General features: G+C 59.2%; 3 protein-coding genes across 4 annotated transcripts; 2 read left to right on the top strand and 1 right to left on the bottom strand.

The window, feature by feature from the left end:
* The first annotated feature begins 8,522 nt into the window (after nucleotides 1–8,522).
* Nucleotides 8,523–20,217, top strand: PPP1R13L (protein phosphatase 1 regulatory subunit 13 like). Of its 2 annotated transcripts, none has more exons than XM_063311740.1 (12): nucleotides 8,523–9,112; nucleotides 11,938–12,070; nucleotides 12,300–12,849; nucleotides 14,237–14,335; nucleotides 14,788–14,882; nucleotides 15,033–15,429; nucleotides 15,702–16,219; nucleotides 16,774–16,911; nucleotides 17,234–17,367; nucleotides 17,517–17,683; nucleotides 17,909–18,108; nucleotides 18,324–20,217. In XM_063311740.1, exons 1-12 carry the CDS (start codon nucleotides 9,027–9,029, stop codon nucleotides 18,360–18,362), a joined length of 2,556 nt encoding a protein of 851 aa, XP_063167810.1. In that variant the 5' UTR covers nucleotides 8,523–9,026; the 3' UTR covers nucleotides 18,363–20,217. The 2 variants fall into 2 exon arrangements, with proteins under 2 accessions (XP_063167810.1, XP_063167811.1); XM_063311741.1 differs by having other exon boundaries at nucleotides 14,794–14,882.
* A 1,698-nt stretch (nucleotides 20,218–21,915) lies between these two features.
* Nucleotides 21,916–32,797, top strand: ERCC2 (ERCC excision repair 2, TFIIH core complex helicase subunit). Its single transcript, XM_063311732.1, has 23 exons — nucleotides 21,916–21,962; nucleotides 22,230–22,329; nucleotides 22,618–22,695; nucleotides 22,955–23,017; nucleotides 23,191–23,304; nucleotides 23,735–23,851; nucleotides 24,234–24,350; nucleotides 25,152–25,275; nucleotides 26,015–26,111; nucleotides 26,582–26,715; nucleotides 26,944–27,112; nucleotides 27,446–27,564; nucleotides 28,133–28,202; nucleotides 28,442–28,511; nucleotides 28,632–28,733; nucleotides 29,270–29,333; nucleotides 29,613–29,734; nucleotides 30,341–30,433; nucleotides 30,624–30,696; nucleotides 30,885–30,955; nucleotides 31,267–31,410; nucleotides 31,481–31,624; nucleotides 32,503–32,797. The coding sequence occupies exons 1-23, from the start codon at nucleotides 21,958–21,960 to the stop codon at nucleotides 32,593–32,595; spliced, it is 2,283 nt and encodes a 760-aa protein (XP_063167802.1). The 5' UTR covers nucleotides 21,916–21,957; the 3' UTR covers nucleotides 32,596–32,797.
* A 298-nt stretch (nucleotides 32,798–33,095) lies between these two features.
* On the bottom strand, nucleotides 33,096–39,503 carry KLC3 (kinesin light chain 3). The gene is made up of 12 exons (XM_063312068.1): nucleotides 38,933–39,503; nucleotides 38,249–38,476; nucleotides 37,680–37,746; nucleotides 37,191–37,416; nucleotides 36,756–36,843; nucleotides 36,489–36,590; nucleotides 35,737–35,910; nucleotides 35,004–35,103; nucleotides 34,856–34,896; nucleotides 34,450–34,577; nucleotides 34,270–34,336; nucleotides 33,096–33,498 (listed from the first exon to the last, which is right to left on the bottom strand). Exons 1-12 carry the CDS (start codon nucleotides 39,284–39,286, stop codon nucleotides 33,436–33,438), a joined length of 1,638 nt encoding a protein of 545 aa, XP_063168138.1. The 5' UTR covers nucleotides 39,287–39,503; the 3' UTR covers nucleotides 33,096–33,435.
* Between the last annotated feature and the right edge of the window lie 14,387 nt (nucleotides 39,504–53,890).

The following is a 53,890-nucleotide window of genomic DNA, read 5'->3' on the forward strand; positions in this document are numbered from 1 at the left end:
AACGTGCTCAGCTGTGGCTCTCAGTGCTGCAAGATCACAGCCCCTCTTTCCCTGGTACCTGGAGGGCACCAGGTGAAGCCAGAGCCAAGGCCTGACTCCAAGTGAACTTAAATTGGAATTAGGGTGGGTGAACATCTCTCTGGTTGAGAGGTTTTGTACCAGAGTAGGTAGATGTGGAGGGAAGCCACCGTCTCCTATTTTAGTGTCTGTGCACTTGGTCAAAAGTTCCATAGTGCGCTCACCTGCCAGGAAAAGGGCAGCTGGTCCTGGGAAGAGGAAGGGAAGGGAGTTAAGGCAAAGGACTCTTGTGGGCAGCCTTACTTGGCCTCCCTCCTGGCAGGGGGGTGAATGCCTGGGGAAGCCCCCATGGCTTTGGAAGTCCTACCTGTCCACGAAAGAGAGCAGCAGCCACCACGCAACCAACCCTTGCCTCGGGGCTCCGGAGAGGGACACAGATGCTTGGTGGAGTCAGAGGGATCCGGAGGTGTGCTGCCTGCTGGAATGTAGAGGGGCCGAGCCTCGGTGCGCCCACCGCGGTTCCATGAAAGGGGACGACGTCGTGTGCTTTAAAGTTTTCACTCGAAAGCGTGTGTGTGGTTGAACGCTGGACATTTGCAGGGGCTTCCAATTGCTGCCGAGAGGTGGGGGCGGGGGTAAGCCCGAATGTGAGCCCTCCAGGAGGGGAGCTGGATACTTTCAGTCTTGATTGCGGCGCGAGAGCGAGGGGAGCCTGAAATGGTTCTGCACGTGAAAGGCACGGATTGGGTTAAGCGCCACTTAGTGGAACTAACCTGGGCCAGACATTTAGCTACTTATTTGACATTCCCGCAATAAAGACCGGGTGCAACCTTTACTAGAGCCAAGTAAAATAGAGTCCCTCAAGAACTGGACATTTCCCCAGGGCCGGGTTTCAGAGCGCGGCCATCTAGGGCGGCCCAGGCCCGTTCCAACCATGCAGCGGGAGACCTCACCCGGCCGGGAGCAACAGGCAGGACCGACCCACCCAGCCCCCCGAGTCGGGAACGGAGGCGCGGGCGCTGCGAGGGCGGGCGGCGAAGCGGGCTTCGGCTGCCCGTCGACGCGCTCTGCGCCGGCTCAGAGGCGCGCAGAGCCGAGCGGCGGGGGCCACCGCCCTGCTCCGGGATGGGGAGCGCGGCCCGCGGGCGGAGGCGGCCGCCGGAGGGAGGGAACGAGGCGGTGCTGCATTCCAAAGCCCGGTGTCACGCTGGGCGCGCGGAGGCCGCTGGGAGCTGTAGTACGGGCGCGATCCCCGCTCCAGGTGCGCGCTCCGCGGCCCGGCGGCGCTTTCCTCCCAGCCGGCCGTCTGCGTCGCTCCCCCATCCCGAGGGCGCGGGGCGGTTTGGCTCCCCGGTGAACCACTGCAGCCACCGGCCGATCGGCCATGCAGGAGCCGGGAGGATGCGTTCAAACGCCGCGGGGCGGCTCCAGACGCGCGGCGGGCGGGCTCCTCCGCGGCCCCGCAGCAGCGGAGGCAGGCGAGGCGCCGGCTTACCTGCCGCGGGCGGGCTTCTGCCCCTGGAGGCGGCGCGGACTGCAGCTCCCAGGGTGCAGCGCGCCTACCTGTGTCGGGGCGGATGCGAAAGCCTGCTCCCGGCGGGCGGAGGGGAGAATCGCGCGCGGCTGTGGCTGGTGCGAGCGGCGGGCGGCGAGTCCCCACGGGAGCCGGAGCGCCCCGCCGGGAGGAGGAGGAGGAGGAGGAGGGGCGGCGGCGGCGGCGGCGGGGTCCCGGAGAAGCGCGGGCGGAAGTGACCTCCCCGCCGGAGGTCAGTCGCGGGAAAACTCGGGCGGAGGGGACCAGCAGGCGGGGCGGTCCTGGACCCGCGGTGGCCGGGACCTCGGGGGCGCGGAGGGGGCTTCGCCCGCGGGCCGCGACCCTCCGGCGTGGAGCCGGCGGCGGGGCGGGGCGGGGCGGGGCGGGGCGGCTGCCTTGGGGCCGGAGGCGATGCGGCGCGCCCGGACTTGCCGGCGTCCCCGGCGGACGCTCGCTTGCGCGGGCCGAGGCGCGGCCAGCTCGCCCGGGCTCCGGCGGGGGAGGGAGCGCCGCGCCCCTCCGGCTCGCCCGAAGCGTTCGCCGCCGGGGACTGAGCGGCCCCGTCGGGGTGGGGAGTATAGCGGGCGTGAACCCCGCGCGGGGGAGGCGGCGCAGTCCGGGGATGGCGCCCCCCCTCCGCTCCGCTCCGGGCGGGCGCGTGGCCCCGGGGGCCCCGGAGGGTGAGACGAACGGCCCCCTTGGCCGGAGCAGCACAGGGCTCGCTTCCGGCGCCGGAGGGGCCAGGTGCGCCGCTCAGCAGCCTCCAGGCAGGGGCTCGGACCTGGGCGAAGCCTCCAGCCGGAGGGGCCCTCGCCGCCTTCCGAACGGGCCGGCACTGAGATGCCCCCCCTTCCCCCCCCCCCCCGCAGGTCAGCTTTCCCCGGAGAGTTGGGCGCCCCCGAAAATCAGAGCACTGTGGAGGGGAGCAGGGCATAGTTGTGGCCCTTAGGTGGAGGTCCAGAGGTGTGGTTTCTTCCTGGGAAGCCAGAATACCAGCGCCTTTTAAAAGCCGCCTTTCCCTGCCCACCTGATGTGCCAGAGGACAGTGCCCGTAACTCCCTGGCAGCACCAGGGGATGGCTGAGAGTTATGGGAGTTGCCACCCTGCGTGCTCTGAGCGGAGGCCAGTTTGGGAGTCTCAGAGAAGATGAGGGGGGCTGTGGACAGGACAGTCGTTCCCTTCCACGAAAGGCTCAGACTTGGTCTCTTCTGCTGATAACCAAAATGTCACCCGCCTCTCCTCCCTGTCCTGGTCACGTGGCTGGGAGCGCAGAGGAGTTGCCTGGCTGAACCGCCCCTGCGCTGGAGCTCATCCCCGTCCCCCTCAGGTTGGGCTCCAGAACCCATAATCCCATATCGGCTTCCTGATGGCTCTCCCCCCAGAGCTGCTTGGAAGAAGCAAGGTGGTGGGGGCGGTGGGGGGCCTTCCTCCCACGCTCCAGGATTGTCCAGGGAGCTTTATCCGTTAGTGGCTGGTGGCTGCAAGGACCCCGCATGATGCAGCCGGCTGCAGTGTTGCTTCCCAGGGGGATGCTGCTCGTAGCAGGGCACCAACTACAAGGTCTTCCCTTCTTGCTGATCGCCAGTATTTAGAGATATGCTACTTCAGTCCAGGGAGGTTCCACCACTCTCCTGGCCAGGGGCTGCTGCTGGACTGCTCCTCCAGGGCTCGCTCGGGCCTTTCTCACCCTCTGGGAGCTGTCGGAGCAGGCACCCAGCACCAGTGCTGTGGACGCCCTGGCCCTCTGTTGAAGAGGTGGGAGCTCGAAAAGGATGAGTGGGGCAGTGAGAAGGCAGCCCCTTTAGGCCTGTCCTGCTTTTATCAGGTGACCTTTTCAGACTGACCGGGAACATGTCACCCTCCAGCTGTTCCAGGCTGCTTGTGTGGCGTGCAACAGACACTGCTCTGCCTGTCCCTGGGTGGGAAGGTTTTGGGGTGGAGCACATTCCTTCTGTCAACCTCATGGCCACGCAGACTGCCTTGCGGCTAAGAGATGAGGTTGCTGCCTGCGTTGGTGGCCACTGGTGGAGGCAAATGTCGTTCAGGGGCTTTGGGCGCATTCTGGGAGAGCTCCTGGCTGGCCTCTGGAACAGCCTGGCTGCCAGACCCTGTTGGAAGGAAGCTCCTGAGTTCGATGCCCCCTGTGGGGCATCATCCAGGCCTGAGTGCCCCTGCTGATGCTGTGTGCCAGTGTGTTCGTGGCCTCCAGAAATCTCTCAGGCTCCAGTGGTCCTCTTTTGATCTTTCAGGTGGGATCTACTGGCTCCCTGGATGTTGCTGAACTGCAGATCCCAGGATCCCTGACCAGTGGGTCTGTTGGGGCTGCTGGGAGTTGTGGCTGAGCAACATCTGGATGGCTGCAAGTCCCCTGGCACTAAGACATTGGGCTCCTGCAGCAGTCTTCTGTGCCAGCTGTTGAGCCAGAAAGCTGCCCAGGTGGAATGAAGTGAAACCTATCAACCTTTCTGGTAAAGCTGGTCCTGTGCTGGATTTTGTTCTCGCCCAATTATGGCGTGGAGGAAACCAGCTCCATGTGCAGAGATGAAGCTATTTCTTTATTGCTCTGTTTACATCCTGCTTTCTAGTAAACCTGTCCTCAGTGATTTACAGGGGTGGTTAATGCTAAATAGTAACCAGCTAAAAGATGACTCTGCTTCATATGGTAAACTGCAGCGCCAGCCCTAATGGAGCAGGACTCTTTACACCCTTTACGAAAAAAGTCTCAATCTGCAGTAGGCCCCCTTAAAGGCTGACTTTGGAAATAAAGCCAATGATCCACTTAACATTTAAAAACAGATTGAAATGGTAATGAATCTATATGATTGGTCACAGACACGGGGCACGTTGAACTGCACAGTGGTCACTGACATCCTTTGGTGGTTTCTCAGGAAGCCCTGGAGGAAAAATGGAAGAGATTTTATTAATGCATGAAGTCAATAATGGGTTAGAAACAGATGTGGCTGAGCAGCTTAACAGGTGGTTTTCCTCCCTGCAAAATATAACAAATGAGAAATTGCTGTTGCGAGATTACACAATGCTTCCTACTCAGAGTTAACTGGTTTGGAGGGAGATCAAGCCCCTCAGCTGTTTCCTCAAGCTGTGGCCATCCAGATGAGCCAGACTGCCATTCCCTTTGCTTACAGCTGGAGCCTGTCCAGTCTGGTGGGAACGTTAGTCTAGCCAGTTGTGCTGGGCCTTGTTGGAGAAGACTGGGCTGGACTCCACAATGTTTTGTTCCATACAGATTCACACGCAGAGACAATTTGCGACCTGGGGAAAAAAATCATTTTTTTCCTTGCCCGTTTGGAGAAGTTAGGATTGAAAAGGACTTGTTTTAGCTTAGGTCCTGGGTAATCCTTCAGTCAAATTCATTTTGGCCAAGCAAATGGCTTCCCTGGTAGAATGAATGCTTGAGAGACGGCAGGATTCTTTGTGGTTTTTTTCTGAATCGGAAAGGGCCTTTTCGGCTGCCTAAGTGTGGGGTGGGAGCGGGGAGCCCAAGGTCTCCCCTGGGAAGCAGAATGCAAAGTGTCGGGGTCCCCAAGGCAGAGCCGCTGTGTTCAGTGCCAGTGGGGTGCGGAAGCAAGTTCTCCGAAGCCAACAAACAGGCTGGGGCAGTTGGGGATGAGAAGGTGGCGCCTTGCCAAATGCTGAGGCTCCTTCCTTGGCCAAGAGGCGGCAGGCAGCTTCTGCTTGGCAGCCAGTGCCGGGGGGGGGGGGGGCTGCAGAACCTGCATGGAGTTTCCTGCTCTCAGGCCTTTGCTGAGCAACTGCTGGCCACCTCACGATGGACCCGCTGTGGCCTTTCTGAACTGGGAGCGGAACTCTGGAGGAAGTGCTGAGGCAGGGAACCTTCCGCAGACCAGGTGTACTCTGCTCATGCTCAGGGACGCTTTCTTCTTTGATCTCTTTGTGTGTTCAGTTCTCCAGCCTGGAGCTGCAAAACCGGGCTGCTTTCTGGTGAGGTTCGCCTTGGGGGGGCTGCCCAGAGGGCACAGTGAAGGCCAAGCGTTGCAGGGGGCTGCGGAAAAGGCCGGCCAGTTTCCTGAAGCTCAGCTGGCTGACCTTCAACTGCTCGATGGGCTCCTTGGCTTGGTTCTTGCTAAGTCTTCTCGGCTCCTGTGTTGCTGCCTGAGCTGGCAATCTGGAAATTGGGGGTGAGGAGGTTTCGAGAGCTGAGTGCAGATATTCAGCCCCACAGTGCAGCTGATGGAGTTGGAGCGTGTCCCGGGCATGCAGTGGTCTCTTGATTCTTAGCGTGTGGACTTCAGCCGAGGGTCTTAATTGGGCTGATGGAGCCTCAGAGACTTGGCTTGTCTCTCCTGGCACAGCTGGTAACGCAGATTTAAGTGCCAGGTTGCCTGATTCTTTGGAATTGGGCGTGAGCTCCTTAGAAGACAACAGGCCCCTCTGAATGGGGAAGCGTCTCCGAAGGGCCCTCCCTGGTTCTCAGGAATAGTAAGGGCGGGGAGGGGCAGCGCCTTCAGACTTGCGAGATTGACGTCTGCTGTTTGAGGCAGTCCAGACAGGAAGCCAAAACCATGAGTAGCGACATTCCCTTTGGTGGAGGGTCACAGTAGCCGAGTCTTGCAAGTCTGGAAGCGCTGCCCCTCCCCGCCTTTACTATTCCAGAGAACCAGGGAGGGCCTTTCGGAGAAGCTCCCCCCCCCACTCTGATGTCTCTCATATGTCTTTCACCCGACATTGCCTTGGCTGTGGCTTGTCCTCCTCTCCCCCCAGGTGATTCTCACAGCCCCTTCCAGGGCCGGAGGAAGGGGCTTGCCCAGCAACGCCCCTTTTCTTATGTCCCCTCTGGGTGACAGTGCTGTGCTGCGTTTCCTCTGCCAACCACAGAGGGTCCCTGAGCCGGACTGGTCCCCCTGCCCCAGTACAGGGACCTTTGTGAAAGGTCCTCTGAATGCACCAAGTTGGGGGCCAAGTGATATCCCCTGTTATCACCGGCCTGGCCAGTTCCGGTCTGCCTCCTCGGTACAAACATCTGGCAAACAGGTTTCCTGGGGATCTTCATGGTGGGATGATGATGATGATGGTATATCAAACTGGTATGCCGTCCAACTCCCAACGACTCTGGGCAGCTCACAACAAGCAAAGATGTGACAATAGCAACACTGTAAGATCAAAGACGCCAGGGCAATGAAGCGCAGGGTCTCCCTGGCCAAGGGCCCGGGTGAAGAGCCAGATCTTCATGGCTCTTCGGATAGCAGCGGGGGGGGGGACGATCCTGGGCGTGCTCCACTTTTCCTCTGCTCTTTCGGGCAGACACAGCCTGTTTTCCTCGAGATGTAGGGAGTGCTGGGCAAGGGAAAGCCACGGGCCCCTTGCCCTGTGGTTTTCTGCCTGTGCTTAAATTGCAGCCCTTTATTAAAGGCTTAGAGGTTGCTCCCTTTGTCCTCAGTGGTTGTGGGTTAAGCCTCGAAGGGGAAAGGAAGTCCCTGGCTTGCCGTTGAAGGTGGAGCCTTAAAGAGAATTGAACTCTACGGTCTTTGGGTTCCCTCTTTTGCACCAAGCCTTCCCTAAGTGGGAGAGGAGTGCCCCTGAGCATGAGCAGAAAGCTTTTACCTTCCTAGGCTCGGAACTCGAGAAAAGTGCCATTGCGTACAGGGAGGACTGCTCTGGGTCGGCAAAAGCACATGCTTCGGGGCGCTGCAGCTGAGCAAGGCAGAGGGCGAAGGGGGTGTCTCCGCCCGGCCCCCCCACCTCAAAGCCTTGGTCGCTGCATCCCTGCTGGGCTTGAGCCCGGGGATCCAGGTCCTTGAGAGAACTTACTTTTGGTGAGTCTCCCCTGTGGGGCGGGGCTGGCAGATCCTCCTGGGCTGGGGGTGGCATCTCTGGGTTGGCAGGGTGACAACTTGATGCACCCTGTACCTTGTGAAGATGGATTGCTTCTGGCATGCAAAGCAGGATAAATATTTTTAATCTTTGCCCTTGTTTCTAAGGCAGCTGGTTGGCAGCTTGACCGGTGTGTTACCTGGCTTTGAATTGACTCATCCAACTCCTGAACAACTTTCCTGAGCTCGGGCAATGTCAGCGCTGGGCAGAGCTTCCAGGAGGGCACCTTAAAATTATTCATTGACCACACAGCCCCGTGTATTTTTAGTTAGCAGGAAGGTGCTTTCCTTCATTCAGACATTCCCTGAAAAGCGGCCATACTTACGAAGGTGTAACATGCCTTCCAAAGTGTCCTTTGGGAAGTGGCAAGGTGGCCAATGCCAATTTTTAGCCTCAGAGGCGGAGGAGGTGGCGCTTTAGACTCTCCCTGGGTGGGAAAGGAACTTGAGTTGAGAAAGACAGGTGCGCGGTGCTTGCCTAAGACTTTTGGGTGGTGAACACCCTTGCGACAGTGACATGATATTGGAAATATGGTACTGTTTAGGAGGGAGGGGAACCACCTTCTCCAGGGACAAGCCTGGTGCTTTTTGTGGCCCGGAGCTTGCGGGCTGAGGGCTGAGAGAGCAGCAGGAGAAGGCAAGGTTGGGGTGAGGATTAAGAGCCCTGCCCCCCCGCCCCCCATGGGGAGTCTCCAGCTGCACGTTTTACAGTCAGACGGGTGGAGGGCAGCAGATTGGGGAAGAGGGCTCTGCTAGGTTCCCCTGACCAAGGACTGGACTTTCAGGGGGAGTCAGACACTCCTTTCTCCTGGTTGAATCGGGTTCCTGATTCAGCCTTCAAAGCTGACTCTGAAAAGGTTGCTTGGGCCATTGACCGAAGATCCCAGGCCCTCTTTTTCCCGAAGTAGCGCCGGGATCGCTTCCCTCCCTTCAGACGTTTCTCCAGGGCTCTGGGGAGGGAGCTCACACACCCCCGGCACCGCCTCACCTTTTCGAGGGTCTCCCGCTGCCTTGCCATGATTTGGGCTGCTCCATCAGGGTGGAAGGCTGTGTGAACCTGAAGCGAAGGCCCTGGAGCAACCCCAGGAGCCGGGCCAGCCTTGTCTGGGGAGGGGGGTAGCCTGCCAGCAGCTGTTTACTTTCCAGCTAGCCTGGCACCTGGCACAGGAAAAAGCCACACTGACCTTCTCTCTGGGGGAATCCTGGGGCTTCCCCACCTGCCCGCCTTCGGCCCCACCCAGCCTTTGGCACCGGGCTGGGCTGGGCTTCCCCCTGGTTCTTTCTACCAGGGGTTTTGGGAGGTGAAGCCCTTCTGGGCGCGGTGTCACCTCTGGCCTCTGCAGGTGTTGCCTGAGAGCCTCAATCGAGAGCTCTGCCAGGCCCCCAGACCCTCCCTGTGAAAAGCAGCACCAGCACCAACCTCCTAGCCGGAGACTGGGAAGGCTGGCTCCTCAGCAGCTGCAGAGCTGCCCTGGGAAAGGGCACAAGTGCCAGGCGGGCATGGAGGTCTCTTCCTGGGGCAGGGTGGCAAAGGGAGGTGCTGCACTAGGGAGCCATCTGCGGGGGCCATTTATGGGGATGCTCCATCTTCCCAGGCGCTGCGACCCTGAGAGCGCTGCTGGCTGATGGCGTGGGAGCCCAAGTCCCCTGCTGGTGCCATGGCTGGCCAAGACCTCGCCAGTGCTCAGGAGCTCCTGGACCTCCGCTTCCACTGTGAGTCGAGAGGGCTTGTCTGCAGATTCCCGGGCCACACTGGTGGGGAAGCCTTTGGGGGGGGCAGGAACCGCCGCTCGCAGCTCTGCTTGGGGGCTTCTCCCCCTCGGTCTTCCAGGGCGGACCTTGGCCAGGAAGCTGAGCTGGGTCTCCTTGCCTGAGGCTTCTCCACGCCCCGTTTTGCACTGAGGCCTGACTGCTAGTCAGGCAAGCCTCTGCAGCAGCTTCCCTAACCCACCCGCATATTCCAGGGCCCAAGTCCCGTGGTCCCCATGCGGGAGGCGGTGGGGCCGGTCGTCGCAAAGGGCTGCGGCTTTGCTTCCTTCTTGGCCCGTCTGGCTGCATTCTGTGACCCTGCAGTGCTTGAGACGGCCAGTTTGGGTGGGGGTCCCTGAATCCAAATTCTTTGCATTCCTGTCTGACTGGGGGTTGGAAAACGATGGCAAAGCCTGATCTGTATGAAGAAGAGAGGAAATGGCTCAGCTGCATTTGCTCTCCAACTGGCTTGGCGAAAAGCAACCGAGTCTCAGTGGTGGGTGCGGCTTTCGCCTCCAGAGGATGAGTTTTGAAGACACTGACCGGCAGGTAAAGCGGGGAGTTCTGAGCTCATCACAGGAGTGGCTGGGAAGGGAGGCCTCCCCACAGGCCGTAGAGAGGCTTGCTTCTCCGGTGGACTTGCCCCTGTAGCCCGGAAGCAGCAAACCGCTTCTCGCTGGCCTGGAGCTTTGAAACGCCCGGCCGGCTTTGGGGAGCAAAAGGCCCAATAATATGGACAAAAGGCGGCCCTGCCAGTGCGTGACGGGCTTTTGAGCCGCTCCTTGCCCCGCGGGAACCCGCGTCCTGGAATTCAGGTTCAGGGAAAGAATGCCCTTGGATGGGAACGTGGGAAGGACGAGCTATTATCCCTGTTGCTCACACCTTGGCTTAGTCACAGCAGACAGAGAACTGGGAGGAAGGGAGCTGTGCCAAGGAGTGTCGAAATCTGTATGCTGCCTTTTAAAAGAAAAGTTCTTCCGGCAGGGCTTAAGCGACAATTTGCAGTTGCAGTCTGGAATGTAAACTAAAAACAGCTTGTGTGTGTATTGTAGCCTGGGTTGTATACGTCGTATGTACAAACGTGTATGTGAAATGTAGATACAGATATAAATAGCCAACAGAGGAAACGCTAATAGGTGATATGAACTGGGGGGGTTATAACTGTTGGCCTTAATGGCCCCTTGTCACTTGGCACGTCTGTGGCTTGATGACCCTGCAGAGGCTTACTCCTGCATCCCTCCAGAGGGGCTCCGATCCCTTGTTTTGCAGAGATCAAAGGTGTTTGGCTGTGCTGACCGGGGATGAGGGGGACTGTAGTCCAACATCTCTGGAGAGCGTGGGTGGGAAGCCCTTTCCAAAGCTGTGCTGATTCCCAGGGATGTCCTCTGCCTGTTCTGCGGGCTCATCTTGGAGAAGCTGTGGTTTGGCGGACGGAGATGCCACTGAAGTCGGACCAGATTGGCCGGGACGGGGGGGGCCCTGGGGCTGCGAAGTAGCCAATTGGCGGGTGTCCTGATGCCCAAGTGATTTAAATGCAAATACAATGTGGTACAAACACACGCAGATATCCAAGATAAAGTATATACGCCCGTTTAGGTTGCTTCCTTAGAGTGCATTTGTTAGGAAGCCGGTGAAACTGATGTGATGCTTCCTCAGAAGCAAGAGCCCAGCCATTGGATCAGGCCCCCGGTTGGTCTCGTCCACCGTCTGGTTTCCTGCAGGGGTCGAGGAGAGGCTCCCCTTCTCGAGGCCTGATGTCAGAAAGAGGCAAAGGAAGGCAGACGCTTCCCCCCGCCCCCGGGAACATCTCATTGCCTCGGCTCTTTTGCGTGTCCGGCTGGTGCTGTTCTCGTGGTCTCCACCCAAACCCAGATACCTCCCTGGCCAGGCACAGGCTGGACGAACATCCCTTGCCGCCGGTCTGCAGATTCCTTCTCATGCTCTGCACTCCGGAAGGCATGCGCCGGGCAAGTGCAAGGGAGAGCCGAACCCCCAGCCAAATGCTGCTCGCCTAAAAAAGGAGGCAGCTTTCGGTTAGGAAAGGCCCGGTTGCTGAGGCCACATTTTGGAGGTAGGAGCTAAAGGCCTGAGGTGGGGACTGCTAGTTTCCACAGGAGCATCCCCTGGGCTTTTTAATTTTCTTTGCCACTCGGAGCAAGGCAGGCGGCCTGCAATGCTCTGGGCCTGCTCTGCATCCCTGAAGTTTGCTGGGCCAAGCTTGTCGTAGCCCCCCTGCCCCCCTGACCGGCAGCATGCCTGATGGTCAAGTAGGAAGCATGTCGGGGGAGAAGGATGGGGGGGCTAAGGTTAGGACGTGGCGCTTCCCGTGCCAGGAGCGATCAGGCCCTGACCCTGGGTTTAGGAGGGCCTCCCCTTGCAGGGAGATCCAGTGCCCGAAGCGGACACCCATTCGGATGCCTTTCCAGGAACGTGAGAAAAGGGGTGTTTTCTGATGGCAGAAAACTGGTGGGAGGAAGAAGCTTCTGCTTGGTGTCTCAGCTGGAGGGCCCCTTTCTGGGGCCAGTTTTAGCTGGGATGCAGGTAAGAGCAGGAGGGAGCAGCGGCTGTTCACCTTCCCCAAACCTGAGAGGGAGAACAGGGACTGCCCCCCCTGGAGCATCTTGCTAAGCACGGTCCCTTGGCTGCCCTCCAGATGCATTGGAGTTTGATTCTCATTGCCCCGCATTGGCCAAGGGTAATGGGTATTGAGATCCACCCTGGTCAGAGGCTGTTTCTGAGGCCTCGAGGATGGAGCCCCGCCCCCCTCAATCTGCCCTTGTTCCCCACAGCCCTGGCTGCCAAGCACATGGACCTCAAGCAGCTGGAGTTGGACACAGCCGCCGCCAAGGTGGATGAGCTCTCGAAGCAGCTGGAGTCACTCTGGACGGACCATCCTGGGCAGTCTGCCGGGCCACCCCTGGTGAGGGCAGGGAATGGGCGGCCAAGGACTGCCCCAGGGCTGTGTTGGGGCAGGGGGGGCTACTGGGCTGCGGAAGCAGATGAACCTGGGAAGTGGCTGGGACTCGGCTAAGCGCTTCTGCTTTCTTTGGGCGCTGCTCTCAGGTCCTGGGGTGTGTGTGAACCTGGGATGTTCTTCAGGGGCAGCTGCAGGAAAGTTGGCTGATTCTCCCCCCCCCTTTGGTTGGCAGGTGGTGGACAGGTATGGCTCCAGCTCCACCCCAGAGCTGCTGAAGATGGGTGCCCAGGCTGCCTCTCCCCTGCACCAGCTGCCCTGGAAGAGCACCTCCTGGGACACCACTGACCCTGGGCCCCCCCCCAGCTTGTCCCCCTACAGCTCTTCGCCCAGCCAGCTTCTCGGCTCCAAGGCCCCCCTGGGATGCTCCTCCTCCCCACGGCCTTCCTTCTTCCTGCAGTCGGAGTTGGACTGGAGCCCCCCGCCACCCTCCAGGCCCAAGGTCATGGCTGTCCCTTACGAGGCCCCGCCGGGCCCTGGGCCCCACGGCAGCTCCCCCCACTCCCTCCGTCCCGCCGGCCTCCCTGAGCGCCAGTTTGACCCCCGGCCCTTTGCTACCACCGGCGGAAGGGGGGGGCGGGCGGGCTCTCCACGGCTGCCAGCAGAAGGCTCTGCGTCTCCGGTGTTCTTCCCAGACCGAGGGCCCTCCCCGCGCCCGCCTCTCCCGCCCCCCTACGAGAGCCACAGCCTGTATCCTGCGGTGCCAGGCCCCTTCCGGGCTCAAGGTAAACGCATGCCCGACTTGCTTGCTCCTTTTGGTTGTTTCGGTGAGACACAGCTGCACAGCACCTGGATTGTAACCAGGTTTAAGCCTCTCTCAAGGGTTTAAGAGAGCAATTTTGGAGGAACATTCGGGCTGCAGAGAACGGGGCGCGTCAGCTGAAGTGATGCAGGATGAGGCGCTGGGGTTGGAATGTGCTCTCCCAAGGAGCCTGAGCTCTGAACATCAAGGTCCTAGCCTTGCGGGAGGCGCTCAAACGTGCTTGGGCAAGGCTCGATGGATGACGGAAACCCGCTTGGCTCAGCGCGATTTCTGGTGGGAGGGAGGGAGTGCTCCTTTTACATCCTGTTCGTTTCTTTGTACCGCTGGAAGTCGAGCAGAATAGCCAAGTGAAACTGGATGCAAGACGAGAAGAAATCAGAGCAATGTTAAGACCTGGTTGCGGAATTTCTGTTGCAGAGTTCTGAAGATTCCTGGGTTTTGGTAGCAAATACATATCCTTTAGCACCATTTTAACTGCCCCCCACTCCATACCCACATTTCTGTTTTTAATGTGGGCACTTTAAAAGGTAAATGCCTTGCCTTTTAAACAGTAGTAACAGCATTTAAGTAGAATGCTCAGACGCCGTGCATTAAACTGCTGGAAAATGGCCCTTCCCACCTGGGGTTCTCTACAGGTACTCCTTGACTTACAACCACAATTGGCACTGGAACTTAACAACTTAAGTGAGGTAGTTGTTAAATGAGTCACACCTGATTTTACAACCTTTTTTGCCAGTCATTAAGCAAATCACCATGGTCATTAAGTGAATCATGTGGCTGTTAAGTGAATCCGGCTTCCCCCATTGACTTTGCTTGTCAGAAGTTGGCTGGGAAGGTCACAAATGGCAATCACGTGACCCTGGGACACTGCAACTGTCGTAAATACATGCCAATTGCCAAACGTCCACATTTCGATCACGTGACCATGGGGATGCTGCAACAGTTGTAAGCATGAGGACTGGTTGTAAGTCACTTTTTCCAGTGCCTTCATAACTTGGAATGGTCGCTGAATGAATGGTGGTACGTCGAGGACTACCTGTAGTTGGACTGGATCCAACTCCCATCCTAAGCGGCAGGGACCTCTTGGCAGCAGATGGTGAGAGTTGTAGTTCTGCAACATCTGGAGGGCTGGAGACGGCTGGAGCTGCCCTAGAATAGAGGAAGGCAAGCGAGGCTGGCACTTCCTTCCGCAAGGAGCCATTTGGACGCTCCCATCAATCTCGGCTAGGCAGTGGTTTGGGGAAGAGCGCTCCCTAAGGGCCGGAGTGGCTTTTCCCACAGGAGTTCCCGTGGTCTGTGACGTGCGGAGAAGAGCTTCTGATGCGATCCTGGATGTTTCTTTTCTGCAGACGACCTGGTGATCCGTAGGAGGGTGCCGAAAGGCTGGAACGAATCGGACCTGGACGTGGCATACGAGAAGAAGGCGCCTCGCCCTGTCGGCTACGAGCGTGAGTCTGCGTGGGGGGCAGAACTCTCCGGACAGGACCCGCCCTTGGGCACGTTCTGGAGCACAGGTGCCCCACAGAAGGCTGCCCCGCCAGGTCCACCAGATGGCCCTCTGCTCCAGTCTGCACAGACGGAACCGTTTCCCCGGGGGATCCTGGGCTTGACCTAGTGAATCCCAGCCCCAGGGCGGTCAGTGCCTTGTGGGTCAGAAGGGAGACCGGATCCTGCCCCGGAGCCAGCCGGCAGCTGGTGCGGTTGCTACAAGGTCGGGGAGCCTTCTGCTCAGTGAGGCCTGATCCCCGTGGCTGCCCTGGCTGCTGCCTCCAGATGAGGAGCAGGAGAGGCCCGGCTGATCCGTCCAGGGCTGCTGTCGGGCACGGGCAGCATCAGGGCCAAGCCGTGTGGTGCCTCAGGTGAGGGACCGCTGCTCCAGTGCTGGTGCTTCTTCCCACAGGAGCAGATGCTCACGTGAGCCTTCGCCAGAACACGGCTGGGCTGCCGCTGGTCCCTTGGAAGGAGTCGAGCTTGGATGGGGGCTGGCCAGGCGAGGTCGGTGTCTCTGCCAGGAGGCCCTTTCTGCTGCCAAAGCCCATGCGCTCCTGGCACCTGTGCGGCTGCAGGCAGCAGGCAGCAGAAGCTGGAGCCGACGGGGGGAGGAGGAGCGACAGCTGACGGTCTCTCTCGGCTTCCCCTCTGCAGGAGGAGCACTACGGGATACACAGCGCCACCCTGCCCAGGAATTACAAGGTCTCGGCCCTGGCCGGCGAGAGGCGCCAGGACAGCTCCTTCCGCCGGTCCCTCCCTGCCAACCAGACGGGCACCCTGCCCCGGAACTGGCAGCCTGTCTCCCGCATCCCCATCCCCCCGCCCAACCCTCAGGGTGGCAGCCTCCCCCGACGCCACAAGCCGCTGCCCCTCTCCATGATCTTCCGGCTGCAGAACGCCTTCTGGGAGTCCGGTGTGGCAGGTGGCAAACTCGGGCTGCCTCAGGGGCTGGCCGGGTCGCCTCTCCTCTGGTCCTTGCAGAAGCAGATGCTGCAGCCGCCGTTTGCTCCAGCGCAGCCCCAGCTGCGGACGATGCAGACTGGGAGCGAAGGTAAGTGGCGGCGGGCAGGGGGTGGCAGCTGGAGGGGCTTCCTGGCCCCAGTGAATGCAAGCCCCCCAGTCGCGTGGAGGGCTTGCCCAGTGTTGGGGCAAAGGGCATGTATCTCCCCCTTTCTCTGTCCCTGCCTAAGCCCCCAGGAGCAGCTCTTAACCTGGTCGACTAAAGTCTCAGCTCTGAATGTGCGAATATGCAAATGCTTTTGCTAAAGGAGCCTGGCACCACGTGCAGAGTTTCTTCCTGCCCCTTGGCTTTTCCCTCTCCAGGAAACGGCACCTCCAGAGCTGTGGCAGCGATGCCTGCTGAACGCGTTGTCCCCATCATCTTGACAGCGGGGGAGGCGGAGCCTGAGCTGGAGGGTCTCCTGCCGGGCAGCGAGCCGGCAGAGATGGACGACTTGGCCCGGCCCCTCAGCCCCACCCGGCTGCAGCCGGTCCTCCCGCCCGAGGCCCAGAAGGTGCCCGAATTCGAGGAAGTGGCCCGGGTGCTGGCGGAGATGCCTCGGCCCCTGAAGCGGCGGGGATCCATGGAGCAGACCCCCAGCCCGGCTCTGCTGCCCCCCCACAAGAAGCAGTACCAGCAGATCATCAGCCGCCTGTTCCACCACCAGCCCCACAAAGAGGAGGCTGCTCCAGCAGGGGGCCCTCCGCCCCAGGCTGACCCCCCACCCGTCAACGAGGCCACGGAGCAGAAGGCGGCCCTGGCCATGCCAGCCGCCGGCCCCGCGTTGACTCCTCCGCCTGCTCCGGAGAGCCCAGCCGCTCTCGCCCCCTTGCCAAGCCCGGTGAGTGGAGAGTTCGGCAGTCATTTGCCCAGGTGCCTGGGGCTGGGAGGCCTGCGCGTCCCATGAGAGACCAGCCGGCAGCCCCAGCAGGGACCCCCTTTGGAATCCGGAAGGCTGCTTTGCCTTGCCTGGGATCCGAATGCTGGTTAGAGAGGAGGCTGGGGAGGGGAATGTCTCCACCTCCTGCTTCTGAGCCCCTGAAACATCTGGCTGGACTGGGGGGGCCTCGACCTGACCCGGCTGATGCTCCTCGCGGGCTTGGAGAATGCTTCCTCTTTGGCCTCCCTCTGGGGGCTCTGGGCAGCTGTGTGATCTCTGGCACCTCCAGCTAAAAGGATCCAGTAGCACCTGGAACGGGCAGCACCTGTGCCGTTGATGAAGGAGCACGTGGCGCACGCTTAGAGGCCTCGGACCCTAATTGTTCCTTCCTCCGTTTCTGGGCTCTGGAGGGATTCTCACAGGACTAGGCCTTGTGAAAAAGCAGTCAGTAGCGGGAAAAAGGTGGCAGCGTGTGGAGGGGCTAACGCTTGACCGCTCCCTGCGCTGGTCTGCAGGAGAAGCGCTCGGTGCTGCGCAAGGTCTCTTCCCCTTGGAAACGGCTGACCAAGAAGGCACGCCTCAACCCCTTGGTGCTGCTGCTGGACGCGGCCCTGACTGGAGAGCTGGACGTGGTGAAGGAGGCTGTGAAGGAGGTGAGCTGGGGGCTGGCAGGCCTGTTGGCGGGGCACCGTCTCTCTTCTGAACTTGTGCTGTGCTCGTTGTCATGGCAGGGGGTCCTTTGTCCCCTCTTTAACTACGCAGCAGCTGTACGAGGTAGGTTAAGACTGAGAAACTCTGGCTCTCCCACGGTGTGAAAATGCAGAGCAACAAACTGGAATGGAAGGGGAGCTAAATGGAAACGGGGAGGGAAGGTGGAACAGGGCTGGGCTTCCGGGGACCTCTGTCCCGTGAGCTGGCGTGACCGTTCCACACCATGCTGAGCCCTGGGCGGCCCTCTGCCTTTTCCTGCCGCAGCTGAATGACCCGAGCCAGCCGAATGACGAGGGGATCACCGCCCTGCACAATGCCATCTGCGGGGCCAACTACAGCATCGTGGACTTCCTGATCAATATTGGGGCCAACGTTAATTCTCCCGACAGCCACGGCTGGTGAGCCCCCGGCATGGACGGGAGCAGGGACCGCGGCCTCTGTGGCACCTGCGGTCTGTGGGGAGGGGGAGCGCCCTGCGTGCTCGTTGCTGGAACAGGATGCGGGCCTTTCCTGAGCGGGCCACCTGCTTGCCTCCCTCCACATCTAGGACACCATTGCACTGTGCGGCTTCTTGCAACGACACTGCCATCTGCGTTGCCCTGGTGAAGCACGGGGCTGCCATCTTTGCCACCACTTTCAGTGACGGAAGCCTGGCCATTGAGAAGTGCGACCCGTATCGGGAGGGCTACAATGAGTGCTTCAGCTACCTTGCAGGTGAGGAAGGCAGAAGGTTGGCCGGCCGGGAACGCCCTTAGGAAGTCCTGGCAGCCCTTCAGTGCTGCTCAGTGAAAGCAAAGCCAGCTGCTGTCCCACCTTTGGGAACGGCCCTGGTTTTCCAAGTGGCAGTCGGCCAGCAGTGCCAGAATTTCTGGGACAGTGGAGGCCATGTGCTCAGGTCTTTCCTCGTTGATTGCCGGGGTCGGTCATCTCTTGCTGCAGATGTGGAGCAGAACATGGGGCTGATGAATAATGGGGTGGTGTATGCCCTGTGGGACTACAGTGCCGAATTCAGCGATGAGCTCTCCTTCCGCGAGGGCGAGCCGGTCACTGTGCTGCGCCGGGACAGCCAGGAGGAGCTGGACTGGTGGTGGGCCTCTCTCTATGGCCAGGAGGGCTACGTGCCCAAGAATTATTTTGGGGTGAGTCTTCTCTTCCGAGGACCTGAAGGCTCTCCCAGGAGGGGCCCCAGTGCAGGGGCAGCGTGGCCGGAAGGGGGGTGCTGTAGGGCCCGGGGGGGCAGAGCAGTGAGCGGTGTCTGGCTTTCCAGCCGTGGGGCCACTGGCTTTGCCTGGCTAGCCACTGACTCGCTTTGCTGCCTTCTTCTCTCTCCTTATGGTCCTCCTTTCTTTCTCAGCTGTTCCCCAGGGTGAGGCCGCAGCAGAGGAAGACATAGAGACCCTCCGGTGGCTGGAGTTGCTGCTGCAGCCTGCCGGAGGGAAAGCGCAAGAGCCCGCTGGCGGGAAGGGCTGCACGTGGGACTCGCTTCTGTGAGCGTGGAGGGGCGAGGCTCGTTCCTTGCTTCTGGCCGGCAACCCTCAGCTTTCAGAAGAGCATAAACGGAGGGGAGGGGTGGCATCCAGCCTTGCCTGTGTTACCCCCCATCGCCTTGCTGTTTTCTTGCTTCTGTATGAAACCCCCCCAACCTCAAGGATGGTCTCTGTGTTGGTGTATTAGCCTCTTCCACAACAGCTGGTGGAGTGATGCCGCCCCTTCCCCGTACAAAGGTTGAACTGGGAAATTGGCGCTGGGCATCTGGGGCTGGGCAACGAAGTGCGTTCCCCCCCCCCCCGCTCCAATTTTGCTGCCTTTCCTCTCGATTGGCCTTGGGTGGGAACTCTTGCCTCCTGGACTTTGTCCTTGGGGTAACAGCTGTGCTGCCCCCTCCCCGCCCCCCACCCCCTGGTGGCTGCTTGGGCTTTAAACGTCTTTTTTTTCTCTCACCAACATGGTGAAGGAAGAACAAAGACAGGGCACCAACAGGCTCTTTTTGCATCCTCTCATTGGGCAGCTGGAGAAAGAGCCGGCTGCCCCTGTGCGAGGACAGAGTGCAGAAATATGGCCGTCCGGCGGTTGCATGCCTTGGCCACCTCGGAGCTGACCTGCAAGGTCATGGGCTGGGTAGACTTGATGGGGCCGAGCGCTTTCTTTAATTGTTATGTCCTCAACTCCAGAAGTTCTTTCTCAAAATTTCTCCCTGCACCCATGACACATGGGCATGACGAGCACACCAGCATTTTGCTATGGGTTAAGTGATCCTGGCTTGTCTGCCTTCCCGCACAAGCACAACTCTCAAGTAATGCCAAGGCTGGGATCTGCTTCCCTTGGCAGCTTGATTCAAGGACGAGATGACGTTGCACAGGTAACCTACATCTGGAGCAGCCAACTCTTTTTTCATGTGGAAGCGGCAAGGCCTCTCGCAGAACCACAATCCCCCATTTTTTAAAATCATGTCCAAAGTTGAAACTTCTCATGGTTGACTCCATTCCCTGAAGATTTACGATGGGAGAAGGGAATGCATTTGGCTGCTTAATCTGCACAAATCAAACGCCCCACTCCTACACAGGAGGGAAGAAGGTGGGAAGCTGCCTCCTGCCAGGGCTAGCCCTGAGTCCCTCTGCCCTGGGGAGAGGCGGCCGAGAGGCGGCCAGAGGGGCAGCTGCTGGCCCTTCTGCCTGCAGGCTAATATTCTGGCTGGAGCAGAGCACTGTGCTTTACGCCGGTGCTCCTTGTGCATACATTGCAGCTGGAACAAGACCAGGGGGAGGGATGGAGAATGTTGCCCCCTGCCTAGTGCCTTCTTTTTGCCCACCTGGGGCAAAAACTGCAGCTTGTGTTCAAAAGCTTGATTTCTGTGCCTGCACCCTGCCAAGCCAGCCTGAGGCCCCTGTGAGGGCTTCTCTTGCACTTGGCCAAGGAGTCCCTTCCTTTCATGCCATGCCTTAATCTGGGCCGTGATGCCAGGACATGTTCTGATGCTGCTGGGGTCCCTTTGGTTGGGGCTGGGGGGCGATTTTTGTGCCTTTAAATGGTTGGGGCCTTTCAGGAATAGCTCCGTGCAGGCTGGATGCCCATGGGCTGTAGGTCCTGCATAAGCCTCTGAAGGCCGCTTTAATTTGGGCTTTGCCAGACTCAACTCTAGGGAGGGAAGAGGGGATGCTGGGGATCCAGATGAGCCCTTCCTGTGACTGGTTGGTAGCACTGGCTGGAAAATGTAGCATTCAGTAATAAAATGGTCTAACTGGACAAAAGGTCTGGCTGTGTTCAATGAAAGGTGGGGGTGGGAATGTGCTGCTGAAGATGGAAACTTCTGGCTGTGGGGTGCAATTCCACCCCACCCACCCGCCCGCCCACCTGATTATCCTGGTGAAGATTTCGGAGGTGGCAGATTGAGCTGGCGGTGTCCGTCTTGGTTGATGCAGCAAACAACCTCTCTCTACTTGGCCAGGATAAGCCTAATGTGAAAGACTGTCCCTGCTGGTTTGCAAGAGGAATGATTGCTGGTTGTCACAAGGCTCCGTGCAGACGCTCCTTTGTTGCCCACTGTTGCAAGAATATGGTGCTGCTAGTTCTTATCCTGGTTGCCTGCTTCTGTTGCACGTTCTGCCATTCACAAGTTGCAGCCCCAGACAGTGGGATACAATTTTGTGGCTGCGTTCCCACAAAGCACTTAAAATGACTTTTTAAAGCTCCTTGGATAAGTTCACACATGGCTCTAAGTCAAAAAACAGCAAATCTCATTTTGGTTTAGCGTGTGAATCCAGCACAAGATGTTCCCAGAAATACGTATCTCTGCCTTGGTAAATCTTAAATGGTAGGTTCCCCATACACTTTCCAGGGTCTTCCAAGGTCACGTTGTTGGGCTCTGTCGTAGTCAAAATAAGTGCTTGGCTGGGAGCGGGAGCAGGGGCGGGTGAGGGACTGTGGCCTTTGACTGAATTGCCCTAAGGGTGGAACAAGGCAATGGCGGGGGAAGCTACTTCCTTGTGGTTTGAAAAGGCTAGATTGGCATTATGAGAATTCCATTATTTTCTGCATCACTTCGATTCAAACTGGCCATTCACCAAGAATGTGCTCGGTGTCTCTGTTTGAGGGAGCTGGGTGCCACTCCTACCTGGAGGACCGGTGCAGCAGCCTTGGCCCTTGCACCTCCTGCCTTCCCTTGCAAAGGGAGCGGGCAGGATCTGAGGGAGCACAGATAGGGGCCTCAGTGAGGTCACTTCATTTTACTTTAGCTGCCTGGTCAGTTTGGGATTCAAACCCAGGAAGTTGGGTCAGTTGATAAGTGATGCTTCAGTTAATTAAGCAGGGTTTCTCAACCTTGGCCACTTTCAGATGCGTGGACTTCAACTCCCAGAATTCCCCAGCCAGCATGCTTTAAGATGTGTGGACCCAGCATGCTGGCTGTGGAATTCTGGGAGTTGATGACCACCCGTCTTAAAGTCGCCAAGGTTGAGAAACTCTGGGTTAGAGCAACTGTTTCCTTGTTGGTTCAATTATTCAGGAAACCTCAGGTTGAGTTGCTGGCTGCGGAGGTGGGGGGCTGGTGGGGCGTCGTAGTCGCAGTCCAGCGCATCTAAATGGTACACAATTAAGGAAGGCAATTCCGGCATGCGAAGAAGGCAGGCTGCATGGCCACCGCTTTCCCTCAGCCCAGAGGCCCGCGGTCCCCCCGGGCTGCAACGCCACGGGCAGGTCTCAGGCTGGGGAAGGCTAAATCTACGTTCTCCGGGTTCGACTGCTTCGGCCTAAATTACGCTCTCCGAGCGGCTCAGGAGGTCTGCGCGCTGTGCAGTCGAGCGCGGGGCGGGAAGCCCTGAAGCTTCGTGGGCGGAGGCAGACGCTGTTCAGATCAGCCAGTCAGGGAGCGGTTTGAGCCAGTAGGGATCGAGAGCGGTGGAAGAGGCGGGGAGGCGGCAGAAGGGGCGGCTCTCCTTGGGAGGACCGGAGTGAGGACCGGCCCGCTGCGCGCTCGCGCCTTGGGAGAGACCATGAAGTGAGCGGCGGCGGGAGGCGTCTGGGCAATACCATTAGGCCGCGGGGCAGGCGGCCGGGCGCTGGGGCGCTGGCTCTGGGGGGCTCAGGCCGCGGCGCGCAGCCCGGCGGCGCCTCGGCTGGCTGCGGGTGACGGGGGAGCGGGGCCGGGCTGCCTGGCGCCAGGCGGGGAGGGGCCCGCCCGGGCAGGAGGCGCCGTGCACGGAGTCCGGGCGGGGGGCGGCAGACCCGCCCCGCCCCGGACTCGCCTCTCGCTCGCTTCGCGCAGGCTGAACGTCGACGGGCTGCTGGTGCACTTTCCGCACGACTACATCTACCCCGAGCAGTATTCGTACATGCTGGAGCTCAAGAGGACGCTGGACGCCAAGGTGGGCCGAGGCGCCGCGGGGCAGGGGCTCCCGGCCCTGCGCCGCTGCTGGCGGAGGACTGGCCCTGCCCCGGTTTCGGACTGCCTGGGGCGGCTCCTGCAGGGCTCTTGGCGGCGTTTCGGGGGGGGTTGCCCTGCCGCCTCCTTCCTGGGGCCGGGAGGGGCTGCCCGGGTGACCCAGCGGCTTCGTCCCCCAGTCGGGACTGGAGCTCAGGGCCTCCCCGCTCCCTAGACGGACTCTTCTGTCCAGGAGGCCGCGGGCCCTGAACGCTCTTCTCCCCCACGCCAGGGCCACGGGGTGCTGGAGATGCCCTCGGGCACCGGGAAGACCATCTCCCTGCTGTCGCTCATCCTGGCCTACCAGCGCGTGAGTAGCCCTTGTGGCTGCAGCCCCCTTCCCTTGGCGTCCTGCCCGCTTCTTGCAGCCCCCCAGTCCGCAGCCAGTGGGCACTCAGAAGTGAAATCAATGTAGCGCGGCCAGACAGATTGAAGCCTCTGGTAGCGGATGCGGCTGGTGGCTAGGTGGGCAGGGCAGGGCAGGGCTGGGCGTCCCCCTCCGACTCTGCCCTGCTTTCCTTACAGGAGCCCCCCCACCCGTATTCTTCTAAGCCAGCCCTCTCCCCCAGGCTTACCCCCGGGAGGTGACCAAGCTCATTTACTGCTCCAGGACCGTCCCAGAAATCGAGAAGGTACCTGGATGGCGGCAGGCGGTTGGGGGCATCCTGGCAGCATGAGACATGCAGGAGAGGCACCTGGAAGAAGGTCTGCCTGAGGCCTTTCCTGCGGCTTGCATGGGGAGGGAGGAGGCTGGGCTTGGGGAGTCCAGGAGCTTTCCCAGGCCAGCTGCCCGGCTTCTCCCCAGGTCATCGAGGAGCTGCGGAAGCTCCTGGACTTCCATGAGAAGCAGACGGGGGAGAAGCTGCCCTTCCTGGGGTTGGCCCTCAGCTCCAGGAAGAACCTCTGCGTCCACCCCGAGGTGAGCTGCTCCTGCCGGCTCGAGGGCCAGGGTGGGCCATTCGGCATCCTGGGTGGGGCTGACCCTTTGCTGGGTAGAGGAGGTGCAGGGAGCCCCCCTTGGCCGCCCGCTGTTCCTCTTGGCCGTGTCCTCCCTGTCACTGCAGGCGCATTCTCCCCTTCCCTCTAAGATGCGCTTCTGCCCCCCGTTGCCGCCTCCTGCTTCCTCTCACAGCAGCCCTGTGAGGGAGGGCGGCAGGAGTGGGGTCTCTGCTCGAACGGAATGGCCGGGTGGGCTTCTGCCTCTGAGTCCATCACCTGCGCTACTGCTAAGATTTCTTCTCTGCTTTGAGCTGCGACCCCTGAATTTCCGGATGGCGGGATGGGGGGTGATGTGGGTAGCGGGCCCTGTTTGCTCAGATGTGGCCTTGGCCCCTTGATGCTTGTTGTAGGTGAGTGGCCTGCGCTTTGGGAAGGAGGTGGACGGCAAGTGCTTCAGCCTCACGGCCTCGTACATCCGGGCTCAGCACCAGCAGGATGGCAGTGCTCCCTCCTGCCGTTTCTTTGAGGTGCGGCGTGAAGCGGACGAGGAGTGGAGGCGGCCAAAGCCTCTCGGGCACCAGGGGAGAGGAGGAGCTGGTTGGCAGGAGGTCTGGGTGGAGCTGCAGACTGTCTTCCTAGAGACAAAAGGGGGGCAGGTTGAAAGTTGGGGTGCATGGCACCAATTCTGCTCCTCCTTTTCCCCTTTAATCTGTACTTCAGGAAGAAAATTTGCAGGAAATTCTGCAGAGAAAGTTGTACAAACATGTGTGCCCAAAGGCATTTTTTCTTCAAAGCATGTTTTGAAGTAAGAAATGCCTTTTGAGAATTCGGGAAGTCAAAAGCCATTTCGGCTTGTGTCTAAGCCGAGGGGAGGGAGATCCATTCAGCCCCTGCTGTGACTCCCTGCAGGAATTTGATGCCCACGGTCGTCAGGTGCCACTTCCATGCGGCGTCTATAACCTGGATGACTTGAAGGCCTACGGTCAGCAGAAGGGTTGGTGCCCCTACTTCCTTGCCCGCTACTCGGTAAGGTGGCTGGCCTTGCTTGCAAACACAAGCCCCCTCCCCTCTTTCCTGGGCAGAAGGGATCTCTTCTGTGAGATTGGCTGCTGTTGGGAAAAGACCTTGTGGGTGCGCGAACGGCACAGAACTCTCGATCATGCAAAAGGAGAAAGCTGCTTCGTCTCCTGCTGTTGCAAAAGCTGGAATTGAGATTAAACTGGCCAGAAGCTGCACGGTGACTGGGCAGGGCTGGCTGCAGCGGGGCTGGTCTTTCAGTGGCTTTGCCCCTCCCGTAGCGAGCTAAACCCAAGGAAGTTCTTTGAAGAGGAGGTTCAGCACCGTGAGCGTAAGCGTGTCGCACTGTTTGGCCTGCACGTTCTGCTTTTGGGCCCAGAATGCGAATTGCCTGCGAAACTCTTCCACGCTCTGTCCTGCAGATGTGACCGTTTCATTCTGAAGTTTGCCTGCGCAATCTGAAAGCGTGCATAGGTAGCTTTGCGGTTGAAAGAAATAAGTACGTTTTGCTACCTGTTTGATAGGGAAGCGTATCAGGACACGAACGTAACTGGAAAAATGGAACTGGGGTTAGCCCCTTTATCTTTTCTGTGAGAGATAGGTAAGGTCCCAATAAATAGATAGATAGATAGATAGATAGATAAATTCCTGCCTGCAGCTCTTGGGATTTCCTGCACTATCTTATCCAAATCCTAAAGGAGTCCAGCCCTGATTAGCTTTTTGAGATCAGCTGAGGACACCGTGCAGTTTAATCTCGGACGAGATACGTTGTCGAGCTCTGCTCTGCTTTTTCTCCCCGTGCCGGATCAGATCCTTCATGCCAATATCGTGGTATACAGTTACCACTATCTCCTTGACCCCAAGATTGCTGATGTGGTCTCCAAGGAGCTGGCCAAGAAGTCTGTGGTGGTTTTCGATGAGGCTCATAACATCGGTACGTGTGAGAAGGGCAGGCGAGCTGCCCGGGCTGGGAGGTTCTCCTTCAGGTCTCACTTGGGCTGTCCGACTCCTTCACATTAACGTGGGACCGGCCTGCAGAACTCTCTGCCTCCTGATTCAAGGATGACCACCAACATGGAGGGCCTTGATCATGTGGATGAAGTTGAGCGATGGGGGCTGCGGGAGGCTTCTCTTATCACCTGCTTCCAATTCTTTTTCAGAGAATAGCGTGGAGGAACGGTCTTATGCCCTGAGACTCCACACAGTCTGGATTCATCTGGTGTGTTAGGCTAGACCGAGGGGCATTGGGTTCTCCAGACTGAACAGAGTTTGGGATCCAGCCCCTTCCTTTAGAGATTAGACTTTAATTTATGTCACCACTGGCTTTATTTGCGTGGGATGTGAACTCAGCCAAATGGTTAGTAAGGAAACCAAGCTATTTGGAGACTTTCTCTGGATTATGGGACCCCAGTATTATTTGATTTAGAGTTTTAAGATTTTAATTGCAATTTTACCCTTAGTTTATAATAACTTTGGTTTTTCCCCTCTTAATTACTCCATCACGAGAGTCTTCTCGACTGTGGTGAGGATTAAAAAGTAACATTCAAAATGGACAGCCCTGAACTGTGTCTCATCCGGGCAAACGGGCGAGACAACGTGCGTCAGAAATAGGCTTCTTCGAAAACCCTCCGTGGGACTCCCCAGACCTCACTTTTCTTTGCCTTGACCCACAGACAATGTCTGCATTGATTCCATGGGGGTCAACATCACACGCAAGATCCTGGATCGCTGCCAAGGGAATGTGGCCACGTTGCAAGCTGCCATCCAAAGGTGAGCAAGGAGTCGCTGCTTCCTTCTCTGCTTCCCAGCCTTATTCTCTCTCAAAAGGCAGACATTCTGTGCTGCTTACACAAATGACGTTAAAAAGGTGGGGGTAAAGGCACAGGAGCCTCTTTCCTGGCACGGCCCCTTCTCCAGGGTCTCAGCAGGCATCACCTACCATTTCATGCATAACTTTGTTTTCACGTGGGCCAGAAACTTGCTTTGTTTGAGTTCTGAAAGCTGAGAAGTTCAGGGAACCAAATCTGGAGCCTCTAAGAAGCTGCCTGGACTCGAGCATCGGACTCAGCTGTGTAACTGTAATTGGCCCTTGGCTTAGTTTCTTGGCTGGCCCTGGAGCTGTAGTTTCTGAATTGGGGTTCATGGCAATGCGTGTGCCCAGCCGGCGGTCCACGGGCTCCTGGCCTGGGGCGGGGCCTACAGGGCTCCCACCTTCCCTCCCCCACGTGCTCCCTTTCCAGGATCAAGGAGACAGACGCCCAGAAGCTGAAGGAGGAGTACCAGCAGCTGGTGCAGGGGCTGCGGGAGGCCAATGTCGCCCGGGAAACAGATGTCTATTTGGCCAACCCGGTGCTGCCAGATGAGGTCCTCCAGGGTACGTCAGTCCCTTCATGGGGCAGGAGGGTGGGGTGGGTGCTTTGATCCTCGTGGGGAAGGAGGGGACGTGGATGCCTCCAACATCCACAGGGCCGCCCTTGTATTCTTTGAACCCATGGCCTTGTTCTTTGAGGGGGGGGCGTGGGTGTTCCCAAGACCCCCCTGTGAGCTGCTGCCGTGCCAGGCCAGAGCACTGACGGGCCTCCCGGCGCGCTCCTCGGGGCAGAGGCTGTGCCAGGCAACATCCGGACGGCGGAGCACTTTGTGGCCTTCCTCAAGCGCTTCTTGGAGTACCTGAAGTCCCGGCTGCGGGTCCATCACGTGGTCCAGGAGAGCCCCCCGTCCTTCCTGAAGGACATCTTTGAGAAGGTCTGCATCGAGCGCAAGCCCCTTCGGTAAGTGTGGGCAGGGCTCTCGTGCGCTCTCCCGGAGAGCTTTCCCAAGCGGACTGATCCGTTGCGTCTTTCTAGAAGGGCGGGTGGGGAGGAGGAGGAGAGGCGTTTTCCTCGTCCTGTCAGCCAAAAAGCTGTCCCCCCTCCCTCCGTCCCCCCTTCCCTCCCCCCATCCTCACCCGCTGCTGGAGCCTTGCCCCGCTGGCCTAAAATGACAGGAGCAATGGTGGAGAAGCGGGGGAAGGGCCTGGCCAGGCCCAGCAGGCTGTCCGGGGGACCCTTGGGTCAGCTGGTCCTAGGCGTCCTCGTACAAGGCTTGATTCTTGGTCTGGGCAGGTTCTGCGCCGAGCGGCTGCGCTCTCTCCTCCGCACACTGGAAATTGCAGACATCTCCGATTTCTCCCCCATTACTCTCATCGCTAACTTTGCCACCCTGGTCAGCACGTACTCCAAGGGTAAGGGAGCCCCTCCTCGGCGCAGGGTCTTATCTCTTTAACCCAGCGGCCTCTCCTTAGAGCTTCCCAGGGGTGTTAATTTTTTCACACCGGAGTCACCTCTTGGGAACTGGCAAGGCAAAATGTGGGAGGGGCCCGGAAAGTACCCATCGTGACAGCAGACAAGAACTGGGAAATTATAGGTCTGCTTTGGGGAATTTACGGAAGTGCAGGTTGAGGGAGGCATAAATAACCCTGTAGAGGAGCCACCTTTGCTGAAGGAGAATCATCACGGCTTCTGCAGAGATAGGTCCTGCTTTGCCAGCCTTCTGGAGTGTTTGGGTGTCGGCACAAACACGGGGAGAGGTGGCCCTGCACTTGGGCTTTTGAAAAACCTTTGACCAAGTTCCTTGCTTGCGAGTGCCCCGGGGGCACCTGGTTGGCCACTGCGAGAAAGAGACTGCTGGGTTAAGGCGGGCCTTGCCTGACCCCGCAGGGCAGCCGCTTTTAGGATTTTTTTAGAAGTTTAGTGCAGAGGAGAGCCCCTGTGGCCCCCCATCACCATGCCTTCTCTGTTTTTACACTGCAGGGTTTACCATCCTGGTAGAGCCCTTTGATGACCGGACGCCCACAGTCCTCAACCCAGTCCTGCACTTCAGGTGAGGGATCCCAGTGCTGCCGCAAGGCTCTGGCTGGCTGGGAGTTCTGGGCATCTGAGGAAGGCCCCCCAGACGTCTGCTTTCAGAGCCAGTTGAGGGGGAAAGAGGGTCCGTCCCTGGCCTTTGCTCTTCAGAGCACGGAAGAAGAGCCGTGGGTAGTTTCAGCCATGGTTCCAAGGCGGTGGGTGCCTGAGCTGCCAGGCTGGCTCCTCCCTCTCTCAGGGTGCTTTCCCTTCCAGCTGCATGGACGCTTCAATCGCCATCAAGCCCGTCTTTGAGCGCTTCCAGTCGGTCATCATCACCTCAGGAGTGAGTGCTGGGCGGTGCCCCCTCAGCCAGCGGCAGGCCCCCGTCTGCTGCCCCAAAGCTCGGGGCTGGGGTGCGTGGGAAGGTTCTGTCTTGACTTGGGTTGTGCTCCCTCGGATACAGACCCTTTCCCCACTTGACATCTACCCCCAAATCCTGGACTTCCGGCCAGTGACCATGGCTACCTTCACCATGACCCTTGCCCGGACCTGCCTCTGCCCAATGGTGAGTGCTGAGGGCCAAGATGAGTCCTTCCTTCCTTCCTCGATCTCATCACTTTCCGTAGTGTGCAAGACAGGCAAAGAAAAGCTTGAAACGTCCATGGTAAGATTAAAATAGAATAAAATAAGGAAATCATGAAATTAACAACTATATATGCCATGACGATCAAAATAAAAACGAAAAGGTGGCAGAGCATCAGTGGAACACTCCCTGGGAAGGCTCTGCAGGGAGACCGATCCACAACGCTTCTAGCTTCGGCTCCCTTCTCTCGCAACCAAGCGCGGGGCCGCCAGGAGTTTCTCCCCCGAAGCTCGCATTGGCCGGCTGATACGGATTGCAGTCCTGCAGGGTCTCAGCTGCCAACATAAAGGGGTTTATTGGTTAAGACCAGCACTCTCAATTGTGCCTGGAACTGGACCAGTAACCAGCGTAGGCCCTTTTCAGTCTGGGCTGGTGGGTCCCCTTGCCTTAGGCAGCTTGCCCTGGCTGGTGATGGCCGAGGGCCCAGGGCCGTTTCCCCACAGCGGTTTCTCTTCCAGGTTGTGGGGCGAGGGAACGACCAAGTGACCATCAGCTCCAAGTTTGAGACGCGAGAGGACATTGGTAAGGGTCTCTGCTGGGGAGGGGGCGTCTCCTCCCTTCTCGGCGGCAGGGGTGCATTCCTCTGCGTGTCCGGGGTGGGGGGAGGGCAGCGCTGAGGCCCCTTGTGGTTTGCGTGGAGTGGTGCGCTTCCAGGGCAGGCGCAGGGCCCTGGGGGACTCTGTGGGGGCAGCTCCCCCCTTGCTCTCCCCTCCATTTCCCCAGTGGCTTAGCGGCAGGGGCCGGGAGCCAGAAGGGAGCCCATTCAGCCCCGACTTGGAGCCACCTGTGCTTCTCCGGCAGCTGTGATCCGCAACTATGGCAACCTGCTCCTGGAGATGTCGGCCGTTGTCCCCGATGGCATCGTTGCCTTTTTCACCAGCTACCAGTACATGGAGAACATCGTTGCCTCGTGGTATGAGCAGGTACCTCAGGATGCTGCAGCCAGAGCCCTGCACGCTGGGCCGCCTTGTCCGTCTTGCTGGGGCTGCTGTTGAAAGGGGCATCAGCGAGGCTTCTGCCAAAGCAGGCTATGGAGGAACATGGGACCCTGGTGGGTTTGGAACCCCTGAGGGTCTTCTCCCTCTGGAAACCCTCAGAGGCTTCTGAAAGGGTGCTGGGTTGCCTCCAAGGCCGGGTTGCTGGTGAACACAGGTGGGGGCAGCCTGGCCGCGGTGTGGAGGAGGGTCTCAGTTCCTCCAGCCTCTCGGCTCTTCTGGTGCTCCCCCTTCGTTCTTGCTCGAAGCACTAGTGCTGAAGGGCTCTTAATAGCTGGCTCCCGGGGGTTAACTCTCAGGCCGTTCAGGGGAAGCACATCAGACATCTCTGTGTGTGGAAATTGAGCGGACCCCTTGCGCGACATGGGCAGGGCGATCTGCAGCTCCCGCTGAAACTGTCTGGCTGCTGCTCCGTGCTCTGAGAAGGGCGGAAGCAGGAGGAGCCGAGTCCTGGCTGCAGAACCCCTCTGCATGGCCCTTCAAGGTGGGCTTCAGGCAGCGGTGGTCCCTTTCTCTCCTCTTGGACTGCGCCAGGGGATCTTGGAGAACATCCAGCGGAACAAACTCATCTTTATCGAGACACAGGACAGCGCTGAGACCAGCGTGGCCCTGGAGAAGTACCAGGAGGTGAGGGGTGGCCAGGGAAGGGGTTGGTTGAGCAGGCCCCCCACGAAGCGCCCTTCTCTCTCCACGGCCGGTCCTGTGGCTGGCCTGGCTGCCTTCCTTGGAGGAGGACGGTCTGTTGACCTTTTTGTGAGTTTGGGGTAAAAAGAGGTTGTGGGCGATGTGTAAGGGGATTGGTCGGTTTACGCCCCAGGCCTGCGAGAATGGCCGTGGAGCGATCCTGCTGTCGGTGGCCAGGGGGAAGGTCTCTGAAGGAATCGACTTTGGTGAGTGCCTGTGCCCTCCTCCCCCTCCCGCCAAGAGAATGAGGACCAGACGCTTTGAATGGGATCCGGAAGAACAAAAGCCTCTTGCTCGTTTCGTGCCTTGCCTTAAGCTCATGAACATTTTGAAACGGGGTGGGGAGCTGTGTTTGGATGCAAGGTTGATCCCCCCCCCTTTCTCCATTCCGCAGTGCACCACTACGGGAGAGCGGTGATCATGTTCGGTGTTCCCTATGTCTACACCCAGAGCCGCATCCTGAAGGTGACCCCCGTGAGCCACTGCCTCGGCGATTCCTCCTTGGGTTCTCCATAGGGTGCTGGCAAGAGAGCCTTCATGTCCTTGCGGGGGCAGGCCTGGGAGCCCCCTTCCATCAGCTGGGTGGGGGCTCCCACGGGGCAGAGAGCACACGTTCTTGCACCCGCTCTATTTCTGCGGCGTGGCCGTTTCCCAGAAGCTGCTGATGGTGGAAATGCACTTCTGGCTGCACCTGACGTGGCGCCTTACCTGCTGTGCTGATCTGGCCGGGGGGAGACGTCCGGGGAAGACTCTCACTGTCCCTTCTCCTGCCCCAGGCCCGGCTGGAGTACTTGAGGAGCCAGTTCCAAATCCGCGAAAACGACTTCCTGACGTTTGACGCCATGCGGCACGCGGCGCAGTGTGTTGGCCGGGCCATCCGTGGCAAGACGGACTACGGCCTCATGGTCTTCGCAGACAAGGTGTGTCGAGTGGGCCTGTCTGCGGCAGTCCCGAAGGCTGGGTGGCAGCTGACCCCTTTTATTCCCACAGCGCTTTGCCCGGGCGGACAAACGGGGCAAGCTGCCCCGCTGGATCCAGGAGCACATCACAGATGCCAACCTCAACCTCACGCTGGATGAGGCTGTGCAGGTGGCCAAGCACTTCCTGCGCCAGATGGCCCAGCCCTTCCGCAAGGTGGGCCAGAGTCAGGACGGGGGAGGAACTCCGGGAAGAGTGGGGCTTCGGCCGCTGGGGGGGGGGGGGGCGGGGCAAGCCGGCTTCTCCTGGCTGTGAAAGCTGTGAAACTCTCAGTGGGGAACTGATGTCTTGTAGGAAGAGGCTGTCACCTTAAGCCATCATGCGGTTTGCAAGTTAGGCAGGCGCAGCAGCACTGCTTAACCTCAGCCTCAGCATCTGACCGGCTGATCCCAGAATGCCCGGCCCCTACCCTCTTGCCACCCAGCAGGGGCTCTCGTGGTGGCGGGGGGGGGGGCTTATCATTTGCGGGGGGGCAGCTTTAACTGATGTGCATCTGTAGGGCCCACAGGACAATTTCATCTTTCTGCCTCAAAATGCCAAAATGCCAAGAAACTGCTGCCAATTTTGACCCATTGGGGCCAGAGGAGCTTCAGGCTGCAAAAGGGGCCTCAGGCCCGGGCTGTGAGCCCCCACAGGCAGCCTCACTTTTCCAGGCGGGCAGCTCTCCTTTTTCCCCTCAGCAAAAGGAGGACCAGAGCCTCATTTCCTTCCCTTGGCATTGGCAGCCAAGCAAGAGAACAATGGCTGTTTTATTGGGACTGCAGCTCTCAGAATGCCCAGTCCCTACACCATGGGAATTCTGGGGGAAGTTCTTACACTATTACAAAAAGCAACTTTGGGAAATAAGTGAAACATTGGTGTCCTAAACAAGGTTTTGAAATACTCTGCTCCAAAGCAAGCACCTCACCCTGCCCCCAGCAGCAGCAAAGGGAGGCACGGTCACTGTAAGGCTTCGAGGTGGGTTTGGCTGTCCTCGCAGGGTGGCCATGGGCATCTTGCCCCCTTCCCTCCCTTCCCTCCTGCTGCCTCTCCAGGAAGACCAGCTGGGCCTGTCACTGCTCACCTTCGAGCAGCTGCAGTCGGAGGAGACTCTGCGGAAAGTGCAGGAGATTGCGCACCAGGTGTGAGGGCCAGCAGACTCCGGCAGCGCCAGCACACTGCAGGGAAGGACCGCCTGGCCGTCCACGTCGCAAAGCTCATCAGCGGGTGGAGAAGGGAGGCCTCCCAGAGGCCACCGCTTTTGGCCCGGACACAAGCCTCTTAGCCCCCTCCCTCCCAACTAATCCTGGATTTCTGGACAAGGGTTTTAATAAAAGGGGTTGGGTTGTTGGTGCCTGAGTGATTTTCTTCTGTGTGTTGTGTGTTCTGCAGCTCTCCCTTCCAGTCTAAAAGGCAGAGAGCAGCTGAGCCGTGCGCCTTAGTCCCGGGGAGCTGGGTGGTGGTGGTGTCCCCTTACTTTGAAGTGGAGGATTTGCATGGGGGAGATTTGGTCCTTTTCACACAAAGCCTCTTTTGGGGAATACAGGAAGGCAGGCTTAACTAGCAATGCTTGCAGAGACCCCTCTCCCCCACCTCCAAAACAAGAGTCATCATTCCCAGCAACCTTTTATTTAAGGGTGGGGGGCAGGTGCTTCCACTGCATAAATAGACTAAATAGGGCTAGCTGGATAAGAATGGGGGTGGGGAGGGGGGAAGGCTGCTGCTCCTACCCAAAGAGTTTAAGGCAGTAGCAAGGCAGGAGAGCTTCCCCCACCCTGTGATACTTTGGGGATGGGCAGCTGCTGCTCCACTTCCCGAGAAATAGTCCTCTGCAAATTGGATGGGGCACTTCCCCCCCCCCCCCCAGCCACCAAAAGAAGGACTTTCCGTGCACGCAGGAGTCAGTCCAGGGAGCGCTGGTCAAGCGCTGGCACTGACAGGCAGTCCAGCTGTGGCCCGGCCTCGGCCAGCATGCTCGAAGACTGGCCCTAGGGGGCGCTGCTGTGTGCGAGGTCCTGGGTGCTGGCACTCCGGTTCCTGGTGGGGGAACTCTGCAGCAGGGAAAGGGAAGGGACGCCTTTCAGTCCTCAATGTTCCTCTTTCAGGTGTTCCTTCAGTAAATCTGCTTTGCCATCACGTGTCCTCTGTGCACCAATCCTTGCCCTGCAGAGCCTTTTCTCTTGGGGTTTGAGATTCTCTCTGGCTAAGTCTGTACAACAGGCTGAACCGGATTACCAGGCTACCGTGGCAAACTCCATCGAGCCTTATGCTCGCCAGATGTCCTGGGTTCAACTAGCCTTTTTTTTTGGAGGAGGGGTTGCCTTCAAGTCAGTTTTTGACTCCTGGCGACTGCCTGGACAAGTCCCTGCAGTTTTCTTGGCAACGTTTTTGGAAGTGGTTTGCCGTTGCCTCCTTCCTAAGGCTGAGAGGGAGTGACTGGCCCAGTGTCACCCAGCTGGCTTTGTGCCCAAGGCAGGACTCGTGAATTCATGGTCTCCTGGTTTCTAGCCTGATGCCTTAGCCACTAGACTGAACTGGCTCTCAACTGGCATGCAAAGCTGTCCCAGTTTGTCCTGTTGTGTGAACACAGTGTCTCCTTCTCAGCCTATGTTTCTTGAACGGAAGGTCCTTCCTCCCCTGTCCTGACAACCGCTTTGTGCTGCCCCGCCTGGTGAGCTCAGCCAGAGAAGGAGCACATGCATAAGCTCTTGGGTTTGGCCAGGCGCCAGGCCAAGCCATCAACATCCAGGGGCCAGCGGGGATGTTCAGGCGTCGTCCCAGGCTCTGCAGCTAAGCATGGTCCTTGTGAGCCCCGGACTCACCTTTGGGGGTGTGACAGCCGTACCCTCGTTCACATGCAGCGTGTTGAGGGATGTGGCCCGCGTCATCCTGGGAGGGCGAGACACCTGTTACACTCTGGCCCTGCCACCGCAGTGCTCGGCTGCATGTAAGCCCACCAAAGCCAAGGCTGGCAGGGGAGGCTCCCAGGAGCTCAAACTCACCCAGGGCCTGGAGCTTCCTTGGGCTGCCCAACCACGTCCCCCCTGAGCCTGGAGACCAGCTTTTCGCTGCTGCGCTTGAGGGACTCCCGGAACCGGGAAAAGGAGCTGCTGCGCCTCATCACTGCCTCCTTCTGAAAGAGAGCGAGTGGGTGAGCAAGGACCCAAGGCTTGGGGGGCTTCCCCATTCCTCCAGCCACCTGTGATCCAAGGCCCTTGCCACCTCCCCTCTGCGCAGGATCCAGGCCAGAGGGTGCCAGGTGTGACAACGCCTCGGAGGAGGAAGTGGTGCCAAAGCAGAGGGGCATAAGGATTGGCTCCTCCACTGCCCCAGGACAGGCCCTGTGCCCTCTGTCCCTCCCCAGATGGGCTCCAAAGCCGCTTGTGGGAGAAACACTTGAAGACTTACCTGCCCTTCCCAGGTGCTCCCGGCTCCTGTCCGGCTGCAATCTGGAGATGGGGGGGGAGGGATTCCAGAGGTGAGTTCACCTGAGGGGACAAAGATGCCTCCCCTGCCCTCTCACGGGGAAAGGGGCTGCCCCACGCTGGGCTCTTACCGCCCCTGGGGGTGGGCAGCTCCTGGTCCTGCGAAGAGAGGATCTCCTTGTACAGCTCCTCAGCCTGCTGGTACTTGCCCTGTTTCAGGTAACATGAGGCCTGGCCGGGAGAGGAAGGCAGAAGAGGGGGCAGTGAGTGCCACCCCCCTCCTCGAGCGTGCCACAGCTGGACCCCCAGGTGCGCGGGCCACCACACGTCCCACGAGCGAGCAAGCGAGCGAGCCCGCCCGCCCACTGAAAGGGGTGGACTCCACCAAGTGGTGTGCGCGCTCAGGGAAAAAGCAACTGCTTTGCTAGGATGCTTAGAATACTGCCTGAGGGGGGGCGAGGGGGGAGAAGAAAAGCCATTGTGTGCCTGCAGCTGTGAGGTGTGAGCCAGGCCACAGTTGACTTAGTTGGGCCATATTATTTTAAAGGTGGTGGTGGTGGTTGGTTGCCGTTGAGTCGTTTACAACTCATGGCGACCCTGCGTATAACAGAACGAGATGTTGTCCAGTCTTGCACCACGTGCCCGGCTGTTCCAATGTTTGCATCCATTGCTGCTGTAACTATACCAATCCATCGCTTATTTGTCAACAGACACTTCACCGCCAGTGTGTTGCCCTACCTTAACTGTATTTTACCCAAAGAGATTCGCCCACACTGACTGCTTCTAAAAGGCCCACTGCGGGGCCAGCAGTAGTCCTCAAATGCCTGGGGGGCAGCTCCGAAGGCCCCCTTCCTCTCAGGTTACCAGGTTGTTCTTCGTTTTGGCCACGTTGGGGTCATTGGGGCCCAGCTGGGTTTGGTAGATGCCAAGGGCCCGCTGGTAGTACCACTCCACCTCTTCGAACTTGCCCTGGTTTTGGCACAAGAGGGCCAGGTTGTTCAGCTGCTTGGCCACATCTGGATGGTTGGGGCCCAGCACCTGTGGGGAAAGGTGCAATGGTGCTCACTGCACTCCTGCCCGGGCACCTGGGCAGGACGGGGGTGGGCGCAATGCACGGTGCCTGTGTCTCATTGAATCCTGACTGCAGCAGGTCCAAAAAACTAAGCATCTTCTCTGCTCCCAGAACACACAGAGGGTTCTATAGCAATGGGCTCCTTAGTCCAGGCAGGGGTCCCGGGGCAGCGTCCTCTGTCTGGCCTTCGTGGCTTCTCCTGCGCGCTGCTACCTGCTGCGCCAAGGACTCTTCTGCCCGATTCAGGCGGGAGAGAGTTTAAACACTCCCTTTTCCCCCTCCTCCTCCCGCACATCTAAAACTTCCTGACGCTGTCTGGAGGCACCTGGCCAGGGCAGGCTGGCCAGAGCACTGCTGGCTCTCACCAGGGATCTGAAAGGGGCCACGCCAAATGCCCAGCAGCAGGAGGTTGGGGCTCCTGCGCCATCATTCCTCCACTGGGGGTGAGCCAGAATCATGTCCGTGACGCAACCCAAACTGACCATTTCAAGAGGCGGAGGATGCAGCCTTTCGGCCTCTTTCGGGACCAGCTGAGGGGCTTTACCTTCTCGCGGATCTCCAAGGCTCTCTTGCACAGCGGCTCAGCATCCCGATACCTGCCCCGCTTGCCGTACAGCACAGCCAAGTTGTTCAGGGTAGCAGCCACCTGCCAGGGATGGAGGGAGGGTTGGCCGCAGCTCAGCTTGTGACGCAAGACAGAGCCCTGTTGCACCTCACATGAGACCAAGCCAGGGCGTCTCACCCACCTCCTCTGAGCTGCCACGCAGCCTCTGCCCAGCGCCAGCCCCACCCGCACAGCCCAGGCACTCACTGCAGGGTGCTCCACACCCAGGGCCTGCTCACGAATGTCTAGGGCATCATTGAGTAGCTCCGTGGCCTCTTTGTACTTGTTCTGGTCCCTGCAGGAGGAGAAGCAGGAAGGGTGGGGGTGGGCGCAGCCTGCAGCCTTCTGCCAGAGCAGCCCCAGGATGGAGCTGCACTCGGAGGACTTGGGGGGTGGGGAGGGGGCAGAGGCGAGCATCAGCCAGATTGGTCTTTGCAGCAAAAACAACCGAATGGTTATTGCCCCCCCCCCCGTGCTTTGTTCTAGCTGGTTTGCCCAATTTACTTTAACCCAGTATTGGGGAGTCTTTCCATCTTGCTTGGCTGAGCAGAAGGGTCTCCTGGAGTACCACCCCCTCCCATCTTTGTGCTGCAGGAGCAGGCACATGCCAGAGAGCAGGTCCAGGCACCTCGGGCACCTTACCGGTAGACCAGGGCAAGGATATTGAGCATGGTGGCCACGTCTGGGTGGCTGTGCCCAGAGCTCTTCTCCAAATCTTCCAAAGCCTGCTTGCAAAGCGGCACGGCCACCTCATAGCGCCCTTGGGAAGCGTACTGGATCACCAGGTTGTGCAGGGTCCGCAGGCGGGCTGGGATTTCATACCCGCCCTGCTGAGCGGCTGAGGCGGCTGCACTTGGGCTGTGCCCCTCTGCAGGGAAGGACCAGCCAGGCAGTGAAAAGGGGGCCTGGTGCGGCAAGCCTGGGCAGAAGCAGGGGGTCCTCCTCACCCAGCCCACTCAAGCAGGGAGGTCCCTCCTCCCCAGGCCCCCTGCCCAGCACATCTGTTGCTCTTGCAACCTCCTCCTGGCTCTCAGCTTCGCCCTCACTGAGGCAGGCAGGCAGCAGCTCGTCAGGCCGAGCCTCTGCTCTGGGAGAGGACTGAGAAAGCGAGGGGCCTTCTGGGAAATGCACCTGGCCTCTGGTCATCATCCGTGCCAAGAAACAGGCCGCCTCTCCTCTCCTCCACGTCCTCCTCTGCCTGCAAGGAGAAACTGGGAAATTCAGTGAGTGGCAGGGAGGACCTCTCGACCGGTTTTCCTTTGAAAAGCTCTTGCTCTGCTAATTAACGGCAAAGGGGAGGCTCTGCAGTGCCAATTGAACAAAGGGACACAGAATAAAGCCCTGCCCTCTTACTGCCCTCTGGTATCCTGCAACTACAATTCCAATCATCCTGAGCCAGAGTGCCATCTCTGAGCATCCAGATAATTTGAAGATTTAATTTGGGCTGAGCTCAAGGATTCGTATGAACCTTCTAAGTTTCTTGTGCGGGGGAGAACTTGAATTCATTTGCAGCTTTCAGCTGTAAGCTGCCAGACTCAGAGAGAAGCACAGCAGATACTTCATCAGAAGACAGTCCTGGCCACCCCAAGTGATCCCCCTGTCCATCCAGCCGAGAAAAGGCTGGCAGGGGTCGGGGCACTGGGGGCAGCTCGGGAGGAGCCCCTCCCCTCCCCTCCCCTCCCGTCCCCTCCCCGCCTCACCTGCTCCTCCCGGGGGCCGCAGTGCCTGAGCTGGTGCAGGAAGTGCAGATGCTTGTTCTGCTCCTCCAGCTGGGCCACGGCCTCCGCGCTGTGCTGCAGCCGCAGCTGGGTCCCGGCCAGCTCGTCCCGCAGCCACAGGTTCTCCTGGCCCAGCCGCCCCACCTGCGCCCGGAGCTTCTGCTGCTCAGCCTCCAGCGCCCCGATGTGCGAGGACAGGGCAATCAGCATCTGGGGGAAGGGAGGGGGGAGGGGCCAAGCGTTTGGCTCCCTTGGCGCCAAGGGAAACCGACCCAGTGCCATGAAGAACGGACACGGAGCAAAGCACGGACTGGCCCCAGTGCAGGGCCACAGCGAACGAACAACGTGAAGGCACCCGGTACACTCCAGGAAAGGCCGGGACAAACAGATACTCCTGACGTGTCAGTTGACTCTTAGGCTGTTTGGCACGGATTTTACAATTCCACCAAAGCAGGTACGGATCAAAACTGGCTGCCCAGGATGCCCCCTGCTAGCACCCACACCCCAGGCTCATCTCTCCACAGCTCTTGGAAAGCACTCCCCACCCATGTGGAATTCCCTCCCCAGTGACTCAAGCTTCCCCGAGGTCCCGGCGCTGCCACCCCCACGGCATCGCAGCAGGCCAAGCAGCCCCCTGGCCCCCCTCCCTCCAGGCTCCCGGGCTACCTGGCCTTCTGCAATGCCCAGCTCAATGCCTGCCAGGCTCCTGCGGACGAGGTTGTGCTTCTCCTCCAGAAGCTCCAGGGCCTGGGCCTCCGTGGCTGTCGCAGCAATGTCCTCCCTCTCGCTCAGCAGCTGCCGCTCCCTCAGCAGGGCCTCCTGCAGCCGGTGATGGATGCTCCTGTTCTCACCCCGCAGGGCTTCCAGGCCCTTCATCACCTGGCATGTCTGGAGGACGATGTCGTCGGCTGTCATCCTCTCCGATGGGCTGTCACCCAGTCCCACCAGGATGGACATGGCCTGGAGGAAGGAGGCCGGAGCGCCTGGCGGCTCCTGGAGAGGCTTCTGAAAGGCAAACATGGAGCGCTTCTGGCGGTTGCAGCTTAAGGATGGATGCTAAGGTTACCCAAGCCCTCTGCATGTTCTCAGAGGCATTCCGGGTCTCCAAACCCTGTTCTCTTTTTACCCAGGCTCTATTAATTGGAATGAACATCAGCCAGAGATAGGACAACCTTGCAAAGTTGCGAGAAAACTGTCCGGGCATTTGTGATCTTTTATTAAAGGGACATCCAAAGCAGGAGACAGCACTGGGAAAAGTCTTATTTCTGGCCCCAGACAGAATGCTGCCCTCCAGGCTGGGAATGGGCAATGTCTCCCACCTCCCCAGCTAGGCTGCAGGAGCCCTTATTGGGCCTCTGCGGGGCGAGAACAGCCCTTAGCGGGCAGGCAGGCAGGCAAGCAGGCAGGGCGGGGATGCAGCCCCACTCGGCCCAGGCCCTTTGGGGAGGCTGCCTGCCGGGATCTGTGGCTGGATCCCAAACCAGTCTCTCCAGCTGGATGCCACCAGGAAGCAGGTAGCAACACGCTTCCCGACCAAGCCCTCTCCACAGTCATGCACATACCCGACAAAGGAGGAACTGTCTCCCGGCTCACTCAGCCTTCTCTGAACTGGGCTGGGTATCTCTGGGCCAGGATCAATGCTCCTCAGCCATGGTGATGTCTTGGGCTTCAACAGTCCATCAGGAAGGGTTTTCTGAGAGGACAGAAGAGCCTCCTGCAGCTGAGGAAGCCAGAGGCTGTCCCGTTCCCAGACTGGCTGCCCAGGCAGGTCAGAACCCCCCAAGCAAGAGGCCTTGGTGCTGCCCACTTCTCTTGCCTTAAAGCTGGTTTGGCTGGTGTCCTGTCTGGCACGGAAGGCCAGGACAAGGTTGTGGGACTGTCTTCCCCTTCACAATGCATCTAACCCCCTTTCAAAGCCTCCCAGTTGAGTGCCCATCACCCCAACCTGTGTAGAAATACTGCAAATATTTACTGGCTAACTCTGCACAGCTTAAAGAAGTGTCTGCTTTCATCTGACTTTACTCTCCCATCAAGCGGCTTCACTGGATGGCCTGTCCTCTAGTGCCACAACAAAAACAGCATAATTTACTTCTGCATTACTTTAAATACTGCTGTCATGTTCTCTCTAGCTCCCCACCCCCAATAAAAAGGCTCAAATGTTTTCTTCACAACCCGAGTTTGCTTTTCTGCAACTTTTTTAGGGTATGTACGTGTGTGTGTGTGTGTGTATGTATATATCAGGTGTGGCAACCAGAGCTGTATACAGTATACCTGGAGCACACTTCTGGTTTGTAGAGGGCATTTCCCACATGCAACATCTGTTGAGCTGCACATCTGTTACATCAGACTGAGGCGGTATTCCCATTTCTGCAACCATCAAGGCAAGGATGGTGGTTCGTGGATGCTTACCAGGAAGATGGGCCTTGCACCTCTGCTCTGAAACAGCTGCAAGGCCGGCCAGGGGCAGAGAAAGGGAGGTCCTGTGCAAGGCATGATATAAAAACCCCTTTAGCTGCCACAGCCCACAGATTCTGCATTCACAAGGGTTCCTAACTTGGGCCTTGTTTAGGCAAATGAAGAGATACCCAAGTGTTCATCGCAATCCTCTTCTGTTGCTGAAGAACTATTTTGCTCAATGTTAGATACATCTTTGAAAAGCTCCTTTTCCCTCCTGCAGATCCCTCACTCGAGCACATCCCTGCTCATTCCTTCGGCTGGCTTCTCTGCTCTGCTACGGCCTGCGAGGGCCCCTGCGAGGCCCCTCACCGGCAGCCCCGTCCCGTGTCCGGGACACCATGAAAAGCGAGCCGGCTCGGCCCCGACTGGAGCTCGGCCCGGCCCTTCCCCGCCTCTCAGCAACTGGAAAACGCAGCTGCGGGAGAAGCAGGCCGGCCCGATCCAGCTGCCCCGCAGCCCCGCCTCTGCCAAGAGATGGGACTGAGGTCCGGTCGCTCCCGGGGAGGCCCCCTAAGCACGACCATCTCGGAGAAAAGCTCCTCTGTTCCTTCTCCAAAGCATGCAGTCAGCCCCCCCTCTCCCCCGGGAAATCGCCTTCGCCCGTGGTGAGCGGAAAGCTTCCCCAGGCAACCAAGCGCAGGCGACTTCAGGGCCGGGACTTCTGCGCGCGCGTGCTCCCGGCCCACCGCTGCGCGGCGCAGCTCCGGCGGCGAGGAAGAAGCGCCCAACTCTCCCGGGCAAGGCCTACCCCCGCCTCTCTGTCTTACCTTCCTCCCTGCCTGCCCGCCGAAGAGGGAATCCGCGCCGCGCGCCCCAGCCCGCCAGCCGCGCCCCGGCACCCTCCGCTGCCCGCAGCTGGGCTCCGCGCCTCGCTTGGAGGGAGGGGCGCTCCTGCCCCGCCCAACGGAGCCGCGGCTTACCTGCCCGCGCCGCCTCCCGTCTCGCAGTGGGCCGCGACTGGAGGGCTCTGCACGTGCCCAGAGGCGCCCCGCCCCTCCTTCTGCGCGGGCGGCTCCTCTCTTGAAAGCGAAGCGGCAGCTCGCCCTAATTCCACTAAGGGTCCTTTCTCTTTCCCTAAAGCAGGGGATCTCGGCCGCCGCCGCCGCCGCCGCCGCCGCCGCCTTTGCGCGCGGGGGACCTGCGCCTCCTGCCTCTCACCTGCACCCAACGTTGGGGGAGGGGGGCCCAGGAAGAGCGGCGCCTCCTTGAAGGGCCCGCCCGCTCTGGCTCCCTCGCCCGGTCTCTCCCCCCGTCCTTTCGCAGAAGAAACGTGCCCCACGCGGGAAAGGAGCCCCTATCCGCCTGGGCCCGAGGTTGCCGCAGGCTGCCCTCTGCCTGCAGAGCCCGCAGCAGCAGCCCAGATCCCCCTCCTGCCCCGGCGCCATCGAATAGCCTGGGGCAGCGCCAGGCAGACCCTCCCGCTCCCTCGGCGGAGGGAGGGAGGGAGAAGCCGACCCTTGGCAACCTGGGAAGGAGAGACCCGCCCCGCGAGCCCTTGGCAGGAATCGGGCATGGGCGGGGGGGAGGGGAGACGGGGAGAGATGGTTCTGCCCGGCCCAGCTGGCGTCCTCGGCCTTGACCTATGGTTCCCTCCCACCGGAGTTGCACTCCCTAACCTTCACCGCCATCACCGCAAAACACTGAGCCCCGCGCTCGGGAAGGCCAGTCTGCAGGGCGTCCCGAAGCCAGCGAAGCCGATTCGCCGACCTGAGAAAGCCCGGCGTCTGCTCGGCTCCTGTGAACGCTGGGAACGCGCGGAGCAATCGCCGCAAGAACTGTGGGGCTGTTCGTGTTTAGCAAAGTCCTAGAAGTTCTGTTAGTTTTCGGTGGCTTGGCCAGATATCTGAACCAGCCTCTCGGATGTCTTGTGTGGGCCTAGGAAGTGGTTCGGTTCGCCAGCTGGTTAAGTATCTCGTGTGAACGCGGCCCCTGTGCCTCAGAGTGCTTCTATCCCATGAAGTGCGGATCGCAGAGATTAAATTCCGGGAACTCTTTGACAGCCGAGTAAAAAGAGTTCCTCTGAGCATGGATCGGGTTTCTTTCCCTTACCACTGTGGCTCAGGGACTCAATGGGAAGATGCCCCCCACTCCGGGTAAGGAGTCCTCGCCCTGCCCCTACCGTCGCTCTCTGCCCCTTGTTTTCAGGGTTAAGCTAAAGCGACTCTGATGGTTCTTGGGGGGTGGGTCGGTGGGGGGGGGGCTTTGCAGCAGAGCCGGGGAAGGGAAGGGAGGGAGATGCTGCTCGTGGCCAGGGGACGCAGGAAGGGAAGGAGGGTGGGGGCCTCTTCCAATTCCTTTAATATTGCATAAGATGAGCGCTTGGAATGCGTCTTGCTTTCCTGCTTAGCCGATAAAAAGCCGCGTTGGCCCAATGCCAGCCCAGTCGCTACCTCCCTCCCGGGGGCGGAGGGGAAGAAGCTCTGGAGCAGCACGGGAGGGGGCGGGCGCCCAGCAACGCCGGGTGCCAAAGGCATCTCCGGTGGCTGGTGGCCGGCAGGTGGCGGAGGGCAAGAGAAAGGAGGGGCTGGGCCCCTGTGCAGGAACCCCTCCCTTGAGCCTCTGCCAAGCCGGGGCATCCCCCTAGGCCAAGGGGGAGCAGCCAGTCGATCCCTCCCTCCCAGCCGCGATGGAGGAGCTTTTGGGGAGCACTTTTCGGTCCTCGGCCTTTCTGGGGGCATCGGTTTTGCAAATATATATGGCTGCCTATCCAGAGGAAAGAAGCCCGGCACACCAAACTGCCAGGCCCAGACCGGCCAGCCAATAATAGCCGGGCGCGACCCTCACAAAAAGGAAATCTCCGCGGACTCCAGGGATCCGCTCCTGACGGACGTCTCAATGGAGCTAAAGCCCGGGGACTCCCTGGTGGTCTCCCATCCCGGTTCATCTTCTGAGCCCAGGAAGGTGGGCCTGCTGCTGCCTCCCGCCGAGAGGGCCCTTTGCAGGTCGGGAAAACATGGCTGGAAAGGCCGCTCGCAGCGGGGCTCCCTCTCGTGCAACCCACCCACCCCCTGCTTTCTCCTGCCCCTTCCCCTTCCAGCCGCTCTGGGGGCCGGAAAGGGAAGACGCGCTGGGTCGTTCTTCGGATGAAGCCGTCCAGTCAGCACTTTGAAGAAATGCATTTCCTCGCGGGGGGAGGGGGCGGCAGGCTGGGAGGCGGCCAGGTGAGGAGGGCTCGTTTGCCAAGCTTTGAAAGCGAAGGAGAATCTGCAACCTCTCTCCCCCCACCCCCCCCGCGCCCTCCTGCCGGCTATAAATTCTGATCAAATCGTCCCGGCTTGTGCGGCGTCGCAGCCGGCTTCCTTGCTAAGAAGGGAGGGAGGTCCTGCCAAGAGCCGGCGCGGAAGCTTAAAGATAAATACTTGCCCGGCTTTAAAACCAGTCCAAGGCGAACCAGTCACGAAGCAGCTGGGCAGGCGCTAGGGGAGTTCGCGGAGGACACCCACCCCCGGCCCGCCAACGCCCCTCCATTCCGCGGTTCTTTCCTGCCTCAATCCGGTTCATCTCTCGAGCAGAGCCCCCGCCCCTCCCCCGGTCCCCAGCGGCCCTGACTCTCCTCCCAGCAGTCCTGAAGGCAGCCCCCGCGGCCCCCTCCTGCCTTTGGAAGACTGGCGGCCCTCGGAGCGCCCCGCCTCCCCTTACCCGGGCCCCACAGCTCCGCACGCAGCCGCCAGAGGGTGCTGTGGCTCCACCGCCGGACGCGGCAAGCGCTGCGGGCAAGGCCGGCTCCAGCCTGTCCAAATCCCGGGCGCCTGGAGAGCCCCGCGGCCACGGGCGGGGCTGCCGGGGTTATCATAGGCGGCCGAGGCCACCCTTTCACGCGTGGCTTTAGGGAAAGGTTGGAGGGGATGTCCAGCGTGTCTGAGGGGCTCCGGCTTGCTGCGGAGGGAAGCGAAGGGCCGAGGGTCCGTCGAGGGTGCAGCCCCCGTCAGTGGGAGGACCCCCACGTGCACAGCCACACAAGAAGGTGCCCACGCGGGATGGGCCCCCGGGTTGGCTTTGCCCAGCCCACAGCTGCCTTGGTGAAAGGAAAGCAGGTTCTGCTGCCTGGCGGGTGGCGGGGGCCGACGGGAGGCTGAAACCATCAGCCCCCAGGGACACTCCCACCTCCGCGGGGTTTCTCTGCTGGCACCCTTTGACAGCTCTCACGTCCCCACCTTTCCCAACTTGGTGTGGGACCAATTCCCATCATCCCCTTGCCAACATAAAAGGCCGTCTCTCTAGGGGATGATGGGAGTTGGAGACAGCTGGTCTGGAGAGGGAAATAAGGAAGGAGGCTTCCTCCAGGCTGCATGGCTGACCCAGCCCAAGGGTTAGGGTTAGGGTTAGGGTTAGGGTTAGACACTTCCTCTCCCGGCCAGCTAACCTGATCCCCACGTTTGCCTCTAACAAGCCTGGCATGCCTGGCCTTGGCTGTTTGTTTCTGCCAGGATGAGGGTCTGGGTCTGGGTCTGGGTCTGGGTCTGGGTCTGGGTCTGGGTCTGGGTCTGGGTCTGGGTCTGGGTCTGGGTCTGTCCAGTCATCGCTCAGAGGGGCAGTGGGCATCCTCAGGCATCCTCTGCAGCATCAGCCAGATCCTGTGGTGCCCACAGCCAGGCAGTTCTCTCAGAGAAGGGCAATATGCACAACCCAAAGTAATGGCATGTTACTTAATCCCTAGGACTGCAAATATGTAGAGCAGATCGGTTCATTAATTAACCCACCATCGGTCAGAAGTAGGCTGTGCATTGCTCGGAGATCACATCCCTGGGCTGGCCGCCCGGCCACCTGGCTTGACCCCAGCGAGCTCTGGAGCTGCTCCCTGGGTCCCGCCAAGGCAGGGATCCTGAATCTATCTGGCTGCTGGAAGAATGAGCAGAGCCCCATCCCCAAGACCTGGGGGAGGCGCGGGCCAAACCAGGGCAAACTCTCCCCTTGCCCCCCTGTGGCCTTGGGGCCTCCCTAATGCTGGGGCACGTGGGCCTGGCGCAGGCTGGGGGGCATCTTTTTCTCTTGCACCTGCGGAGTCAGACTCGCATGTAGCCCAGAAGGCCTGCTTCAGACACTGCAGCTGCTCAGAGATGTTTTGAACCATTGATAACCTTGTATATTTTTAGCTCTTGAAACTTCTGCACAGTAAGCAAATACAGCGGCTGAGGAAACCCTTCTGGGATATACAAAGTTGTGGAGCTGGAGGGAAGCAGAGAGGACCCAGTGGTTCTGGAACCGGGGGAGCCTGCTCCTCTCCCCTGCTTGGCCTTCTTGCAATGGGGCCCACACCCCCGCTGGGGAATTAAGGCTGCCAGAGCAGGGCAGAGTCTGAAGCACACAGAATCACCAAAGGTTGGGTTGGAAAGGAGCTTGGTGGTCATCTAGTCTAACCCACTGCTCTGGCAGGAATCCGCAACTCCATCATCCCCAGCCTCAAACTGTCTTCAGTGAAGGAGGACCCGCCACCTCCTGAGGCAGCCAGTTCCATTGTTGAACAGCTCTTCCCATTAGGATTTTCCCCCTGACATTGCAACAGAAACGTTGGTTTCCCCCTGGGTCTTCTGGAACAGCTCAGAATGATGCTGCCTCACCTTCTAGACGACAGCCATTCAGGTAGGTGAAGGGGCCGCCACAGTCTTCTCCCTCTCCCGGCTGAGCCTGCCAGGGCCTCCCACTGCCCCTCATGAGCTGCTCCTCTGGGCCCCTCACCACCGCAGTTGCGCTCTCAGCCGGACGGGGTCCCTCCTCAAGAGCTCCCCTGGAAGTGGACAGGTGCAGTCTAACTGAGACAGACCAGAGAGGAACAATGGCATTTCTCGATCTTGACACTCCAGGCCTGTGGATGCAGCCCAGGACTGCTGTTTCCCTCTCTGGCAGTGCCTGCTATCACCCAGTTGGCTCATGTTCATCTTGCAATCCAGATCCAGCAAGAGCTCCCAATCCCTTTGCATGCATTGCTGCCCAATATGGTTCCCCCTGCACACCTGTCCTGTATGCCTGCCTGCCTTTTTCCTGCCCAGATGTAGGCCTTTGCGTTGGTCGCTCTTGATGTTCATCTTATTGTTCCCCATACCCACTCCCTGGTTCCGTTCCAGGTGGTCAGGACCCTCCTGGACCTTGATATCGCCCTCTGAGCTGTTTGCTGTCCCTCCATCTTTGTATCTCCACCGAGCTGGCGATCGTGCTTCCCAACCCCTCATAAAGTAATTCACAAGTGCACTGGATGGCACAGGGCCCGTGGGACGCCACTTAGCGCAAAGGATCTCCCGGGATCCTTACCAGGTTCAGGCCTAACAATCCACCTCTTAGCCCCTCTTTGGAGTGATTATTGGGGACTGGGTGACTCCATGGATAAGTCACCCAGCAGACAAGATGCTTCCGGGGAGAAGCTCACGTGGGACCTGGTGGGCATCAATGTCTGGGATCGGTCATGGCCTTACCGAGAAAAAGCCATTGGAGCTCAGAGACGGGGAAGAATTATCTTCTTCTTTAGTGAGAGCTGAGCAAAAAGAATCCTCTGCTCCAAGAGACCAAAATAAGGATATAATGCACCATGTAGCAATTAACAAGTTTGATACCACATACCAACTTCTTATGTAAGTCCTACATTCCAGTACAATATAATATCCCACACGATAGTCTTACCCACTTCAAAGCGCAGCTGGCGAGGAAGAGGAAGCTTTACCTTCACTTGGTGGTCGCCCCTCCCTGCTCCTGGGTTGGCAACTTTCATGCGAGGGCTCATACCATTTTAGGTCTGTGGGCAAATAACAGGGAAAAGCATCTCAGGGGCATCACAAATAGGGGCACTGCCCATGGGGTTTCCCTCCTTTTGAACTCCTGGCCAGGTTGGTGCCTGCCAGGCCTCTGCCTGGGTTGAGGGTGAGGGCTTTGCCTGTTAATAGTTCCTTTATCAGCAACCTGCACAGGAGTTGTAAATAACAGGCAGGGACAGCCTGTCCCTTCCTTGGGAAGCTAGTGTGCCAGGCTGGAGGCAACAGCAAAATGGCTGCTGAGCTGTCTTTTTGAACAGGACCTGGTGACAGACTTTGTCAAGTGCTTTGCTGAATTCACTTTAAAAAAAATGAGGCATCCCTGAACCTGGGTGAGTCCACAGAGCCCAAGCAGGCCGCCACACCTGTAGCCCAAAGGAGGGGGGTGGGGGTTTGGCAGCGTCTGGCCACCTCTTTTCAGAAAGCCTAGACTAAAAGTGGGGCAGGGCCCTGCTGGCAGAAGGGTCCCTCCTGGGGACTGGGCTGTGGTAACCCAGATGCCTGGCGTTAATTACTGAGCCACCTCTTGGGGGCCTGGCTGCATTCGTTCTCTTTCCTTCTCCTCTCTGCAAGATGTGGGCCACCTCCAGGCCACACAGTGATGGGCCAGAACAATGCAGTGGGGCTTTAGGTTTTGCTGCTTGTTTTCAAGCCTTCGTTTCTACAAAAGCGAGTGGTGAGTGGAGATGTTGCAGTTACTCAGCAGAGGGGAAGGGATGGTGTTTTTGCTGTTGCCAGGAGGGCTTAGAGCATGTGATGAGAGCTTTCCTTTCCTTCTTTCCTTGGAAGTCCAGCAGCCAAGCATGAAGCATGGGGATCTCACTGCAGAGACTCCCGGTGACATCAGCGCAGGGTCCTCTCCAGATGCTGCACAGCTCAGCTCCAGAATCTATTTTCCATGTCCAGGCTCAGCATATAAAACATTGAGACCAGGCCTCTGAGCATGGGCAAAGTGCTCTTCCTTTGCCTGTTGCGTCACCTCAGCCTGTCTTCCATGACAGAGACTGAGCTGAGCTTTGGGGAAGAAAGGTCCAGCCTTGTGGGAGGCCAGAGGGCTGTTGCTTCACCACCACAGCGCAAGTTCCGAAGCCTCTTGCTGGCAGTTGATCAGGCCTCGCCCAAGGGAGCCTCGGTGAGCCTGTGCGTGCCCTGGGGGTTGCTACCAAGCACCTGGGGTCTGCTGAGAAATGGAGGGGGCCCCCGAGGCAGCTGCTGCAGATGTTTGAAAGGCTTAGAGAGACGGAGGGCCTCTCCCGGACCCGGAGGAGCATGGAAGGAGTTGCTGTCCTCGGTGCCCTTTGCAGGGACGCAGAACCTCTGTCTGCCAGGCAATTCTCTTCCACAAGCCCCGGTTAAGTGTGGAGCCACCAGCAGGAAACCCATCCGGGGCTTGCTAGCGCTTCGCAAACGGAGAGCTGAGGGGAGGCCTGGCCTTTCTCCCTCCAGTGCAGCAAAGGAGGAGGATTAGAGGACTCTCCAAGGGGGTGCTTGGCGCCTGGCCCGAGGGCGTTTGCCCAGAGACTGTCCTACCCCAGAGAACCTGCGCTGTGGAACTGGCCTCCTCCAACCAAAAGGAGGAGAAGGAAGAGGGCAGCTTTGATAAGCATCCGCTCTCAAAATGGGAAGGCCCCACCGCCCCACCCCCATCATGCCCCTTTCCAGCCAGACACCCAAGCAGGCTGAAAGGGCCCCTCGCATGAGGCTTAGGGTTAGGGTTTAGACCCTGCAAGCCACTCTGCGTGCCTGATGAAGTCAGTCGCAGCTCACAACAGGCTGTGCCTTTGAGGAAAAGCTGTCACTTGGAAAAGACTCCTTCTGACCTTGGGCTACTAAACCGGCCCTCTTCCTCCTCATTTCTCCTGGTGTCCACCCAGAGAAATGGTAGGCAACCCACTGGAGATGGGCAGCCAATCGATATAAAGAAAGAAAGAAAGAATAACAACCCAGTGGAAAGGAATGCATCGATGCAAGAGGCACCGATGGCCACATGGCTGCTAGTATCATGACTTCAAATTTATTTTATTTAAAATATTTTTTTTAAGTAAAATTTTAAATAATTTTTTAAATTTAAATTTTGAAAATAAAAACATTTTTTATTTATTTTGGGGCTGTCCATGGCCATTGGCCCCAAATGGAAAGCATGGAGGCAAGTCCACCTCGGGGCCATCGGGGGCCGTGAAAGAGCCAAGAAGAGGCCGCTGCTTCAGCGTCCAGCTTGTGGCTTTGCCAGAAACATCTTGGCTGCTCCAGAAGAGAGGAAGGGCAACGCTGTGAATTCTGGTCTGATCCAGAAGAGCTGATCTTCCTCCTGATTCCAAGGAGCAGCACCGTCTCAGGTGCCCTCTTGGCTCCAAAGCGTGTCCTGATTCTGCTGCGCCCAGCCTAAGGGCGACCCTTGGGGAAGCGGCTGTGCGATGTGGCCTGTTGCCTTTCTGTGGTTATCAAGGCCGAGCTGCAGCAGCTCTGACCACTGGCTTACACAGTGCTTGATGTGCCCAGGACCCTCTGCGGTGTCTTGAATCGTAGCCCCCAATCAGGCACAGTCCTCCCCCTTCTGCCCTCTGTGCTACCTTCAAACGCAGGCAAGGAAGAGCTGCAGGGGAGTTGGCCCCAGAAGTAAGGGCTCTCCGGGGACAAGGGGGCAACCGGCTTTTGGGCAAGAGAGGGTGGTTTGCAGCCCTTCCTTCTTCCTCTCTCTTTTTGGTGTGAAACCTGAGACGGCTGCTGCTGTTGGAGATGAGTTCTCTAAAAATACGCTCTCCTTGACCCCCCACTCCGCTCGCCTGCGATAGAATTCCCATGAGCAAGCTGATCCAGGGGTGGCTGAAGCCAGGTAAGGTACCCAGTTCCTAGCGATGAAGGGCCAGCCTGGGGCCCTGGTGGACAGCGTGTGGCCCCTCCAGGCAGTGGGATGAGTGGCCTCATCAAGATCTGGCAGGGCTGGAAGTGGGCATCTGGGAGCTGGGCTGGCTGCCATCCATCTCAGAAACCCGGTGGAGTTGTGCCAGAGGGGAATGGCTGGGGGGCATCTCCCTGACCTCGTGGGGGTGTGGCCATCCCTCTCGCCTGTTCGCCTGCACTTCGGTTGCTCAACAGGCTGACACGTGTCCTTCTAATGTATCTCTCCCCGCCTGCCCCCACCGCTGAAGGTCTAGATTTCCACCTTCTCAGCAGTCAAATTTGGTTGTGCAGACAAGGCATCTCCTCTGCCAGGAAGATGTTCCTGCTGCCGGAACCCAGACTGAGCCAGTCCAAAGGCTGAACACGTGAAGACATGAACACAAGGCTGTCTCTGAGCATGAGTCGAGTGTCAACCTCTGTTGGGGACTCTAAAAACATGCGTCTCTCTGCCAGGCTGAACACAGCAAATGGCCCACCTGGGTGAGGTTGCCAGGGCAGGTGGGTAGGTGGGGAGAGGTGGGATAGAACTGGTTCTAACCACATGAGCTGGGGCTGATGGACTATGCTGGACATTGGGGGTGGAAAATGATACAAGTGAAGCTGGTAATCGGCTGTTCCCCCTCCCAAATCTGTGGGGCTGCTCTGTGCCAGCCTTTTTCTTCTGCTCACCCTTCGTTTTGCTCCGGACCCACATTTGCCTATTCCTGTCCCTCTCAGCAAAGCATCTAGGTCCAGGCCTCCTTACCCTGGGGAATCCGTTCTGGAATGCCCCTGCTTGGGGCTGGAGTGCACATGCTTTTCTTCTTCCCCCCAAAAAAGAGGACTGCTTGAGGACATGCCCCCAGAAAGAAGACTCCCCCATTTCTGACTGGGAACTGACATCTTGTGCTTGGAAGCCCTCCATCCTTGGATGAAAATTGACACCTCAAGTGCCTGGGACTTGCCCGCAGAGATGGCTCTTTCTGTTCCACTCTCAGTCTGTGCAGGGTGCCAGGTCTGCTAAGACATTTTGGTGCCCCCAGATAGAAAATCAAAGCAGCCCTTCCAGAATCCCCTAAGGGCCATGGGCTGGGTCCCCACTTCAGGGAGGCTCCCCTGACCCTGGGCTGGCCTGTCCGGGCACCTCAAGGCCGGCTCTGCCCCTGTGCTGGGCTCATGTGGACGGGGACTGGCTGGCCGGGGGTGGGGGGAGTTGCGGCCAAACACATGGGGGGGTGGGGAACCGGGCTAAGAAGGAAGGTATCTTTCTGTTCTTCCTCCTCACTGAGAAACCAAAAGGCAGGATCTCCTTTACCTCAAAAACTCCCTGGGAAGGACCCTGGTCCCTGTGGCTTTTAAGGCACCATCCTTCCCATCTCAGCCTTCCCAGGCTGCTGCCGCTGGGCTTTTCGACAGCGCCCCTCATTTCAATGCTGAGAAACCCAGCCAGAAATTTACTACTGGTCCTGCCTTCCCCCCAGTCCCCTCCAGACCAGGGCAAGCGAAGGGGCAGCTCTCTGCACCCAGCCAGGCCGTAGGACTGGAGGCAGGTGTGAGGGCGGGGCGGGGTGGGAGGGAGAGATCACATTCCCATAAATCATTCCGAATCATTCCGAAGCAGCAGCTGTTGCAGGGCAGAGGTGTCTCCCCCGGAGTAAGGGGGCTGGGAATGGGGAACCTGATCCCACTCTGTCTTCGGGGGTGGGCAGACCCAGGCCTCCGGGAGCTGCCTGTGGAAGTCCTGACCCTTTTGCGGGGGGCTGCATCTCTAACTGTGGCCCTAGAGAATGTTCACCTTGGAGATTAAATCCAGGCCCCCCATATTTCTGGGAGGTGCTGAGGAAGGGCTGGAGACCAGGAGGAAGAGGCTCCTCTGGGTTTGCACAGAATGCTGCAGAATCGGTCCAGGTCCTTGCCTGCTGCTGGAGGTGCCTGGGGGGTTCTGGGTGTTGGACTACAAACCCCATTGCTACAGCCAGTCCAGTTAAGGTGTGATAGGCCCCGGCACCTACGGCTATCGGCTGCCGCTATCGGCCTTCCCGCAGTCTGGTCCCTCCCCTGCCCCCCAGCTTCCCACGTTCAGCGAGGACATCGGTCTGAAAGCACCTTACAGCAGAGATGTCACCAGTCCCACTGTGGCAAAGGCTGTGGCGCTTGGCAGCAGAGCTGGAGAGCTAACGGGCAGCATGGGATGGGCTCGCAGGGGTGTCAGCGGTCCTGCGGTTCCCTCTTGCATCTCAGGACCACTCTCCTTTTCAGGCAGGCCTGGCCTGCTCTGCTGCCCTCCAGGCCAGCTTGGGGTGAAGAACCAGCTGTGCCTTTTGTGGCCAAGATGAGCATGGAGTGGTCGGCTCTGTCGCGGGAAGAACGGCTTCAGTTCTTGCTTCAGTGCCAGGTTCAGCCTGGAGTGTTGCAGCTGCTGCCCAGGAGGAGGAGGAGGTCGCCCCCTTGCCTGAGAACCCTCCCAGGTTTGGGCCGCCTGGCCCCTCCGATGGTGCGCAGCAGGGTCTGGCCACAGGAGGTGGGGCTCAGCAGCCAGCAGGAAGACTCCCTTCTGGCATTTATGGCAGCCGTTCTGCTGCAGCCACTCAGCCCCAAACATGTGCTTCTGAGCTTGTGCAGAGGGCTGTTCCCTCGCCACTGACTCACTGCTGTTCCTGGAGAGGCATCAAGGTTGATGCCCCCATTTTGGCCATGTGGCTCCACCAGGGCTCGGCTCATTCCTGTTCTTTGGGGAGCTTTGCCACCAGCCCCCCTTCCTTTCCCTTCCCTTCGAGTATTTCATGTGCTTCTTACCTCACCTGAATGCCGGGGGGGGAGGCACATTTCCCTCCTAGCAGCACCAGGGATCCAGTTACTGCACTGAGACGAGGGAGGTGCCCCAGTTCCTTGCAGCTGCTGGGAGACGTGTGCTGGGGGGCCCTGCACCTGCTGTGATGCAATATGAGGTGCCAGAGGAGGGGGGCCTGGCTGAGCCCTTCCAGGTCAGAGGAGGAGGGAGTAGGGCAGCTGAGGGTGTGGGAGGAATGCTCCTGAGGGGGGCAGGCAGGGGGTGGGAGGGGGAACTGTGAAGGACAAGTGGAGCTTCCTTTCCCCTGCAAGTCAGGAAAGCAGAGCTCCCTTTTCAGTGCGGCTCCTCTCTTTCCGTGGGACCCCTGGGACCGAGGGTGGTCAAGGGGCTCACGATCACAAGAGTCCAGCCTCCTCATGCTCATCTGGGGACCTCTCACTAACGGATGCAGAAACCAGGCGCTGTTTTGCACCATCTCCACCAACAGCTGGCGCCCAGGGCCACAGGGCATGCTCAGGGTTTAGGAGATTTACAAGGGGCCCCTGGAAGATGGCCAGGACTAGCAGGCCCTCCGCTAGTCCCCGAGCTGTGGGGACGCTGCTGTTTCGTGGGCTGTCGGCCTCTGAGCACCACTTCCCGGAAGGAGGGGCGGTCGCCTGGGGATCTGTCTGGAAGAGAAGCTGTTGGGCCTCAGAGACCCTTTGGGCGCCCTGATGCTCCTGCTTATCAAGCCGCAAAGGAAGCCAAACCCTCCAG

This window comes from Candoia aspera, chromosome 10 (genome assembly GCF_035149785.1).
Source record: "Candoia aspera isolate rCanAsp1 chromosome 10, rCanAsp1.hap2, whole genome shotgun sequence".
NCBI lineage: Eukaryota > Metazoa > Chordata > Lepidosauria > Squamata > Boidae > Candoia > Candoia aspera.

Bases quoted from the DNA above. Each gene is read 5' to 3' on its own strand.
- PPP1R13L (XM_063311740.1), top strand. From the start codon at position 9,027: ATGGCGTGGGAGCCCAAGTCCCCTGCTGGTGCCATGGCTGGCCAAGAC. The intron at 17,368-17,516 runs GTGAGCCCCCGG...CTCCACATCTAG, and splicing joins TCTCCCGACAGCCACGGCTG to GACACCATTGCACTGTGCGG. The intron at 18,109-18,323 runs GTGAGTCTTCTC...TTTCTTTCTCAG, and splicing joins TGCCCAAGAATTATTTTGGG to CTGTTCCCCAGGGTGAGGCC.
- ERCC2 (XM_063311732.1), top strand. The intron at 30,434-30,623 runs GTGAGGGGTGGC...TTTACGCCCCAG, and splicing joins CCCTGGAGAAGTACCAGGAG to GCCTGCGAGAATGGCCGTGG. The intron at 30,956-31,266 runs GTGACCCCCGTG...CTCCTGCCCCAG, and splicing joins CCCAGAGCCGCATCCTGAAG to GCCCGGCTGGAGTACTTGAG.
- KLC3 (XM_063312068.1), bottom strand. From the start codon at position 39,286: ATGTTTGCCTTTCAGAAGCCTCTCCAGGAGCCGCCAGGCGCTCCGGCC. The intron at 36,844-37,190 runs GTAAGGTGCCCG...CTCCTCCTGCAG, and splicing joins ATCCTTGCCCTGGTCTACCG to GGACCAGAACAAGTACAAAG. The intron at 36,591-36,755 runs GTGAGTGCCTGG...CATCCCTGGCAG, and splicing joins TGGGTGTGGAGCACCCTGCA to GTGGCTGCTACCCTGAACAA.